Source organism: Dama dama, chromosome 31 (genome assembly GCF_033118175.1).
Source record: "Dama dama isolate Ldn47 chromosome 31, ASM3311817v1, whole genome shotgun sequence".
NCBI lineage: Eukaryota > Metazoa > Chordata > Mammalia > Artiodactyla > Cervidae > Dama > Dama dama.
In genome coordinates, this window is record NC_083711.1 from 15644328 (window position 1) to 15716416 (window position 72089).

The window sequence follows — 72089 nt, forward strand, 5'->3', positions numbered from 1 at the left end:
CAGAAAATTTGTTCAAGGGGAACAGACTTAAGTTGTGTTTTCCTCATTGATTCCTTGGCTTCTAATTCCTTATTTCCCTGTCTGTTTATAGATGCATTCATAAAGATTTTATTTTTAATATTTACTTACTCCAGTTTTTTGTTTTTTTTTTTTTATTGTTTTCACCAGGAGGATTCTTAAGGCAATCTAGTTCAATAGTACTACCTGAAATAGGAATAAAAGCCTACTCATTTTTAAATCCTTTTTATAACTTAAATAACAACTCTAGTTATCAGTCTTATATTAAAGAGCTCTCACCTATAAAAATTAAATCATAACTTAACAATTGTTTTAAATTTTGAACCATAAAGGAAGACACTTTTTAAAAATCTGCTTGCAAATAATTTCTTCATGGTAAAAATTCACTTAAAGAATTATACACTCATTTGAATCTCATCATGAGCAAGCATCATTTCCACATTAGTCTTAATAAGTTTCAGTTCAGCTGACTTGAAGTAAACATTTCGTTGTCTAGAATTTCTTTTTCAAGTGGCAAGTGGAGTTAACACAACCCTTACCCTAGAGAAGTTTACACTCCAGTGGAAAAATTATATAAGTAACCAAACAACTACTACTGTTTGATAGATATAAAAGGTAACAAAAAGAACTATGGATACAGCAACAAAAATAGAAGAAAGGCACTTGTTAAAACCTCAGCCTGTCTCTTTGTATGTGGGGGAGGAGCTGGCATCATCTGGCATTTTTTCACCATGGAGTCGTCACAGGAGCGGCGTATTGAGAGTAAACAGCTTCTCAGGCACACAGGCATAATGGATGTTCTGGGATTCGGGAAGGCAAAACAGAGTACGTGAAGGTACAGAGATATAAAGCATCATTGTGCGTGCAGGAAACAAATTGCCTGGTGCCATGAGGATTTAAATGGCAAGAAGGTCTTGTGAGAACTGAGACTGCCCATATTGTCATGGGCTATGGGAAAGGAGATGGAATTCTGTCTCTAGATGACTCAGAAGCATTGTTTTAAGCTGTGAAGGGACAGAACAAATGTCCAACAGGAATACCATTTTCAAACCTTGTGGTTCTGTTGACTGCCTTTACCTCTCTATGTGTAGTCCCTGGCTTTTAGGGGGCGCATTTTAACTTTTTGTTGAGCTGTGACCATTGTGTGAAGAAGAATAGAAACTGTGGTAACTAGAATGTATTCTCAGAAATGAGTACACTTCTTCTTTTATCTGGTCCATTTTATGGGGGAGTGAGTCAAGCTAGGTTAGTGTTTGTTATTAATACTTCAGAGCACCACACGCCTTGCACTCCGTGTGATGTCTGGGATGCCAAAGAGTTTTCTCAGTTCCTGCTCCATCTTTGAAGTTCAGCAGTCTCCACATGTCTACACCACAGAGGGTTGTCTCTTTTTATCCTCTATTCCTCCCCCAAGCAGCTCTGACCAGGACAAGTCACTCTGCTCACAATGTATTAAAGAAAAACACACCTAACTTAGAGTGGTTCAGATCAGTTCAGTTCAGTTCAGTCACTTAGTCGTGTCCGACTCTTTGCGACCCCATGAACCACAGCACACCAAGCCTCCCTGTCCATCACCAACTCCCGGAGTTCACCCAAACCCATGTCCATTGAGTTGATGATGTCATCCAACCATCTCATCCTCTGTCGTCCCCTTCTCCTCCTGCCCTCAATCTTTCCCAGAATCAGGGTCTTTTCCAATGAGTCAGTTCTTCGTATCAGGCGGCCAAAGTATTGCAGTGTCAGCTTCAACATCAGTCCTTCCAATGAACACCCAGGACTGATCTCCTTCAGGATAGACTGGTTGGATCTCCTTGCAGTCCAAGGGACTCTCAAGAGTCTTCTCCAACACCACAGTTCAAAAGCATCAATTCTTCGGTGCTCAGCTTTCTTCACAGTCCAGCTCTCACGTCCATACACAACCACTGGAAAAACCATAGCCTTTACTAGATGGACCTTTGTTGACAAAGTAATGTCTCTGTTTTTTAATATACTGTCTAGGTTGGTCATAACTTCCCTTCCAAGGAGTAAGCGTCTTTTAATTTCATGGCTGCAGTCACCGTCTGCAGTGTTTTTGGAGCCCAGAAAAATAAAGTCAGTCACTATTTCCACTGTTTCCCCATCTATTTGCCATGAAGTGATAGGACCAGATGCCATGATCTTAGTGTTCTGAATGTTGAGCTTTAAACCAACTTTTTCACTTTCCTCTTTCACTTTCATCAAGAGGCTCTTTAGCTCTTTCACTCTCTGCCATAAGGGTGGTGTCATCTGCATATCTGAGGTTATTGATATTTCTCCTGGCAATCTTGATTCCAGCTTGTGCTTCCTCCAGCCTAGCATTTCTCATGATGTATTCTGCATATAAGTTAAATAAGCAGGGTGACAATATACAGCCTTGATGTACTCCTTTTCTGATTTGGAACCAGTCTGTTGTTCCATGTCCAGTTCTAACTGTTGCTTCCTGACCTGCATACAGATTTCTCAAGAGGCAGATCAGGTGGTCTGGTATTCCCATCTCTTGAAGAATTTTCCACAGTTAGAGTGGTTAGGAAAGATGATGTTAATATGTTCTTAGAAAGAGCAGAGATGTAGATGAACCTAAAGACTGTCATACACAGTGAAGTCAATCAGAAAGAGAAAACAAATATTGTATATTAATGCATATGTGTGGAATTTAGGAAAATGGTACAGATGAACCTATTTGCAGAGCAGAAATAGAGACACGTACCTAAAGAACAAATGTATTAACACCAAGGGGGGACAGGGAAGTGGGATGAATTGGGAGACGGGATTGACATATCCACTACTACGTATGAAATGGGTAACTAATAGGAACCTATTAGGAACCTGCTGTATAGCACAGGGAATTCTACTTGGTGCTCTGTGACCCAAATGGAAAGGAAATCCAAAAAAAGAGCGTCTATATATATGCTGCTGCTAAGTCACGTCAGTCGTGTCCAACTCTGTGTGACCCCATAGACGGCAGCCCACCAGTCTCCCATCCCTGGGAGTCTCCAGGCAAGAATACTGGAGTGGGCTTCCATTTCCTTCTCCAGTGCATAAAAGTGAAAAGTGAAAGCGAAGTCGCTCAGTCGTGTCTGACTCTTCGCGACCCCATGGACTGTAGCCTACCAGTCTCCTCCGTCCATGGGATTTTCCAGGCAAGAGTATTGGAGTGGGGTGCCATTGCCTTCTCCGGTCTATATGTATACCTACAGTTAATTCATTTTTCCATACAGCAGAAACTAACACAACATTATAAAGCAAATATATCCAAATAACACTTAAAAAAAATGAGAGCCAGAGATACTTGGTGAACAACACTAATGACTAAATTCTCTCTGTAAGACCTTGGAAAACTCAATTATAAGCATCTGATCATAATGGGATCTACTTCAGAAGGCAGTTTTGAGGGTAAATAAGCTAACATATGGAAAGTCTTCAGCGTAGCACAATCAAAATGCTGTCAATAAATGTGAGCTGTCATTATCATCACCATCATCATCACTTACATCCAAGTCAATTTTATTCAAGTATTTCTAAGTGTGTGTGTGTGTGTGTGTGTACATGTCTTGGATTTTAAATTATTCATGTATTTGACTCTTTCATTCATCAGAAGAATATAGACTTGACTATAATCATTGTTTCAATTCTTTCTGACTACTTCAGGACATTTTGGGGCCTATATGTTAATGTCTTCTTCAGCTTCTACCAGAGAGTGATTGAGGAAGAAAAGTCATGTTGAATAACTGTTTCATTTAAATGGGACTTTTCAATCCTTCAAAAGAATTGCATATTAAAAATATATTACTCAAAGTGCCAATTCAGATAATATGCTTAAAACAGCAGTATTATCACAATTTGTAAAAATACAATTTAAGGTGTATGTTGCTTTCTCTACTATACATGTGTACAATATCCTATCAGAAATTACAGAAGAATTAAACTGTTTTTCACCAGGCACTTTAGTTTTCACATAAGCAGCTCCTTCTAATCTGGGAACAGAATGCAACGGAATCTATTTTTCTTAGGAAGAAAAGATTCTCCTCATAGCTGCACTGTTTTGAACCACCATTAACAAGAAAAGCAAGAAAACATCTTATTTCTTTTATTTCTTTTCTCATTTCAATCTCTTTAAAAAGAAAAAAAAAATCAATCATGAATTAAAAAGAAATGCTATATATTTTAATATTAAATTGAAAGCTTAAGGTGTTCTTTGCCTTGTTTTTACAATGCCTCAGAGTCATTCCTTACACCAAATAATAACATTTTAGTGTTTCAGTTTTATAGGCATCTCTAATTTTTATTGTTTACAAAAAAGAAGGAAATATTGATAAAATTCTTAAATGATGTTAAAGAAAGTTTTTATAGAAATGCAGAAGAATGAATTAAACAGTAAAAAACTATTCATTAGATTTTTGAAATTAGATTTCAGCATATTTTTTTCTTATTTCCTAAAAGTACAAAATGAATCTAAACTATTTCTCAGTAACTAAGTCTGTAAATATCTGTGACTTATCATATAGGTCTTTTGTTGCTTCTATCACAGAATAATGATAATTTAGTAGACTGTACAAGATAAGCTGTAAGAATAAACCAAATGACAAAAATTGAACTGAGAAATCTTTTCTCAAGCATATGGCCCTTTGCAGAAAAGAGTTTTCCATATATTTTTGGGTGCCTGCCAGGTTCCCCTTCTATGGAATTCTCCAGGCAAGAATACTGGAGTGGGTTGCCATGCCCTCTCCCAGGAGATCTTTCCCACCCAGGGATCAAACATAAGTCTCTTGAGTCTCCTGCATTGGCAGGCGGGTTCTTCACCACTAGTGCCACCTAGGGAGACCTTCCCGTGGACAGGTCAATGGATCCATCCTCTATTCTTTGACCACATTCCCTGTATGGTCATAAGTACACTCAGGAGAAATTATTTAAATACAAATAAACTTAAATTTGTAGAAGATACTCAAGAGCAATTATTTAAACAAGCATTCTTAAGACTGGAATTTCAGAGCATAGGGTGGATACCGCCAGGCCCAGTACGGCACCTGACACAACACATACCTAATAAACAATAAAAATTCAAAAGGAGCAAAAGAAGGAAGACAGGAAGGAGGGGAGGAGAAAACCGACCCCCCCCCGCCCCCCCCCCCGCCCCCCCCCGCCCAAGGAAAAACCGGATACAATTGTTAAAAAGTCATTTCCCTTGGTAGCAAAGTTTCTTCTCTCATTTTTTTAACCTATTGTATGCCTGTTGCAAATCACTTGAAGCTTTCAACAGCCATCCACAGTAAATAATTGTCCTGCAAAAGAGCAAGGTTGCTGTACTTGTTCTAACTAACAGTGTCAAGTGGGAAATTTCAAGAAAGAAAAAAATACATAATAAAATCCTAAATTATCTTAAAGGAAGTTTTTTTTATGCTCACTCATTTTCTATGTGCAAATTAAGTGAACAGAGAGATGTGACTTGACAAGAGCTGATGGCAAAATTTTAATCTTTCTCTGTCTTTCTGGTTCTCATGATCTGAGTTTTCCATTATCGCGAAAATCATCAAATCTGTTCTTAATGAGCTACTTTCCATCATGGCATCTGCACTTAAGACAGGGGATGGGTGACTCACAGACTCAGTTTTCTCTCAAAAACCATGTCCTTGAATCCCAGCTACTCAGAAATAACATCTGAATTACAAAGCTAATTCATTAAAATTCTTTCCTATTCTTTTAAGAGATTACTACATGGGTTTGCTTTATGTTTTTGGCCTATTCTGTATAACGTAATTCTGCATAATGTCACTAATTCCCTTTGGTTTTAGTTCCTAAACTTGCAAGATAAATAAATAGATGATGCTTTACGTGAGCCTTCTGTCTCCCTATAGTATTTCTCATCTTTATGCCACATGTGCTCTCTAGAAGCTTCAGTTGCTGCACAGGTGTTCAGACAGAGTTCTGTGGTTAACACATGCTTTTCCACAGATCTCCTGTAATGTTCCTTTGGCTTCACTTACTTCCTTTTATTTCATCTCTAATTTCTGATGAGAAGTAAATATAGCCTGTACAGTTGCCTTGAGTTTGAATGAATGTCAGCTGCTCAGCAAGTTTGACAAGTGTCACATTTTTCTTTAAGATAGAAAAGTCGATTTATCCCAGTGTAAAGTTTGCCGTATATTTATCCATTCTTAGTTGAAACTTTCTCTTGTAAGTTTAGGACTTTTGTTTTTTGTTTTTGGTAAAACTGCAGTACATGAGAAATGTGTAGGTCACTGTTTGTACATAAAGTGCTTGATAAATATAAGGTTTGGACGGTGTTGATGAATTCCAGAAAGCGTCATATATACCTGCTGAGAATCAGACACACTTCCTTAAGAGTTAAAAAGTCATAAAAATGAAATCTTTATTTTATATTTCCTGCCTCAGTGATACAATATGGAAATTTGTAATCCACTTTTTCTATATATATATATATATATATATATATATATATATATATATACACACACATGGCTTTTTCAGTAATAGAATCCACAAAATGTAGCACTAAATCCTTTTGCAAACTAAAACCCTTTACAGCATTATATTCTTCAGCTCTTTACTAAGCTGAATTACATAAAGCACAAATTACATAAAATAGTCTTATTTGATATTTTTTTTTACTCATTGTTTTCTGACACTGGTGACAATAATACCATCAGCCACAGTAGGTTTCTAGAAACAGGAAAAAACAATGTGTCTGATTTTCTAATATAAATAATCTTCTAGTTAAGGAAAAGGTTCACTGAGGAATACCTCACCAACTCAGCATATAATAAATTGATTATTCAGCAGAGATATAACATTAACACAAATAAACAGCAATTTGTACACCTACAGTTAATTAATATGTAATTAATTAAAGTGCTAAAATCATCTTAAAATTGATAGAAAATTTGAGCTGGAGCTATCCAACCTGCTCATTTTATAGATTTAGGAACGTAAGTCCAGAGAGTTTGTGATTCAGATCACTACCAGACGATTGCCCATCTGAAATTCATTAACCCAGTTCTCTTTCTTCTATATGTCTGTATGTTCTATAATCATATATATATATTGCATTAAAGGTTGAAAGATCAGATTACCTGACTCCATCAAGCTGTGTGGGCTTGGCCAAATCTCTTAACTTCTCTGTGCTTCAACTGCTTCATCTGAGATACAGATATATAGATAATAAAGCTACATGAGGATAGATCAGCTTATATATGTAAGATGTATATGGAATATAGTAAACATACAATGTGCGTGTGCGCCTAGCCATGTCCAACTCTTTGTGAACCCATGGACTGTAACCCATCAGGCTCCTCTGTCCATGGGATTTTCCTGGTAAGAATACTGGAGTGGGTTGCCACCTCCTCCCAAGGGATCTTCCCAACACAGGGATCACACCTGCATCTCTTACATCTCCTGCTTTGGCAGACAGATTCTTTACCACTGCACCACCTAAGGTCAAACACACAATAAATGGATATTATTATTGTCACGATAAATTTCTAGAAAAATATGAATTCAGATGTAATCTCATTCACACCTGGCTGCCTTCTGCTGCCTCGTTCTCCCCAGCGCACTGAATTCTTAATTTAGAAGCAGCATGAAACAGGAGTCACAGTCTGGCAGGGAATACCAGGAAACCACTGCTCAGAAAACTGGGAATTGAGGCTACAAAGTGAGTTACCTTACAAGCGTGTGTGTGCGCACACACACAGACACACACACACACCCTCAGCATTCTCCCAGCCCAATCTCCCGAGGTCAGATGGATAAATAGAAAGTTTCCTGGAATCATTACTGCCAGCTTGGGAAGCTGACAAGAATCATCCCACTGACATTCATTCGTAACGGATAAGTACCTCCGAGTCCTCACATAGGGCAGCTGGGACTGTTCTATTTTGCTTATCACTTCCAGACCCCCAGAACTTCCTGTTAGCTAAGTGCCCCTTCTCCAACAGGCCATACCACTAACCTTAAAGTAATGTGATTCTGCATTTTCACAATGGGGTTTTTGTGTGATGGAAAAATTTTCACGACAGTGTATTAAACTGTTTTATACTGTCATAAGCTTATCTTAACCAAATATAATTTGACAATACTCCTGTTACTAGTGCGATGTGTTTGGCTATGAAGGTTTGCTTTTTAACTTAGGAAGTATTTGGAGACCCTAATTTGCATGCATGCTGTTTCTGCAAAAATTTCTTGAAGATATAACTGTTAATTAGCACACACAAACACATGTGCACACGCACGCACACATACACACACATATATATATATGGAATCTAGAAAAATGGTACTGATGAACTTATTTCCAGGCCAAAAATAGAGGCACAGATGTAGAGAACAGACCCGTGGACACAGGTGGGGACGGAGAGGGTGGGAACTGAGAGAGGAGTGTTGACGATATGCAGCACCATTTATAAAACAGACAGCCAGTGGGAAGCGCCTGGACAGCGCAAGGAGCTCAACTCTCTGCCCTGTGATGACCTAGAGGGGTGGAGTGGCAGGGTGGGATAAATACCTACATTTTTAAAGATTTCTTTAAGGATAATTTTGAGCTTTGCATGAGAGCCTGGAAATAGAGGAGATAGGGAAGATGTCGAGGAAGCAAGATTACTTTTGAGAAAGTCTTGACTCTGCTGAGAACTGTAGAGGCAATGGGAGGTTGCTTCGCTGTGGCACGGGCGTGACATCCATCTCTGACTGCCCGGAGGGTCCAGGAGAAGGTGAAATTTCAAGCCTCTCAGGTTCATCCACCCAAATGGCTTCATCTCATTTTGCAGTTTCCATACTTTTTGTATGAAGACCCTAATTTGGGATAAGACAACTGTAAGATTAAGCATTTTCAGATTTTTCAGTATAGTCTGCTCTCTGACTGCAGGAGATAAAGGTGACTTTCATGCTGTTGTTCAGTCGTGTCCAACTCTTTGCAACCCGACGGACTGCAACATGCCAGGCCTCCCTGTCCTTCACTATCTCCCGGAGCTTACTCAAACTCACGTCCCTCAAGTCGGTGATGGCATCCAACCATCTCATCCTCTGTCGTCCCCTTCTCCTCCTGCCTTCAATCTTTCCCAACATCAGGGTCTTTTCCAATGAGTCAGTTCTTCACATCAGGTAGCCAAAGTATTGAAGTTTCATAACAGGTCTTGAAATTGAGTTAGAAAAATATATAGTTTCTCTTCTAAAATTTCTTTCAAGATTTCCGAGGCCAAGGTCAACAAACCTTTCTGTAAAGGGCCAGATAATAAATATTTTGGACTTGTGTGCTCAACTCTGCCCGGTAGCACAAAACCAATGATATTCAATACATAAACAAACGTTCCAGTTAAACTTTATTCACAAAAACAGATGGTCAAGCCTTCAGGCCATGGTTCACCAACTCCTGATCTGAAGTGACTATCTAAAGCCATCCAACTACACATTTGTTAAATTGATCTTTTCCTCAGTCTTTTTAAGTGCCACTGTTGTTACAGAAACCCAAACTTCATCCCATAGCAAGAGTGTGCTAAGTTGTATTGCTGATGCCTGCCATGGGCTGTTTTACCCACTGACCACCCACCAAGGGACCCTCATAGGCGTATGTGATCAGTGAATGGTTCCATCTAAAGGATCCTCTGATATTCATTGTTTTAGACTGAGTTGAGCCCAGGAAGCAGAGCTTGAGGGGGTAAAAAAAAAAAAAAAAAAACTTGGGTGCAGACAACCCTGGAGGTTTTAGGCAGCTGAAGGGGCAGATAAGTAAATTTAAGGAATAGGAAAGGGGGCCTGGCAAGAATAAGACAGGGAAAGAGGGAGCCAATGCCAGGGTGCTTTCTCAAGCTAGTCTTTCAGTTCAGTTCAGTTCAGTCACTCAGTCATGTCCGACTCTTTGTGTCCCCATGGACTGCAGCATGCCAGGCTTCTCTGTCCTTCACCAACTCCCGGAGTTTGCTCAAACTCATGTCCTTTGAGTAGGTGATGCCATCCAACCATCTCATCCTCTGTCGTCCCCTTCTCCACCTGCTTTCAGTCTTTCCCAGCATCAGGGTCTTTTCCAATGAGTCAGTTTTTTGCATCAGGTGGCCAAAGGATTGGAGCTTCAGCTTCAGTATCAGTCCTTCCAGTGAATATTCAGGACTGATTTCCTTTAGGATGGACTGGTTGGATCTCCTTGATGCCAAGGGACTCTCAAGAGTCTTCTCCAACACCAAAGTTCAAAAACATCAGTTCTTCAGTGCTCAGCTTTCCTTATACTCCATCTCTCACATCCATACATGACTACTGGAAAAACCATAGCTTTGACTAGACGGACCTTATTTGGCAAAGTAATGTTTCTGCTTCTTAATATGCTGTCTAAGTTGGTCATAGCTTTTCTTCCAAGGAGCAAGCATCTTTTAATTTCATAGCTGCAGTCACCATCTGCAGTGTTTTTGGAGCCCAAAAACATAGTCTCTCACTGTTGCCACTGTTTCCCCATCTATTTGCTGTGAAGTGATGGGACTGGATGCCATGATGTTAGTTTTTTGAATGTTGAGCTTTAAGCCAACTTTTTCTCTCTCTTCTTTCACTTTCAAGAGGCTCTTTAGTTCTTCTTTGCTTCCTGCCATAAGGATAGTGTTAGCTGCATGTCTGAGGTTATTGATATTTCTCCCGGCAATCTTGATTCCAGCTTGTTCTTCATCCATATCAGCATTTCCAATGATGTACTCTGCATGTAAGTTAAATAAGCAGGGTGACAATATATAGCCTTGACATACTCCTTTCCTGATTTGGAACCAGTCTGTTGTTACATGTCCAGTTCTATCTGTTGCTTCTTGACTTGCATACAGATTTCTCAGGAGGAAGGTCAGGTGGTCTGGTATTCCCATCTCTTTCAGATTTTTCCACAGTTTGTGGTGATCCACACAGTCAAAGACTTTGGCATAGTCAATAAAGCAGAAGTAGATGTTTTTCTTGACAATTGGGGCTTGATTGTATCAACATTCTTGGAAAAGACCTATATCTCATTCCTCTCTACTCTTTCCCAAGGGACAGAAAAGGACCCATTTAATCACTGACTCCTATTCTAGTCAAGGGCTGCTAAGTGGCTATTTATCAACTTCCTTGGGCTTCCCATTTGCATTTGAATGATTGTCATTCCGCAGCTTCAAGGAGCCTCAGGTAAGAAAGCATTCAAAATACAGGGTATGACTGAAGGAAATTAGTATGAGGTTACTAACATCTGCCTGAAAGTGGTCAAAACAGCAATGGCCAGGGCAAACAGGAAGGCAGCAAAGTGTTGACACAGGTATTCAGAATGGCCCACCCACTGGAGTAAGTCGGCTAATAGACTTATCAGATCTAAAGACAATGGCAAAAAGGCAAAACCTACAGAGAACTCTTGGCAACTTTAACTCTGAGGCAACTCATTAACTGATAACTCTGGAAAGGCATCTTGCATATTCCTTTTTCCATCTGTTGGCCTGCACTTTTGAAACTATTTGTCTCAGGTCTTTTTTTATTATTATTATTTTCTTTTTTCGTTGCACCGGGTCTTCGTTGCGATGCTCAGGCTTTCTCTTCTTGCGGTGAGCAAAGCAGGGGCTACTCTTCATTTTGGTGTCTAGGCTTCTCACTGTGGCGGCTTCTCTGGATGCAGCACACAGGTTCCAGGCACACAGGCTTCAGTAGTTGTAGCACACAGACTCAGTAGTTGTGGTTCATGGGCTGCAGAAAACAGATTCAGTAGGTGTGGTATGGGAGCTTAGTTTTCCCGAGGCAAGTGGGATCTTCCCGGACCAGGGATGGAACCCATGTCCCTGACTTGGCAGGAGGGTTCTTATCCACTCGACCACTAGGGAAGTCCTCTCCCAGTCCTCCTTATCTGCTTTTTCTCCTACAGCCCCTGAGGTCAGCGACTTCTCTTTATCGTCCTACACCTTTCCACCACAAACATCCTCGAACTGCCTCCAACTGCCATTTTCTGCTTTTGTGTCCCACTCACCAGTCAAGGCGATCTTACTAAATGGAGAAGATCAATCAGTTGCATTCATTTGAAAATATGTGCCCACATCCTGCTCATTTCCATATTGAGTTCTACAGCAGTGGGACAAAACTCTTGGTCAGAGTTCAGTACGTGCAGTCTCACTGATCTTTTTGACACTCTTTCCCCACTTTCAAAGTCTCCCATAATCATCAGTCCTATTTCCTTTGATTTATAATATTGTGTAAGTTTCAGGTGTATAGTAAAGAGATTCCATATATTTTACTTTCAGGTTCTTTTCCATTGCAAGTTATTACAAGATACTGAATATAGTTTCCTGTGCTATATAGTAAAACCTTGTTGCTTATCTATTTTGTGTAGAGTCCTTTGTGTCTGTTAATCGCATATTCCTAATTCATTCTCCCACCATCCCTTTCCCCTTTGGTGACCTTAAGTTTGCTTTCCATGTCTCTCCGTGAGTCTGTTTCTATTTCATGTATAAATTCATTTGTATTATTTTTTAGATTCCCATATATAAGTGACACCATTTAACATTTGGCTTTTGCTGTTTCACTTACTTCACCAAGTATAAAATTCTCTAGTCCATTCATGTTGCTGTGAATGGCAATATCTCATTCTTTTTTTGACTAGGTAACATTCCATTGTGTGTGTGTGTATATATATATATAGATATATATATACTACATCTTCCTAAGTCAATCATCTGTCGATGAGCACTTGAGTTGTTTCCATGTCTTGGCTATTGTAGACAGTGCTGCTAAGATTTCGGATGTTTTTGCACATGAGGACCCTGAAGTTCAGGGACAAACTACTCCCTGAAGCCACAAGATAAGGATGTGGCCACGTGAGAATGCAGATTTTCAGTGTGGATTTGCCGTCCAGCTCTTAGTGCATTGAGTGCAGGACATGGGAAGACATCCCACACGTGGGCATCATGCTTCTCTAGAACTTCCAGACCTCACATTCTTAACAGCCTATTCCTTAGACTGTCTAGGTCTCAGCCTACCAACAGATCTGCATGAATATACTAGTTGCTGAATATACACTATCAACTGGCTACAGGATACAGGTATGTTGAGACAGCACTCTCCTTAGCTGGTAGGATGGCCCAAGAGCCTGCTGGGAAGAGAAATCTCCATGAGCCAGGGTTCTGGTCAGCCAGCATCCTTATCCGTTGACCCGAGGGGGAAGTGCAAGTATAGCTTTCTGTGGGTGAGAAAGACTGAGAATCATGTCCTAGGATTCTGAAGATAGGCAAATGTCAGAGATTCTGAGCTATCCATTGTAATTGTCCCGGTGGATTGTCAGTCAATCACAAGACGTCATAATTTGGTCACTGCCTCTCCCTAAGATACAGAGGAGATTTGTGGAGTCTTAAATCCTTCCTGTGGGAAGGAAGCTTAGAAATCATTGTAAATACTGCTCTTTGCCATTGGCAATAATCACTTCCCAAACATCTGGACAACTGACTTCTAATCTCTGTTCAGACAGCTCATTATAGGGGCTGGGAGGAGTAGGGGTGGACTACTCCTATCTCAATCAGCTAATCAGTATGTTTTGAGCTGAGTGGGGGAGAGTTTGCGTCAGCTTTCTGGTTCTACAGTCTCATGTGCCTCCTGCTGACTAAAATTATCCACTTTCAATTTTCGAGTTTAACTAGGGATCTTGTGTTAGTATTAATTCATTTTTGGTTAAAAAAAAAAAAAATCCTCAGAATACAATTTTAAATTCCTATGACACTCGGAAGTCACTTGTATTGGGAGCAAGAAGTACGTGGACAGAAGAGACATTTGAAATTTTATCTTTTGTCGCCACCTGGTGGTAGAAGATTTTCTCATATTTCATTTTTGCGCTTAAAGTTCTTTTATTTGTTGGTAAGGAAAATCTCTAAACCAAGAAAATAAGTTGCCTTGAGCATTGAAGTCAAGTACTGATACACTAGGCATACTGTAGGTTAGTAAATATATTTAATGAATGAATTTTAATTTGCTTTAGTGAATTGCAATGTCTATAATTTTATCATTTGAATTACATAAAGCTCTCATGTGATGAATAAAAGTGATCCATAGCATTATCTCAAAGGTAGTTGTCTTTTCTTAAGTTTAATTGATTTTTGGTTTAAGTTAATAGAGTTACATGATTGAAACTAGTTGACTAAGGCATTTTATTATTTTAAGAATGCAAATACACTTAAAGTTACAATTTAACCAATATGTTAACCAAAAGTTAAAATTTGGTGAACATTTTGACATATGATTGAAAAAGTGTAAAACCTTTACAAATTCTCGAAAAACTATCAGGGGAAAGAACAATAAAACCTGAGCTACACATCATTTGTTGTAGACCATCGCCACCTTGTGGACCGAGAAAGAAGTACTATAGGCTGTGACTCTGTTAAGGTGGAAATTTTTCTTATTGATAGAAAACGCCTATTCAGATTTTAAATTAAATGTAATTACTGGAAACAACGATAACAAGCAATAACAAGTCTGACAACACACTTACCTACCAAACAATTAGACAGCTAAAATATCATAAGGAATTTGATTAAAAGTATAAGTCAGAGTCATTTCTTAGTGCCCAAGTAGGCTAGGCATTAATAACCGTTTTGAGGTTCAGGTTCACATCTGCCAAACAAAGGAAGTAGATTGGAAAGAATCTTGCAAATGTGGGGCTTTGTATCACAGCAGTTGTAAATCCAAATGCAATATACATCCATTTCTCTATTTTCAATATTTGTTATATTTCTGGCTACATAACCTGTTTAAAAGAAATGTTTTCTATTTTCTCACTCACAACCAAAAAATTATTCATTTGTCCAACATTATTTTAGACCATAGGTCCCCAGAAGAAGAACTAATGCTAAACAGTTTTCCTATGCCTAATTGGTAAGTCCTACTGCATGAAAGTACGAATAAATAGCATCACATGTTTATGATATAGGTACATTAATGTTTCTGTACATGATGTTTACACTTAAACAGTGCTAATAGCTCACATATATGACAAGATTCTTTCCTTTCATGGTTACTTGTTGAATACTTAATTTGAAAAACAGTTCTCAAGAACTATCATTGCTGTATTGTGTCTTTAAAATGCGTGAAACTTTTTCTTTTCTCTGTTAACAAAGGACGAGAAAGTTTTTTAAAAGGTCAAATTCTTAATTGTAAGAATATTTTTATGTAAAATACTTTAAATTGTTCTAAGTCTTCCCTGTAAATAATAAAAAATTGATTAAGATCGATAAATTAGAATATATCAAGATTTATTTTATATAAGCATTTGTGTAGTCTGTGCAAGGAAAATCAGAAATACGGCAGCAGAGTTTAGGACAACATGAGATTTTTTGGATGTGTGTTTAAATCAAACAGCAAACATTTTATAAGGATGAGAATGTGATACTTATTAACATACTTAGTATTGACCCAGTATTACATGTCAGGGCTTTCCTGGTTGCTCAGTGGTAAAGAATTCACCTGCCAATGCAGGAGTCGCCGGTTCAATCCCTGTGTCAGGAAGAGCCCCTAGAGAAGGAAATGGCAAACCCACTCCAGTATTCTTGCCTGGGAAATCTCATGGACAGAGGAGCTTGGCCAGCTACAGTGTGTTGGGTCACAAAGAGTTGGACATGAAGTAGGGACTACGCATGCACGTGATATTAACATGCCACTTTTACTAGTACCATGCACAAGTTCTGCTCTGCTGGTCTTGTTTCTACAGAGAATTATTTTTTCAATTCACAATTTTCTTTATAAATATACATCTATGTTATGTGCATATAATTGTGTGTTACCACACAAATATATGCCCAAAGAGTGCTGATCTTGAAAAAAGTAAAATCGTTCGTAGATTAAATGTTCTTCTGAGTATGAAGTTTTTCTAGCTTAGTAATTGGCAGCTCTTACACCCATGCCTCTGTTGAAGCGATTAAAAAAGGATCATTTCCCAGAACTACAGGTGCACAACAGACTGGAATCATTACGCAAAAGAACAGAACTCTGGAGAGAAACCCAGTGAATAAAAAAGTCATGTTCCTGGCCACTTTTGCCTTTAGCTCTTTGTTTTTTCAGCTCTATTTGGATAGCCAACGTGAAATATGCAAAAATTATAATAGATTTGAGGTAAGCCATTCAAGATTAGGAATGTATGCCTTGAATTAAACAAACTCCCATAAGAATGCATTGGAGGCAGAAATGACCAAAAGGCCAAACTTGCATTAATACATTTTAAAAGCTAAAGTGTACATAGGGGAGTTGACAGATTAGAATGCATTACATGAGTTTTTAGAAAACTACACATTTTCTGCGGGTCTTCTGAATCTGCCATCTTGTCCCAATTCATAAGAATCACATTTTCCCTTATGGGTCTGTTAAGCCTCTCAGCCCCTGGGCCACCTCAAGTGTTTGAAATCTCATCTGAAAGCCAGTGTGGGGCCCAGCGGCAGGTCATCATGTTTCCAGAGCCCTGTTCTGAGTATGAGATATGAAAATGTATTGATGAGTTTGCTATCACGTTTTCATGATTCCACAGTCAAGATCTTTTAAGCGTAAAATGACTTTTTTTTCCAAATGTGCTCCTAAGTATATCTCATCTTTGAATTAGCTGGAGAGAAAGAACACATGAAATGAAAAACAGAACATTAAAAAACTACTGTAATAGGGGAAGGAAAGGTTTACAAGCTGAGAAGCAGGGGTAATTTGGGAAATGAAACTTGCAAAGAGAAATAAATTTTAGTTCAGTGATGAACAGAATGAGTTAGACGAGATAGTGTAGAAATGAATGGGGCCACTCATGAGTGTGTATGTCAGTATTAAATTTGAAGGAAAAATGAAATGGGGTGAGAGATTGGATGAAAGGGGGAGGGCAGAAACAGGATCAAAATATTAGACAGTGGTAGAGTGGAGGAGGGAAGAAAATACTAGTCATTGAGATACCTTTATCTGCTGCTAAAGTGCATGCAATTTCTGTTGTTAAAATATACGTAATTCCTGGCTCACGCGTTCATCTATGACAATGACCTCAGGAAAGGAAAATCACATTTAAGAAAACATCCATGCTGCCTAAGTGTATGAACTAGAGGTTATCTTAAACCCTTTCAAGGGTGAAGCGGTTTGGGGCTTTCTCTGTACCATTCTCTCCGATCCGATCTTTCCTAAAGAGTGGGGAACGGAGATTTTTGGTTTTTGTTTTTCAAGTAGGTGATCTAGAACTTCAAGAGAAAAGACGACGTTGCAAAGTTTTTAGTTTTTTTTTTTTTTTTCTCTGTATGCCAACACTGGAAAGGGGACGCGTGGGAAGACTTGCAGAGGACTGGAACAGAAGGAATTCGGAACGATCTAGGGTGGAGGGAGGAAAAAGGCCGAGATCAAACTTGATGAAAACTAAGGGGGCGGGCGGGGGCGGCGGGACAGGACAGACTCGGCCAGGCGAGGAAGTGGGAGCGCGCGAGGGTGAGGGACTCGGTCGGCCCCGGGCTTGGGGCGGTCGTTCTCACCATTGTCCCCGTGGTTTTCCGCCTGGGAAAACGTTATGAAACATTTCCTTCCTCTGTGTCACCGGGCCCCTCCCTCTTTTTCGATGGAAGAGCTGCTGGGGCTTTTGCTTAGAGACCTAGATAGAGGTGCAAAGGCTCAGCTTTTCTGGGTTTCCGACTGCCTCTCCGCTTCCACGGGGAAAAGCGGGGAGGAGTCGGGGACCCCTAATTTGCCCACCGCATCCTTTCTAGCCCCTGCGATGCTGCCACTCTCTGGGTGGAAAAGTAGGGTTCCTGGACGTTTGTGCCCAGCTGGCCTCTGCCCCGCAGCTGCTAGTAGGTGGAAGAAGGCCGACTGGGCGGGAGTGGAGTATTTCCCCCAAAGTAGAGAATGCGCACTTCCCTCCCCAGGCTTCGGGGAATGGAACCGCGTTCCAGATCACCTCTTCCGGAAGTGTGAACCCGGGTCTCCACCGAGAAATCTCTAAGGCCCGGGGCGGAGGGGGACGGGATGGGAGTTGCAGGAGGCGAGGGCAGATGACGGACGAGAAGATCGATGCCAAACGCGTTTTCAAATCAAGGCCCTTGGAAAGTGTCTCCTGGCCTCTTCACCCAGGCACGCTTTCTAGGGGACGCGCTGGCCCTACCCAGCTTGCCAGAGAACAGTTGGGGCAAAGAGAGAGCCCGCTGCAAACGGGCCTGAGGCAGGCCCGGGAGATGGAGAGCTGGAGTGGGGTGTTTTGCTAGAAAGGGGAGCCCTGGCTCATCTCCCGGCTTGAAGAGGAGGAGGCTGGCGGGGGGTGGGGTGCGCTGAGAAAGGAGGGCGGCGCGGGGACAGCTCCCGGGCGGGGAAACCTTGGAGAAGGGACTCCGCTCTCCATCCCGCGACTGGCATCCTCACGCTCCCTCCCGCACGGGAGAGGGACCACGTCCCGGCTGTCCTGGCAGAAGACGGCGGGTGGAAGGGGCGGTGGGAGAGAGGACCTTCTCCCAGCAGCAGCCCCAGACGTGCAAAGGGCTGGTCACAGGGCCCCTCCTGCGTCTTCCGCCCCCAGATTGACGAGCGCGTGGCGCCGAGCCAGCCCCTTCCCCCGCCCCAGCTCGCGCACCGCGCTGTTTAGCCCAGACTCAGTTTAGGGGGCGGGGTCCCGGGGATAGAAAGGCTGCCAAGAGGGAGGAGGGAAGGGGGGTCAGGGAGGGGCGGAGACTCAGTCTAAGATATAAAAAGGCGGCCGGGGCTGCTCTGTCCTTGCACTCGCTGGAAAGCGGCTCAGAGCTTGGGGTCTCTCATTGCCAGGGCGTGCAGAAGGGCCGAGAGGACTGAGCCCTGCGCAGAGCGAGGTGCACCGCGACCGAGACGGAGACCGAAGGGGGTCTCCGGACGCTGATCCTCGAGTGGCCCGTCGCCCCGGCCCCGGAGGCGTACCGGGGCGCTGCGCGTCTCCGCAGCAGCCACCCCGCCAGCGCCTGCTGCGCGGTGCCTCCAACTCTTCGCCAGAAGAACTTCCCGCGCGCCGGCAGAACTGCAGCGCCTGCTCTTTAGTGACTCCGGGAGCCCCATCGGCAGCTGGGCTCTACGCGCCCTTTTGCAAGAATCAGAGTAACTGTTAACAGTCCCGAGCCAGGCTGGCGGGGCTCCGCGCTCCGGACCCGAACAATAGCCAGTGCGCTCAGCGCTCGGAGGCGCGCGGTTCCTCCCGAATGCAGCCCGCGATCCCCGCGGGTTTCCGAAAGCGCACGGCAGGAGGCGGCATGGGGCACGCGGCGCCGAAGGCTCGGGGCTTGCAGCCTGCTCCCGCACCGCTGCTGCTCCTCGCGGCGGCCGCGGCGCTGCTGGTTCTGCCGGGCGCCCACGGGCGCCCCGCCGAGGAGGACGAGGAGCTGGTGTTGCCGGCGCTGGAGCGCGATCCGGGACTCAGGACCGCGCGCCTCCGCCTGGACGCCTTCGGCCGGCAGCTGAGCCTGGAACTGCAGCCGGACCGCAGCTTCCTGGCACCCGGCTTCACGCTCCAGACGGTGGGACGCAGACCCGAGCCAGACGTGCCGGGTTCGGATCCGGTGGGCGACCTGGCGCACTGCTTCTACTCTGGCACGGTCGACGGCGACCCCAGCTCCGCCGCGGCGCTCAGCCTCTGCGATGGCGTGCGCGGCGCCTTCTACCTGCAGGGCGAAGAGTACTTCATCCAACCCGCGCCCGCCGCGGCCACCTTGAGCCTCGCCCCCGCCGCCGCCGCCGCCGCCGCCGGGGAGGAGCCGCCGGCGCTGCAGCAGTTCCATCTCCTGCGGCGGAGGCGGCGGGGCGACGGTGGCGCCAAGTGCGGGGTCTTGGATGACGAGACCCAGCTGGCTGGGGGCGCGGAGCCGGAGGGCGAGGACGCCACCGCGCAATCGGCGCCACGGGACCGAGCGCCACAGCGCCCGGGACACCGAACAGGTATCCGTCCCAGAGCGGCTCCCACTTGTCTCTCCATTCATCGCCCCCTCCCTCCTTTCTCTGGGCCGCGCGACTCGAGGGTAAAGTCCCGTTGGCAGACGGAAACCTGTGCGGACAGAACCGAGACGTGGTGGTGATTTGTGGCTTAAGATCTGGGCTGGTGAACTCACCATTTGTCCTGATCATGAATTATCGAGAGAGGACAGGCGTTATCAGTGTTTTTTTTTTTTGTTGTTTGTTTGTTTGTTTTTTCTTTTCTTTTCTTTCTTTTTTTTTTTTTTTTCCTGCTAAAGAGAAGCGTTTGGATCTGGAAGGGAGAGCTGGTAACTCAGTCCCTCCCACTTTGGTGGTCGAAAGTGAGCTTGTGCGACTTCTTTCTGCCCTGTTAATTTCTCGTGAACGATCGTCCATGTGTCGTTCGGTCGAGTTGCAACTGGCCGCTTAGTTCTGTAACCGCTGCCTGTTCGCGCACCCGGAGACCGGAGGAGGGCGGAGATGGAGGGCGGGGGAGAGAGACCCTCGGAATGCGCAACCCTCGGAATGCGCAGCCCTCGAGCCTGGACAGCTGCGCTGGGGTCTCTGTTCTGCTGGCCTGTGTCCCCTTCCCGGCTTACCAGGCTGACCCCGACCGGCTGGCGGCGGGGCCCCTCGGCCCGACCTGCCTGGGAGGTCTCTCCGCGCGGCTCGCCCCGCCTCCGCGCCTCCCACCCGCCTCCCGTGTGCGCTCCCTCTCGCGGCCACCCTTCTGCTCCGAAACAGTGTTGAAAATTTAGTCACCGCGATCCTTCCTGCCACGCCTTCCCCGGACTCCCTGCTGTGTGCCTTGCTTCTGCGGCAGTTCTTTTCCTCCTATCACTTTGGTGCCTGGTCTCTTTCTTCACCTTCTCCCCCCGGCTTGCAGAATGTAATTCTTCTCCCCCTGTCCGTCTGCTCCTGGAAGCAGTTACGTGATCAGAGCCCAGGGTAGGACTTCCCTGGAGGGGCGGGCTGGTTCACCGTCTGGAGTCGGAGAACTCTTTTCTGAATAATTAACCGTGCCCCCACCCCCACCCCCGAATCCGCAGCACGAACTTTCTTTCCCTGGGGCAGTAGGAGTCCAGGCCGTAGGCGCCGGGGCAGACTGGGTGGTCCTCGTGCCGGATTTGGCTTGAGCGGAGCACCCCCAGGGACCCCTGGAATGAGAGAGCCGAGCCGTGCGGGCTGAGATTCTTTCAGGCCCGGCCCCTTGGCAGAGGCCCCAGCCCTGCCCGGGGCCTTCCACGTGGAGCCTGATGATCTCATTCAGGATTTGAGTCCTGGCCTGTGAAAGAGTGACTCAGGGGCTCTGCCTGCTCCCCTTGCTCCAAGATTTTACTACGACTGGAAAGAGGGGTGTGCATCCTGCCTTTTTCAGATTGCATGATTTCAAAGAGGATTTAAAAAAAAAAAAAAAAATGCTACTTAAAAAAAAAAAAAAAGCTGACCCCCTCAGAGGAGCACACGACCTTTAGATTTACAGTAAGGAGAAAACTTTAAAAATAACATTTGCAGTGAACAGAGATGCAAATATTTTTGTTATTGTTTGCCCCCGGGTGTATTTTCGTATTATTTGCTTTGACAGTTTAGGCTTTCCTTATATACTCTAGGAAGGTAAACTATTCTTGGCGAGACTGCCCCTGAGCAAATGATCTTCCTTGTGTCTTTACAGGAACTGGAAGCCTAAGAAAGAAGCGATTTGTGTCCAGCCCCCGCTATGTGGAAACGATGCTTGTGGCTGACCAGTCCATGGCCGAGTTCCACGGCAGCGGGCTCAGACACTACCTCCTGACCTTGTTCTCCGTAGCGGCCCGGTTATACAAACACCCCAGCATTCGGAATTCAGTGAGCCTGGTGGTGGTGAAGATCCTGGTCATCTACGAGGAAGAGAAGGGCCCAGAAGTGACTTCCAATGCTGCCCTTACCCTTCGGAACTTCTGCGGCTGGCAGAAACAGCACAACCCGCCCAGTGACCGGGATGCAGAGCACTATGACACGGCAATTCTATTCACCAGACAGGTGAGAGGAAGACATCGCCAGTCATGATAGGACTCCCTGGGGAGTCAGTTTTGTAACAAATGTTCGTAAGGCATCTTACCAATATTTTCACACTTAAGTATTTATTAATTGGCTAACATGATTAATCTTTACTAATTTTTAAAATATTCATTTGGCTGAGCTGTGTCTTAGTTGCAGCATTCAGGGTCTTTAGTTACAGCATGTGGGATCTAGGTCCCTGACCAGGGATCGAACCTGGGCCCCCTGCATTGGGAACTTAAAGACTTAGCCACTGGACCACCAGGGAATTCCTTCCATAGCTTTAACATCTCAAGTTTCACAGTTGTAGTTGAATGCATTAGGGGAAAATCTTAAAGTCACACAAAATACTCCTAAAAGGGCTACTCAGCAACAAAGAATGTAGATGCTCCAAAGCACATGTGAGGCTACACCCTGCCAAGCAGTTTGATCCCAAAGTTCATCCTGTGTGTGTATTAAAAAGGGCAAATCTCTGCTTCTTGTAGGACCTGTGTGGTGCCCAGACATGTGATACTCTTGGGATGGCGGATGTTGGAACCATATGTGATCCCAACAGAAGCTGCTCTGTCATAGAGGATGATGGCTTACAAGCTGCCTTCACTGCCGCCCACGAATTAGGTAAGTCCATTCAGGAGTGCCAGTTAAGCCCCATTCATGAATTCAAGCTGATGAACTAGGTATTACTGTTAGAGGGAGCGTCTGCAGATTATATTGCCATTTTAGGTGCCAGAGCTCCCTAAAATCTGCAGAAAATGCTTTTGCACGATTCTCAGCATGGTTATCTTTATTAGAATTCAGAATCAGAGAGTCGGAGCTAGGGACACATTTGGAAATTCACACATTGGTTCACACCCTGTGAAAAGTAGACACTGTCTCTAAAATAGATGGTATCCGGACACATTTCTTCTTTAGAAATATCGCTTTGAGACAGATGAATCTCTGCTGGGGAAAAAAACATGCTGCAAATGACATGTTTTAATGTGAGTTTTGGATTTCTCCTTAGGCCATGTGTTTAACATGCCCCATGATGATGCCAAGCAGTGTGCTGGCATTAACGGTGTCAACCGGGATTCCCACATGATGGCGTCAATGCTTTCCAATCTGAACCACAGCCAGCCCTGGTCTCCCTGCAGTGCCTCCATGATTACAACATTTCTGGACAATGGTCATGGTAAGACACTCCAGCTCCTCTTTCTCGATGTTATCCAAACATCCTTGTGTTCATACAGTACTTGTTAAACGAGCTCTTTCTTTCCGTTCTGTTCTTTTCTCTTTCTCCCTTCAAAATGACTTTCATTGTCAAGAACATATGTTTTTAAACCTGAATTTCCAATAAAACATAGTGCTTCTGGCCAAGAAGCTCCCAGAGTACATGAACTTGAGTGTTTAGCAGAACAATGATTTCCTGTCATTATTAAGGCAGAAATAACCCATTAAGAATAACATCTTAACAGTAATTTAAAACTCTCCGGCATAGCTCTCCCAAACCCTTCAGCTTTCAAATCACTTTGCTATGTATTATCTCTAACGATAAATCTTTTCTGAAGCTGATTTGTCCCCTGCGTGCCTTTAGTTACTATTTATTAATATGCATTGGTATTTTTCTTTGCAGGTGAATGTTTGATGGACGAGCCCCAGATCGCCATTCAGCTGCCCTCCGATCTCCCGGGGACCTTGTACGATGCCGACCGGCAGTGCCAGTTCACGTTCGGAGAGGAGTCCAAACACTGCCCAGACGCGGCCAGCACCTGCTCGATTCTCTGGTGCACGGGCACCTCTGGCGGATTGCCCGTGTGCCAGACCAAACACTTCCCCTGGGCCGACGGCACAAGCTGCGGAGAGGGGAAATGGTGTGTCAACAGCGAGTGCCTGAACAAGAGCGACAAGAAGCACTTTGATGTGAGTTACCCACTGCAACGCATGCTCCTTTGACATTCAGAAGGGAAAATGACCAAGTGAGGCTCAGACATTTGATGCCCCATGAGCAGCCTGACCTGTAGCCTCTGGCAGGGATGCAGGAAAGATTCGCATCATTGATTCTGTGTCCTGTATCTTTCTATTTCCTGAAAGGGTTGCCATAGAGGATTCTAACACTAATGATGTGTGTCTCTGTTCAGACCCCTGTTCACGGAAGCTGGGGGCCGTGGGGGCCCTGGGGAGACTGCTCGAGGACGTGTGGAGGCGGAGTTCAATATACGATGAGGGAGTGTGACAACCCGGTGCCGAAGAACGGAGGAAAATACTGCGAGGGCAAGCGCATGCGCTACAGGTCCTGCAACATCCAGGACTGTCCGGAGATTGACGGTGAGCAGAGAGAAGGGGAAAAGGATGCTCCGCAAACGGGCACTTGAAGGTTGGAAAGGGATAACGTCATCATCTCCTTCTCTTTCCAGGAAAAAGCTTTAGAGAGGAACAGTGTGAGGCACACAATGAATTCTCCAAAGCTTCCTTTGGCAGCGGTCCCGCAGTGGAGTGGATACCCAAATTCGCAGGAGTCTCACCCAAGGACAGGTGCAAGCTTATCTGTCAAGCCAAAGGCATTGGCTACTTCTTCGTGTTACAGCCCAAGGTAATGACTTTCCTTTGGACTGTTGGTCTAAGAACCCGAGACTTGGCTTGCTACCTTTTCATGCAACCTTTGTCGTTTTATATTTTTATATTGAAATGTTTATATATAATATTTAATTATTATACATATACTTAATGTATTAAGTATATATTAAGTCGAAATTATATATATTAAATTTATATATCAGCACGTTCAATTTCAAGTTAGGACAGCTTTGCTTCTGGATACATTGGTAACTACCTGCTTTGAGTCTTGTGCTATTTGGGGTTATGGATGAAGCTTGAATCCAGTGCTTAATGATTCCTGCAATGGCTTATTATTACTCTTATATATGAAGAAAAGCCCATTATGCATGGATAGGTATATCATATGTTAACACGAAAACCATCCCTTGGTTTTGGAAAATAGTTTAAGATAGTCAGAAATGCTTGTTCCTGGGTGACTAGCAGTACATGTGCAAATGGACTTATAGTGAAAGAGCATTGAGCTTGTGAGCACTGAGCATTGAGAACTCTTGTGTTTAAGAACATATATTGAACTAGTAGAAGCATAGCTTTGCTGTTTTGTTGAGGGGATAAATCTGGCTCTGAGATAGAAAATGGAATTGAATTTGGTTGAGATAATCATGAGTCATGATCACTATAGGCTAGGAAAATAGTCCCCAGTTGCAGATTCAACATACAAGTGATTTATCAGCGTCTGCTCTTGCTGGGTAGTATTCTAGACACTGAGGGTACAGCAGTAAACAAATTGACTAAAAGCTCTGCTTTCATTGACCTTAGCTAAAAGTAAAATAGGACACAGATAATCTAAAAATTTATAATATTTCAGAAGTCTATGGAAAAAAAGCCAAAGAGAAGGATAGTGGGCAGAGTACTATTTTTAATCTTGATAGAAATGTAATGTTAATGAGGAAGACTTTCAGACTTTTCCTAGCATCATCTCTTGCCCTTGTTAATTAACGTGTGACACCAGGTACATGTCCTTCCTTTTTCAGGTGGTGGATGGCACCCCTTGCAGCCCAGATTCCACCTCCGTCTGTGTGCAAGGACAGTGTGTAAAAGCTGGCTGTGATCGCATCATAGACTCCAAAAAGAAGTTCGATAAATGTGGCATCTGTGGAGGAAATGGATCTACATGCAAAAAAATATCAGGATCAGTTACCAGTGCAAAGTAAGTATTAAAATGCCTTACTCCTGAAGGTTCTTATCATTTCCATGTAACTTCTTATAGGTCTTGTTAAAAAATTACTTTCTTACCTAATTGCCTGGTGTTTCAAGCTAAGTAACATAAGTAGCCAGTGACTGAGAGATTTTTCTATTTTTCTTGCCTGCAGACCCGGCTATCATGATATCGTCACAATTCCAACAGGAGCCACAAACATTGAAGTGAAGCAACGGAATCAGAGAGGATCCAGAAATAACGGGAGCTTCCTGGCCATCAAAGCTGCAGATGGCACGTATATCCTGAACGGCGACTTCACTCTGTCCACTTTGGAGCAAGACATCACCTACAAAGGTACTGTCCTGAGGTACAGCGGCTCCTCGGCGGCGCTAGAAAGAATCCGAAGCTTCAGCCCTCTCAAGGAGCCCTTAACCATCCAAGTCCTGACGGTGGGCAATGCCCTCCGACCCAAAATTAAATACACCTATTTCATGAAGAAGAAGAAGGAATCTTTCAACGCCATCCCTACTTTCTCGGAGTGGGTCATTGAAGAGTGGGGTGAGTGTTCCAAGTCGTGTGGGCTGGGTGTGCAGAGAAGGCTCGTGGAGTGCCGGGACATCAACGGACAGCCTGCTTCCGAGTGCGCCAAGGAAGTGAAGCCGGCCAGCACCAGACCTTGTGCGAACCTGCCTTGCCCCCGCTGGCAGCTGGGGGACTGGTCGCCGTGTTCCAAGACTTGCGGGAAGGGTTACAAAAAGAGAACCTTGCAGTGTCTGTCCCATGATGGGGGGGTGTTGTCTCATGAGAGCTGTGATCCTTTAAAGAAACCTAAACACTACATAGACTTCTGCACGCTGGCAGAGTGCAGTTAAGCAGGGGTGGTGTTGAGGGACGGGGCAGTGGGAAGGGCTGATGCACTGAAATCAAGAAAGCTGGAGGAATCCAGGGCGCCTTGCCCTGGTGATCAACCAGGGGTGGCAATGAGTTGGGAGGTAGAGGTAGGTAGAAAAGAAGTTAGATCATCAGAGTTTCCTGCCAGTTACAAACCTGATAGTGTAGTTTATGAGGACTATTCCTATCTGACCAATGAGGTAGCGTGAGAGAGCCCCAGGGCATTATCATTTCTTTTGTGAGGTTCCTGACAAGTTCTAATGAAAATAGAAGCAATGGTCAAAAGTAAGTTTAAGAAATATGAACAATCCCTGCTTCCTGATACTGACGAAATACTGTGTATCACGGAGGTTGGGAAATGAAATGCAGGAGGAAGGTGAGATTTTTGCTTTAAGATGTGGCTTACTTTACCTCACTATCAATGGAGGGAGAAAGGAATGCACATAGGATCTTTGACCATCACTGTTCCCGGCTGCTATGGTTTCAGAGAATGTTTATGCCGTCTTGAAGTTAAGAATTCAGGAATGTCCAGCACAAGAAATGCTTCGCAATGTCCATGACTCACATGACTCCTATATTTCCTCTCTTGTGTCATTATTGTGTTTTTCTTTGTGAATTCCTTTTGACCTAGAAACAATTGCATGTATTTGTAAACATACCATAAATTCTACAAGGGGAAAAAAAAAAACCCAGCAGTGATGTATCAGATGCTAGCAAAAGCTTGAGGAGGCCTCATGACCTGGGGACCTCCTTTATTTCTTTCCTCCTGATGTAAGCCGACTGAAGGAATGTGGATGTGGGGGAAAAACAAAAAGACAAAAAAAAACAGTTTGTGTCTGAAGAGAGTCAGTAAGATCACCAAAAAAAAAAAAAAAAGAATGTAATGCCAGAACGAGAATGGGGTGTGTACAACAGGGTCGCCAGTGTTGGGGACCTTGCGATCACATGTCTCGTGGGGAGGCTACTGAGGGGTAGCGGCTGGCCCACCCCCAGCAGCTGGTCCAACAGTCATATCCTGGTGAATGTCTGTTCAGCTCTTCTACTATGAAAGAAAATGACTTTTTTTCCATATGTATATAGTAAAATACGTTACTATAAATTCTATGTACTTTATAAGTATTGGTTTGTGTGTTCCTTCTAAGAAGGACTATAGTTTGTAATAAATGCCTATAATAACATATTTATTTTTATACATTTCTTTCTAATGATAAAACTTTTAAGTTATATCGCGTTTGTAAAAGGTCATATAAAAATAGAGTATTTATACGATATATGTTACTAGAAATAATAAAAGGACACTTTTTGAACATGTGTCTTTTTTGTTTTAATGAGAATTAACTCCTGGGAAGGAAATCTGAGACATAGATAGTGAATTTCAAGACAGAATATTTTCTTAAATATCTTGGAAGTAAGATTTGTTCTAATGAAATGTATTTTTTGTATCTTTGGTGTAATGTGATTGCTACAGAGAAAGACATCTATTATATCTTTGGTGATAGATAGGTTTGTTACTAGCGTAATAATGTACACCAGTGTTGGCCAACTTTTTCTGTTGAGAGCCAAATGGTAAATAGATTTGGGGGGTTGTACCATCTCTGTCACAACTACTCAATCATGCCATTGTAACATGAAAGTGACAGTGCATAAGTGAATGGGCGTGGTGGTGTATTAATAAAGCTTTATTTCTGAAGCAGTGGGCCAAATCTGTTCTGTGGGCATAGTTTGCCAACTTCTTATGTATAACATATTAAATGAAAAAGGATCAGGTTCAGGGTGCATTTGAATTTGTATCTCTTCCTCAATTACATCATATATTGAGTTGCCCCAAAAGTCCATTTGTTCTGTAAACTGTTACAGAAAAACATGAACAAACTTTTGGGCCAACCCAATATGTAAAATTATGTGAAATTGTTTAAGTCAGCGGGCTTCCCTGATGGCTCAGCAGTGAAGAATCTGCCTGCAATGTGGGAGACACGGGTTCAATCCTTGGATAAGGAAGATCCCCTGGAGGAAGGCATGGCAACCCACTCCAGTATCCTTGTTTGGAGAATCCATAGACAGAGGAGCCTGTGGCTAAAGTCCATAGGGTCGCAGAGAGACATGACTGAAACAGCTTAACACGCACACATGTATTTAAGCTAAGGCATAGAAAACGATGCTTCATAAATTACATTTGGGATGGACATCCTCAGTGAGCCAAGCTCCCCAAATGTCTCATTTGCTCTTTAGGAGTACACTGGATGTTCTGAAGAAACCCTGAAACACCCAAGCCACTCTTAGTACCCTTTGCAAGTCACTATATTTTAAATACTAAATGGTACATGGGTGACTTTAAAATTTCAAATCGCTTCCAAAGTAACTACATTTTGCTCAGGAAATAGCATATTTACTAGAAGACTCGGATTATGTGGTTAACCACAGACATTTCCAACTTTACATTTTCATCCTCTTTTTCACCCTGCTTTCTCAAGTAGTTCTATATAACCTGCTAATTGCAGATTCCTGTGATAATTCTAACTTGCCCTCAGAATGACTCAAGGTGTTCTTCCCCTGAGCAGTTGAATTTAAGATTTTCAGGAGCCAGGTGCATGGGGCAGAGGAGGGAAGAGGCGTGTTAATCTCTGGTTAAGGTTTTTCCTACCTACTGTCCACCAGGCTGAAAGGGGAAAATCAAACCTCACACTATGAGGACTGGTCCCACAGAACTCAGTTAAAGATTGAATTTGGCCATGCAATTCGGTGACCTAACATGCTCTTTGCACCAACAACCTCTACCACATTATTTGCCTACATTATCATGGTACAAACCCCCATAGTAAGTGACATGGAGGACACACACACACACACACACACACACACACACACACACACATGCACACACAATGTCCTTACCCTCAATTACTATACAAGCTGTTTGATATTAATAAGGCCAAATAAATACAACTAGAATGGTAACTCATGCTAAAAAAAAAAAAAGTCGTTTTCAGATCTTGCTTAATGAAATTCAGGACACAAAGTCGTAAAAACAGCCACAAGATTTTCCACTGCTGTCTTTAATTCTCCATCCAAGATAATGCCAACTAACTTCCCGAGTTGCCACATTGCTTTCTCCAGCCCTCTGCTAGGGAGATTTCCCTTTTATCAACCAACTGAGCTCTTTAAAATACTCCGTTTTGGCAGCAAGGAGTTTAGTTTAAATACACATGTGGTTCTGTGAGCTTGACAGGTCACCTGCTTAGAAAGAGGAAAGATTTGTGCTCACATCTGTTGGGGCTTCCCTGAGAACTCAGCTGGTAAAGAATCCGCCTGCCATGCCGGAGACCCCAGTTTGATTCCTGGGTCGGGAAGACCTCCTGGAGAAGGGATAGGCTACCCACTCCAGTATTCTTGGGCTTCGCTTGTGGCTTAGCTGGTTAAGAATCTATCTGCAATGCAGGAGACCTGGGTTCGATCCCTGGGTTGAGAAGAACCCCTGGAGAAGGGAAAGGCTACCCACTCCAGAATTCTGGCCTAGAGAATACCATGGACTGTATAGTCTCAAAGAGTCAGAAATGACTGAGCGAATTTCCCTTTCTGTTGTGGGTACAAATGATGAGCTGGCACAATGTTGACAACCAATTCAAGCACGTAATTTTCAATGTATTCAATAGCCACTTTCTTTTCAAGCATTTCATACAAGCACAACTTTTGTATCAGAGCTTTCACACAAAAATCAGCAAAGTTGTTTCCAACGTTTGCTTTTTGTCTTCTAAAAGAGGGTACTATAGATTGTCATGTGATCTAGGAACAAGTACAACAGACACAATCTGCGAATCTCATTGGTTTTCCAAAAGAAAGAAAAATAAGTGATTGAGATGAAGTGGGAGATGAGATGAGATGGGAGGGCTAGACCTATCCAGAAAATTGGCCCAAAGCCCCTCCACTAAAGAAGTATAGTCTATTCTGTCATATGCAAACCTCTGTGACAGAAATGAGCTCATAAGACATTGACAGAATGGAAGGAAGAGAATGTGGAAGATGCTTTGGCTTGGCAAAAAGTTTTCCCAACCCATAAATGTTTTGTGCCTTCCCTTAAGAGCAGCTGAAGAGAAAATATACTAATTCAGGAACACAGCAAGTCACAGAGGAATACAGAGCTATACAGAATGCCCACTCAAACAACTTGACTCCTTGTGGTCTCCATTTGGAAGTTTCTTAGTGGTCTGTATTTAATTTGCTATTGTCTCCATAATTCAAAAGTCTGAACCTTACCTTATAGCTCCTTCTATTAATCATACTGCCTTTGTCTTAGGCTAAGTTAGTATGATTACAAACAGCTATTTTTAATTTAGCCTATTTTGTGGGCTATTATAATTTCTTTTCCTTTAGGATTTATTATTGTTTTATGTTCTATTGTTCTTAAAAGGAACTATAAACCATATACTTGCTGAGGTGGGAAGGAAGTTGAGGGCAATTTTATGTAGAATAATGCAGGAGCTCTTTTTTGAGAGGAAACCACAAGGATGGAGGGGGACAGCTCTCCAAAAAGATGAGCTTGCACTAGACAGGTGTCTGCACAGATGAGAGTAAGTTCAACTTCTTGGAGGGGACAGCAAGAGGTCAGTGTGGCTGGAGCACCAAGGAGAGAGGGGAAATACAAGAGGCCAGTGGAGGGCAGCGAGCTTGTTCTGCGAAATTGGAAGAAGTTTGGGTTTTGCTCTGAGTGAGACGAAGAGCCAGTGGAAGGAACTGAGCAAGGAAAAAACACGGTCTGACTTAACATTTTAACCTGCAATGAGACCAGGCTGGAGTCAGATAGGAAACTGTTGCAATAATTACAATGACCAATAATGATGGTCTGAACTAGAGTGATGCCCATGCAGGTGGTTAAAGAGGTCAACGTGTGCAGTTCAAGACTCTGAGGTTTGCAGACGGGTACGGATGGGAGCCTGGTGGGCTACAGTCCACGGGATCACAGAAGAGTCTGACATGTCTTAGCAACTAAAAAACAACAACAAAGTAGATGTGAATGGGGAAAATATATCATGGGTGAGTCCAGGGTTTTTTTGTTTTTTCTGATTTTTGCAAGGAAAAGAGTTTTCCAAGCAACACTGATGAATATTATACTCTACTTAAATACCAATATAAATTAAAAATACAAGAATTTTAGTAAATATCAAAACCAGTTAAACTTGGAGATAAATATAAGTAATTTTTTGAAAATATGGTTTCAAAATTAACCAAAAAGATAAAAATAGTAGTTAGAGAAGATATATAATGTAAAATATTTTCATGGCAATAAAAATTCAAGTCTAAAACCATATGTCATATTGACAAAGTCATAGCAATAGGATAGAATTTATGTTAGGAGCTATCAAAAGACATCATTTTATTTTTTAATTCAGTAAGCAGGTAAATATAGGAGAATGATATTTCTTGAAAGCAAATACCCCCAAAAAATATTTCTTCATGGAGAGAGAATTTGTGTTAAAATATAGAAAAGAAAAGAATGGAAAGCAAAAAAATAAGGTAGCAGAATTCCAACCATGTTATCATGGCAACGCATTGTTTCAACTTTCCTATTAAAAGACAAATATCTTCAGGAGGTGTTTAAAAATAAAATCCAGTGACATGATAGATAAAAAGGAATTACCTAAATCAAAATGACATTTCTTCAAAGAAGTCTGAAGATTTATCAGGCAAAGAGTAGGAAAAAAGTAGGAATAGAATGTGAAATCAGCCAAATTGTTATTTAAGATGGAAAAGCACTAAGCAAAAGAAAAAATAACATTTCTTTTATATTAAAGGCAGAATCTACAATAAGAAATACATGTCCCAGGTAACAGAACACCTATATATCAATCTTAAATTGTTAAAAATACAAGGAATGATCAACAGATAAGGATTCTCCTATTTGTCTTTAATATCTCTCTCTAGGTTCAGGCAGACCAAAACTGTATGAAAAAAACTAGGTATAACTTTACAAAGACATAAAAGAAGATTTGAATAAAGCAGGAGAATACAATTTTTTTTTCTTTTACAATAAGTCATAAAGCTTTTATTTTGTCCTAAAACAATTAGTAGATTTGATGCAATTCTAATCACTAGCCATTCATAAATTTGGGGAACTTGGTAACATAATTCTAAAGTTCATCTAGAGAAATAAATTCAGTGGAGATAAAAGGAAAAGCAATTCAACTGAAAAACACAGTGTGAGGTCAGATATCTGTTCATGAAGATTTGAAAATGTACCATAAAATAACAATTAAAAAAAGTAGTAGCTGTAGAATTATTGACAAGTGTATCTATGTGTGAAAAAGATAGCCCAGAAATAAACCTTGGTAACCATAGCCACAAAACATTAGAATATGATGAAATTGGCAACATAAATTTGTAAGCAAAAAAGAATCATTCCAAACATAGCCTCAAATTCAAAAGTAGAAATTTACTTGGAAAAAAAAATTTTAGAGCCTTCTTTCAGACCATTTGTGAATGTAAATGCCAGATATATAAAAAGTTAAAACATTTCAATGAAACTTTAAGAAGTGTTAGCAGATGTAGAGAAATATTTGTCTGATCCCTGAGTGGGCAAGGAAATCTGAACCCAGAAACAGTGAAAGGTATTACATAGCCAAGACAGACACATACAAACGGATTGATTTGGTTGGCTCCAAAGTTTCAAATTTCAGTGTTTCAGAAGAATTCTTTTTACGATATGGAGGGGAAAAAAAAGTTGTTTCATGAAACACAAAAGACAACAAAACTTGCTTCAGAGCTTTCCCAAAGGCCATTGGTTTTGATCCTGCTGGGGAAGGGGGTGGGGGGAAGAGGGTCAGAGGGTCGGCCTGCAATGGCTTGGAGCAGGGCTTGGGTTCCCAGTCAGAGACTGAGGCTGGGTCACAGCATTGAGTGAACCAGATCCTAGCCACTAGTCCAGTGGTCAGTGACAAGGGCCCCGGCCCTTCAGCTTTGCTGAAAAGAATCTCTGCAAAGATTAACAGTAGTGAAGCAAGTAGAATATTTATTAAGAGGACAAAGAGTACATTACATGTGGACAGACACATGGGTGGGCTCAGGGACAGAGAGAAGTCACTGAAGTGCACCAAAATTGCAGTTTGAATTACTTTTATAAGGCACTTCTTCCAGGTTTCCTTGACCAATCATTTTGATTTGCCTGATTCACAGTTCATATTTGGTAGATCTCAGGATCCTCCCATGTGTCCACATGCATCTCTTAGCCAAGTTGGATTTTACTGAAAAGATGTATAGGTAGTGAGCATCCCTTGACAAAACTCCACTTTGGCCTCCGAGGGGCCTTTTCTGTACACGTGTGGCAGGGGAGGTCTCCTGACTCTGAGAAAAGAAATATGTGGTCTGAGCAGGGCCCAGCCTCCCCCCTTAATTGCCCTGTTGTCTTTTCTTGGAGCTTCAGTCCACAGGGAATGAATCTCCAATTGCTTTACCCCGGGGGGTCCCATCTACCTCCTGCCTCAGTTTCATTCCAGGATTTCAAATGACTACCCAGTTTGCCAGCGGTAATCTCCTTTGGATCTCAGACTAAACGCCCCATTCCAGGGAAACCCTTCCTAAATCCCTCAGGCTAGATTAGCTTTCAAAACACTCTGCATTTTCCTGTCTTATCACTTTTCACAGAAATTATATGCTCTTTTTAGCTTTGTATTTGTTTTGCTTGATATTATTTTCCCAGTGTCTAGAACTGTGCCGGTGCAAAGATTACTTTTATTTAATGAACAGCCCTCAAAAGTAGTCAAACTATTGCATATAGATGTTTATACTCTTAAGAATTGATGCTAAATAAATAATTCAAAAGATTCACAGAGATTTGTATATGAATGTTACGTAAATACGAAAGCAGCCACTGAAGGAGTGCATTGAGCACTGAGTGTGTGCTCAGTCTTTCAGTCGTGTCTGACTCTGGACTGGAGCCCACCAGGCTCCTCTGTCCATGGAATTCTCCAGGCAAGAATACTGGAGAGGGTTGCCATTCCCTTCTGCAGGGGAGCTTCCCAATCCACAGACTGAACCAGAGTCTCCCAAAAGTCACATTTCAAATTCAAATCTGAGTTTTCTACCATTTTATATTTTTCTACCTCTCTGTCTCTATTCTCAGTGAAGAGGAAAAATGAACAGTAAATCTTCAAGAAATTACAGTTACTGACACTTTTTTTTTAAGTGTGTACCTAGCAACCAGAGGCGAACCAAGAGAATCAAACTCATAAATTCCTATTAGGCATAAAATCCACAGAGAGGTGTTATAAGTCTTATAATTCATCACTGTCTAGGGTGCAAAAGTAGCCAAATGCCAGCATTGAGGAAAGACTGAACACAAGCTCCACACAGACATTCTCAGTTATCTGACATTATTTAGGAAACAAGAGGACTCACCAAATAATAAACTACAATGTTCCTGGTAGATAAACGTATAAACAAATAAAGCCACATTGTGACCATGTTATTCTTCTTTGCTATAGAAAGAAGTCATTTGATGAAAATGACTTTTTTAAATTGCTTTAGCTATTCTTTTAAGTTCCCAGGTGGCTCAGTAGCAAAGAACCCACCTGCCAGTGCAGGAGACTGAAGGTCCACCCCGGGTTTGGGGAGATCCCCTGGAGGAGGAAATGGCAACCCACTCCAGGATTCTTGCCTGGAGAATCCCAGGGACAGAAGAGTCTGGCTGACAGTCCAAGGGGTCGCAAAGAGTCAGACACAGCTGAGCACGCATACATGCCATTTTACAATGGAAACTGCCAAAGGGGCAGACTTTTTATTTTCTTTAAATAGAAGAAAAGAATATCCAATAAGCACTAACTTAGTAACATGTTAGGATGGAATAATATCTTATTAATGCAGTGGTATTTATTGTCTTGAACAACTCATCAGTGAAAAAGTACTATCATCTCATAACCGGGGGATATATTTCTGAAATTGCCTCTTGTTTCAAAAAAGTCAAGCTGGGTACTGAAGTAAAATGATACGTCTGGAATTTAAAATTTTTCAAGCAAATAGAAAAGGTGAGGAAAAGATCAGGAAAATGATGATAATCATTGAAGCTGAGTGATGGATAAAGATTCATTATACTTTGTTCTCTCTTTTGTATAAATTAAAACATAAAAATCAGAAAACTAAAAAGAAATTGTATTTTTTGGTCCAACTTACAAATCAAGTCAGTATTTGAAATAATTTAAGATATAACATACATTAATGTCCTTTTCTACTTTTCCACTTGTTTGGAGGCAGGACAGAATAAATGTATATTAACTACCTATGCTCAAAAACACAGAAGCACTCTAAAACAGCTTGATACAGAATGTAAGAGGAAATCATGTAACAGAAGGAAGGAAGGAAAGAAAAAAAGAGGGAAGGAGTGAAGCAGAGAAGGAGGGAGAAACACATTATTTTTATATACAGTGCTATAAAACAAGGCTATTAAGTGAGTTTTTTATTATAATAGGCTGTGAATTTATCACTTTTTCTTAGAAGGCCTTGATTTAAACATTATGATAATCTGTAAAAATTTTACAACTTTGTAGTATAGACTCCTAGAACTTCTATTTTGCAACCAAGATAAAGACAACTAATCAAATAGAAGGAAAATGGAAAGTCACTTTTGCTTGCAGATATTCAGAACTCAATATTAAGGATTAAAAATATCATGGCTAATGAAGTACATACCAAGGGATTTAAAATACGTGATGTGTATATATATACGTAAAGCATGTAAAGTATATTTACACATATATAATATATTTGATAGAAAAACTGAGTGAAAAGAAAAGAATTAATATGAAGACACTCGGAAGGATTCTCAGTTCCTCAGACTGAGTGATGCAGGACCCTTGCTGAAGCAGGAATACGGTGATGGGCCCAGACAGCGGCCACATTCGGCAACCTTGAAGTTGCAGATGAGGGATTAGATCAATAACCAAGGATCAAAGATTTCTGATTTCTAGCTGAAGCTCTTCACCAGATGTATTAGATTGGCCAAGGGCAGTATGTCTTCTTTTTTCTCCCTCAAAGAGAGCTAAGAATTTATCAGGTCCCCACTACATCTTGCATAAAAGCAGAGAAGTGGACCAAAGAACACAGGGGCTGAGCAGCTGCCTGCAGCGAGGGCATTTCTAATAGTCTTCTGGTTTCTCACTTCCATCAAGTGGGTCGACTCAGTTCAGAATGTTCCAGAACCTTTAACCTTCAAAATTTCCACCAGAGTTGTTAACAAGAGTAGACTCATCAAGCTTAGTTTTCATCTCTCTTCTCAGAGCTTGCCAGAGGTAATGATAACAATAGGATTCATTCCAAAGGATCCTTGAGAGGAAAGGGGCATTCACCATCCATCTGCTAGATAAACAAACCCTGAATAAGTGGAAGTTGGCTGGAGGCCTTCGTCTCAAATAACACAGACACACAATCTCAAAAGCTAGATCTCCGAGTCTCGGGCAGGGCCTTTTGCTCCTAAAGATCCACAGAAGTGATATCTAATTGCCAAAGTACAAGATATTCTGGAATGTTCTCCATGACACTAGGACAGTTTCTTTTAGAAGCTGGATTTTAGTTAGATCTTGCACTTTCCTAATTAAAATGCTCTTACAGTAGCACTAATATGCTAATAGTGTGTATTGCTAACATCCTAGAAGAAGGCAATAGTCATAATAGAATTCCTTTGTACAGACTTTCAGTCTAACTTAAGGTTGGAGCTCTGTATAAGATATAAGCATGCAAGATAGCTAAAGAAATATTGTTTATTTTTGATCTATGCTCTCTTTTTCCTTTCTTAAGACAAAGGCCATTAACTTCTCTACCAAAAGTCATAATAGCATTGTATTTTTTTTTTTCTTTAAGAACCATGTGCTTGTGAAACATTTACACAACTGTGGGAATTTAGGGGAGAAAAATACCATACCATTAATTCTTTCTAACATACCTGATTTAAATTATCTATAACCACAAGAAAGATGCAATCAAAAATGTGAAAGCTTGTTAATTGCAGAGCATTAATAATGATATAGTCTGTCTTCAGATTGTTGGATATTACACTTATTCATATTCAGAACCCAAAGGAGAAGGGAAATTAATACTGTTAAAACAAATGTTTACTTTTAAGTAATATTTTGACAGACTGCTGAAGAATCAATATGTCAGCTCCAAAGGTTTTATGGAGCAAGAAGGAGTTGTTGAATTTTAACAACATATCTTTAAGAAAATCATCACTGAGAATATAGAGTCAATTCTTGGCAATGCACTGGGCCTTGATCACCTTGAACAAATAATAAAAATGTTTAACTCGGGCTGTCTTTTCCTGAAATATGATTACATACCCTTTAAGAAGGATATACTCAAAAAACAAAAACAAAAACAGAACAGTATTTACTTAAGAAAATTATAATAAAGAAGATAAATCTGCCAGGTGTGTGATTTGATTATCATTCTGCTGATATAACAAATACAGGTAAGAATCAGTAAGTATGTGAACTTCTCAGGTGGTACAGTGGGTAGGAATCTGCCTGCCAACGCAGGGGACAAGAGGTTGATCCCTGGCCAGGGAAGATCCCACAGGCTGCGGAACAACTAAGCCCCTGAGCAATTACTGAGCCCTTTGCCCTAGAGCAACAAGAGAAGCTATACAGTGAGAAGCCCAAGCACTGCAATAAAGAGGAACTAAAGAAACACCCACAACTAAAGTCCGCGCCACAGCAATCAAGACCCCAAGCGACCAAACAGAAAAAGGATCAGCAAGTATCCCCGAGCCCTTATTTTGTCTTTGAGGCTGAGAAGGCACCACAGAAAGAGAAAAAGAGAAAGAAAAAATAAAAGGATGGAAGAAACGGCGGGAGGGAAAAAGGAAGGCTAGGAAAAAGGACAACCTTCCCTGCAGTCTGACAATATAGCTGGAGAAATAAAATGTTTACACGTGAAAAGTTAATTAACAATACAAGGAAGGGAGTCCAGTGAATTGTGTGCATGATCTGGGTTCAGAAATACAGAAGAGAGAGGTTACTGCAGGTCAAAGTGTCAAGGAAGAGTTCAGGGAAGGAGTGGAGAAATAGACATGACACTTGAGATTGAATGGAATCGAAATAGGCAGGGGATGTTGTCTGAGTTTGGGCTGCTGTGACAAAATACACAGACTGAATGGCTTGTAAAGAACGCACGTTTATTTCTTGCATTTCTGAAAGCTGGCCATCTGAGATCAGAGCTCCAGTACCAGCGGATTCTGTGAGGGCTCCCTTCTGGGTTGTACACTGCCAACTTCCTGCTGTATTTTCACATGGCTGCAATAGGACAAGAATACACTCTAGGATCCCTTTTTAAAAAACGTTTTGTCTTATATTGGAGTACAGACAATTGACAGCGTTATGATCATCTCAGGTGGACAGCCAAGGGACTCAGCCATACATACACATGCATCCGTTCTCCCCCAAACCCCCCTCCCCTCCAGGCTGCCACATAACATTGAGCAGAATTCCCTGTGTCCTGCAGCAGGTCCTTGTTGGTTATCTGTTTTAAATATAGCAGTGTGTACATGGCGATCCCTTTTATAAGGGCACTAATCCCCTACTGAGGGCTCTACCCTCATGACCTAAGTACTTCTCGAAGGCTTCATCACATTGAGGATTGGGATTTTAACTTGGGTGGAAAAAATCATTCATACCATTGCAGATATGCTCCAGATACTGGAGAAGGAATGTGTGTTTGTTAGTCACTCATTCATGTCCGACTCTAGGCAACCCCGTGGGCTGTAGCCAGCCAGGCTCCTCTGTCCATGGAATTCTCCAAGCAAGAATACTGAAGTGGCTTGCCATTCCCTTCTCCAGGGGATCTTCCTGACCCAGGGATAGAACCTCGATCTCCTGCACTGCAGGCAGATTTTTTACCATCTGATCCACCAGGGAAGCAGTAACCAAAGTGGCTGATCCACATGATCTCTTCTGTTCTAGTTTCTCATAACAGCAAGTAGCATGCATACATAATACCACCACTTGGGTTAGGTAGAGTGGATTCCAGAGTGGATTAAAGAATAAAAACTGTGTGTAAGAGACCACAAAAGCTACTTCCTGCCTTGTAGCTTCATCCCAATTCACTCAACTAGATAGGTCAACTTAACTTGCTAAAAAGTTGCCTAGAGAAATTATTGAATAATATAAATTAAAAATAAATCAATCAATCAAAGTTAGAGAGGCGAGCAATATGATCTTTGAAGATACGCATACCAAAACCCCCGTGGCTCATCAGTAAAGAATCTTCCTGCGATGCAGGAGATGTTGAAGACTCCAGCTCAATCCCTGGGTCAGGAAGATCCCCTGGAGGAGGAAATGGCAACCTACTCCAGTATTCTTGCCTGGAGAATCCCATGGACAGAGGAGCGTGGCAGGCTATAGTGCATGGAGTTGCAAGGAGTTAGATACAACTGAGTGACTGAGTATACACACTCACACACACACACACATGCCAAAACTTGCATATCTAAACTGATACACACACCTCTCACCCTGAAGTCTAATCACCAGACTTCAAACCATGGGCCCAGAACACCCACTGCTCCCAGAACTAGCGCTCCTGTTTTGAGCAGTCCTCAGAGAGAATGCAGAGAAGCAACCTATCCTGTTGCCTCCCAGCCATGTTTCACTTTTGACCAAAAATGGCATCGCCCAGCTTAGACACCCACCTTAGTCATTGTACTTGGCTGCAAAGGACTTTGGTGGTGTCCAAAATAAAATCCTCCTTCAAAGAGAGATTTGCTTCCACAGGAGTTATTCAAAGAATGAGCTGCAGGCTATAAAGGTAATTCCAAAGGATCCATTCCAGAAACATTCAGGTCGTAGCAGCATAACTAGGCAAGGAGTACATACTTCCCAAATGACAGCCTTAAAGAGCCAGAGTCTCTGGAGGGAGCATTCTGTTTTGCCTGTTGGAAAAGATCCAGTCATATTGAGAGGTTGTTTGACATTGTGGCGGAACACGTAAAGCCTGGAATCAGACTGCTTGGCTTTGAATCTCTTTTATTTACTTGTCTTACCATTAACTGCTATACCTCAGTGTTCCATCTGTAAAATGGTAATAGCTAACTTTATACATTTGGTATAAGAATCCACTTCTGTAATGCCTGCAAAATTACAGAACTGGATACCTGGTACATGGTAAATAATGGCTTCCCGATGGCTCAGTGGAAAAGAATATGCCCTGCAAGGCCGGAGCGGCAGGAGACATGGATTTGATCCCTGGTTCATAAAGATCCCCTGGAGGAGTGACTAGCAACCTGCTCCAGTGTTCTTGCCTGGCGAATCCCATGGACAGAGGAGCCTGGCAGTCTAAAGTCCATAGGGCCATAAAGAGTCAGGCAGGACAGAATCGACTTAGCACGCAGGCTCATGGCAAACACTACTAATCCTCAGTGGTGGTAGATATTACAGTAACAGTTTTGGCATCAGACAGTGTTTCCAAAAAAGACGGATGTGAAGGAGTGGAACACTTAATGGTGTATATACTCTGCCCTGTTGGCAAAGACCTTTGGTGCCAACTTTGTTACTAGCCATGTACAACTTTCTTCGCTGTGATTGACTGTCTGCTTCCTCTCAAGGAACCATCCACATTTCTGCACTATGCTGTCCATACTGACCGATGCATGAATGGGACAACAAAATCTACACCATCAAACATGTGTGTTTGCTTTTTTTTTTCTGATGAGACCAAAGAGGAGTGTAGATTTGTGGACAGAGAGAGTATATTTCCCTGGAGGAGGAAATGGTAACCCACTCCAGTATTCCTGCCTAGAGAATCCCATGGACAGAGGAGCCTGGCGGGCTACGGTCCTTAGGGTTGCAGAGCTGGACACGACTGAACCAGTTGAGCAGAGTGTATTTAGACAATGCATAACATACATGCATATATCACTGTGTCTGCACTCTAAGGAGATGGCCGTAGATCACTGTCACATGTTACAACGTGAGTGACGCCGCAAAGAATCCAGAGACCCTTAGATGTATGCATTAAATCATGTTTTCACCTTTAACCAGGTTCTTATTAAGGCTCTTCGTAGTATACACAGAATCTCCTCAAAAAATCTTAGTTCAGAAAGAAGCAGTCAGTTCTTATATGTACTAGTTTACTCTGCCGGTAGCTTCCCAGCGTGAAGATCCTGCCACGCTTTCATGCTAGAATCTAACATGTTAAAAACAAGCCCTCTTCAGTCCTTTCTGCTTGCAGTCAATGGTTTTGAAATCCTGGATCTCTTACTCACTAAACATAGGACCTGGAACAAGTGGCTTAATTTCTCCATATCTGAGGTATTTCTTCAGCAAGTTTAGGGCATTGGATTAACTTCCTTTTGTGGTCTAAGATCTTTATCTTTCTTAATATCCCATGTCAGTAGAGGACAACTTGGAAAGCCAAAGGCCATCTGTAATTAATTATATCCTGATATTAAGCTTCAGCTAGGAAAGATGAACACAGAGGCAGATATCACCGTGATGGCCGAGACAATTTCCTTTAAAATGTCTTTTTTTTTTAAATCCAATTTCCCCCTATTATACTGTCATTTTAATTGTGTACTAACATAGAAATATTAGATTTGGTTTAAATGACCTTTACTTAGCACAGGATCACTTGAAGATTTTCACTTTCAACTATATCATTTTTCATGGGCTAAGCCCTCTCGCAGGCATGAATTCCCCATAATGATATTCATCCGGATTTTATGCTTTTTTCTTATCTCTCCATAGGTCGATTTTACATTTCTTAATAACTGTATCTTTTGCTTTTATAGCTCTCCCTCTATAGAGTTCCAAGAATTGTAGTCCAAACATAGCAGAAATTCAATAACAGTTTTACTCATTGACAAAAACGCATGGGCTTCCTGCAAAGAGCAATCATGGTTTCAGATACTTACAGCATGTATGGGCTTCCCAAATTTTAAGAGGAAAGAAAAAAGAATGGGAATATGTCCATTCAGGTGGCTCAGTGGGTAAAGAATCTGCCTTCAATGCAGGAGACACAGGTTCAAGCCCTGGGTCGGGAAGATCCCCTGGAGGAGGAAATGGCGTCCCACTCCAGTATTCTTGCCTGGAGAATCCCTGGACAGAGGAGCCTGGTGGGCTGCATTGCAAGGAGTTGGATGTGGTTAAGAGATTGGGTACACCTGTGTCAGTGTGGCTGCCGTGGTCTTGCAGGGGACTCTGCACCCTTGCTGCTAGTGGAGTGGATATACTTGAGGTTCTAAATTTCCTTGCAAGCTTGCAAATTAGTCTCTTTGAGTTTAAGTTTCCTTATTTGTAAATGTAGATCTACCTTAAGGATGGGCCTACAATTGAAATGAGATTTTAGGTCTTGCAGGGGACTCTGCACCCTTGCTGCTAGTGGAGTGGATATACTTGAGGTTCTAAATTTCCTTGCAAGCTTGCAAATTAGTCTCTTTGAGTTTAAGTTTCCTTATTTGTAAATGTAGATCTACCTTAAGGATGGGCCTACAATTGAAATGAGATTTTATATGTAAAGCTTCCAGCACACTAAGACATATTACTATCCTTACACTAGTAATATTGGTATTAATTAATTAATACTGATATTAGTATCTGGAGTTTTTGGACCCCAACCCTAACCTGATTGTTGGACACAGTTCAGCTATTTCAGAAGCTTTCTTTGTAATAAGAATCGATCTGACTCAAATTGGCCTTCAGAAGCTTCAAGAAGCTAACAAGCTTATCAACCCCAACTGAATCATAGACAAACAAGAGTTATCAGTGCATTAGAAACAAGTCATGAGTGGCAAATTCTGTGATACAGGGTAAATCTCTTTTTCTAAGTATTAAATCAAGAGTAAAAATTATTGTTTCTTTTACTATTAAACTTCACCAATTCCAAACTTCATAAACATCCATCTGTGGAATTTTACTTTCATTATAATTGGGAGTGTTTAGGTGATAGTGATGGTTATCGTAGATGACCCAGGTCCTGAACTATTGACTTATACTAAGGGCTTGAAATAAAATTTCCACGTTTCCCCTTTTTTTGGTTCACACTTCAGAATTTAAAAAGTCCTCTCCATACGAATCTTCAAGTTGCAAACTTTGAGAGATGCAAGCAGGTGTTCTCATGTCTGATCACCTAGGTTGGTTCACATGTCTGGTGTACACGGTCGTGTGTGCACCCTCTACAAGCCGTTGTGATTTGTGTACTTCGCTGTACATGCTATTTAGAGTACACTAGTACAATATCGGTATTCTAAGCTATATCTGCCAAAGGACAACTTCACTGAACTCCTTGCTGCGCAACATGAGGAGGTAACTAATGAAGATCTGATGGAATTGGAGACCCAGAGAAAGGATGAAGAGAGATGAGAGGAAGAAGAAACTGAAGAACTGAAGTGATTCACGATGCAGGATATGGCGAGGGGGCGTTCTTTATTTAAGCGGGCACGGTTAGCTTTTCAGGCCCAGGCCCCGAATGGAGAACGGTACATGAAGGTTGTGGCAGCCATTCAGAACGCAATCCAGTGTCACCATGTCATCTACGATGAGATAAAAAAACAGCTACTATCCAAGCATCACTGGATCATTTTTGCAAGAGCGTTGATAGCATTGAATCCAGCAAGGAATCCGAAACTGTGCCATCAGTATCAGGCTTAAGTGAAATTGCATCTTGCCCTCCATCTCCTATTGTTGATGATCCTTCGGCTCTACCCCCTCCAGTCAGTAACTCTTCTTGCCTGTTCACTCGATGCCAGCCCCTGTATACCAGCTGTTGTATTGTACTTCTGTACTTTTCAAAGTACTGTACTGTAAGATTAAAATGTTTTATTTTTGTGTGTTTTTCAATGTATTATTTGTATGAAAGTATTGTAAACCTATTACAGTACAGTACTATATAGCTGGTTGTGTTAGGTGGGTACCTAGACTAACTTTATTGTGCTTAGGAACAAACTGGACTTGCAAACCTGCTCTCAGAACGGAACTCATCTGTATGTAGGAGACTTACTGTAAATGATAAAATAGCACACACTCTTAATCAGATTAATGACAGGAAGTCAGAGCTTCTAGAAATATCAAATCATAGTCAGAAGAAGAAGTGAACCTGAGGAGATATATACATATATATATAGTTTGTTAGAAATGATCTAAAATACATTCCTCACTTATTGTGTATTTATTTCACATAAAGGAAAGCAATGTTATCTTTATTTGTTCATATACACAAAAAAACATTGTGACTTTTTTTTAAAGTGCTTCTGTTTTAACGATGTTATAATTGTAAGGGGAAACATACAGCAAGATTTAAACCATGGAAAAAGAAAGGGACTAGAACTTGTTTTTATTTATAATGGATTCTAACAGTGCATTTCTATGGCAATTTTAGGAATATTTTAGAAATATTTTGTTATCAAATCATTCACAACAGTTTTAACTTTCCCTGAAAAAAAAAAAAAGTATAAACTGAGACCTCTAGTGGAGGAAAGCGGGAACTGCCCCTTTGACGGCTTCTTTTTTTTTTTTTTTTTTTAATTTTTATTATTATTATTATTTTTTTTTCCAGTGGGTTTTGTCATACATTGATATGAATCAGCCATGGATTTACATGACGGCTTCTTTTAACCTCACCACACTAACAAATTCTTTCCTAGAAAATGTAGGGGTTTTCAGTAACTTTTATAAGCATGTTTTATTGGAGGATAACTGCTTTGCCATGTCGTGGTGCTCTCTGCCACATATCAACACGAAGCAGTCTTAATCATATATAAAACCTCTCCTTCTGGCGCCTCCCGCCTGCCCCGCTCTGCCCGTCTCAGTTCAGTTCCGTTCAGCCGCTCCGTCGTGTCCGACTCTTTGCGACCCCATGGACTGCCGCACGCCAGGCCTCCCGGTCCATCACCAGCTCCCGGAGTTTACGCAAACTCATGCCCATCGAGTCGGTGATGCCATCCAGCCGTCTGATCCTCTTATCCTCACCCACCCCTGAGTCGTCACAGAGAGCAAGGCCGGGGCCTCTCTGCCGTATAGCAGCTCCCCGCTCGCTCAGTCTGACGCGTGGTCGTGTATACACGTGGTGCTATCTTCCCAATTTGTCCTACGTTCCCCTTTCCCCACCGTATCCACCAGTCCGTTCTCTATACCCCTGTCTCCATTTCTTCTCTGTAAAAAGGTTCCTCAGTGCTATTTTTCTAGATTCCATATGCATATGTTAATATGTATTTGTTTTCCTCTTTCTGGCTTACTTTCCTCTTATACTCAACGTTCTCCCACTTCACTACAACTGATTCAAATTAGTTCCTTTTTGTGACTGAGTAATATTCCATTGTGCATATGTACCACGACTTCTTTATCTATTCATCTATTGATAGACATTTAGGTTGCTTCCATGTTCTGGCTACTGTAAATAGTACTGCAATGAACGTTGGGGTACATGTGTCTGTTTGAATTACGGGTTTGGCATATGCCCAGTAGTGGGATTGCTGGCTCATATGGTAGTCTTATTCCTAGTTTATTATTATTAAAGAATTTCCTACTCTTCTCCATCGTGACTGTACCAATTTACATTTCTACCAACAGTGCAGTAGGACTCCCTTTTCTCCACATCCTCTCCAGCTCAATAACTTTTAAAACCTACACATTTACCTTTTGCACACTTAGCAACTTTTTACTATCTCTTTAGATTAAGATACTTAACAATAAAATGAATATACATATATGTATATGTGTGTGTGTGTATATATATATATATATAATTTGAAAAACCAACTGTTCTAACTGTAAATGGTTCAGGGAATCTAACATACAGTTTGGAAACTAAAATATCATTTGGATGGAAAGCACTTTCTTTCCCTAGTGAAATGACTCACTGTGATTTTGTACCCTGGGGATGAAATGCACACTGGGAGTCTGGAATCCTGTAACAAGGATGATGCAGAGACTAAAAATACTTGACATTTATACATTGTTTGACATCCTGGGACATGAAAGCCACGTTGAAGTGCTATATGCCTAACCCAACCACAAACAAAATGATAAACACCGCAATGTACCACCTGAAATATGAGGCCAGTTTGCAAAGGAGAAATGTCTGAAGAGAGGTTACACCAAATATTAATAACAAGACAGTGAATGGAACCTAAAGGTCTGCAGAGATTTAAGGTCTGCAGCTGCACATGAGTTCCCTGCAGAAATACTTTAGATCATATGTTTTTCCACATACTTTAATTTATGGCTTTATTTATCTGCTCTGTAGAACAAAAACCAGACTGAGTCTGTAAAGAGGATCCCTAAGCTATCACTTATAGATAACTCTGATTGAAGATTGTCCAAAAGGACGTGGACTCTTCAGCTTCATAAACACTGTATTCAAATAAAATAGCCCTGCATTTAAGAGAGGAAGAAAGTGCCCCAAAGATAAGGCTTTGAGGTCATGAAAATGCCAGTGATTCAAAGTGAGAAAAATTTGTTCCCAAAGATACAGACACATAAAGTCTAAAACATTGACCTAACACGTACATTTTACTACAAACTCAAAGTAAAGGTCAGTAATACATGGGATGGATCTTAGACTGAGCGGGATCACAATATGTTTTATTTGATTCATCCTTTTGAAAATATTTACTAACTATATTTCTTTATAGAGACTTTGATTTACTTGTTTTTTTTTTTTACTGGACTATGATTGCTTTACAATGTTACATTAGTTTCTGTTGTTATTTAGTCATTAAGCTGTGTCCGAATTCTTTTGCAACTCCATAGACTGTAGCCTGCCAGGCTCCTCTGTCCATGGAATTTCCCAGGCAAGAATACTGCAGTGTGTTGCCATTTCCTTCTCCAGGGCATCTTCCTGTCCCAGGAATCAAAGTCTTGTCTCTTGCATTGACAGGTGGAGTCTTTACCACTGAGACACCAGGGAAGCCCAAGTTAGTTTCTGCTGTATAGTAAAGTGAATCAGCTGTGTATATAGATATATATATACATACATATATATTTATATCCTCTCTTTTTTGGATTTTCTTCTCATTTAGGTCTCCGGAGAGCAATGAGCGGAGTTCCCTGGGCCGTACAATTGGTTCTCATTAGTTATCTATTGGGACTGACAAATAGACATTATTGATATTATGTACAAAATAGACAACTTTAGAGGGATAGATGAGACCGACAGAGGAGTGAATTCCTCCACCCTTCTATTCTCGTTCAGGAAGTCAACTTCAGATAAAACTGCTGAGCAATAAAATGTAGTATATGCTTTGCTACAACAGTGAGAGTTAGTGATAAAACGGGCATTAGAGTGAACAGGTAAAATGGTCATTGGAGAGAACAGAGTAATATAGAGTGGGGTGCTTGAGAAAAGCTTTGAGGAAGAAAAGGAATTTGAAGTATGCCCTAAACTATGGGTGGGATTGGGAGAGGCCTAGAAAGGCATTCCTTGAGGTATGGCAGAAACGGAAGCAAAATTTTGGAGACAGAAATGAGTTTAGGACAGGAGTTTCTTTCAAGGAAGTCATGAAGAGAAAAGGTAAAAAGTAGCTCATTAAACCATTTGGGGCTTGGGGCAGAGTGGAGATAGTTAAGTGGAAGCTGTAAGGATTGCATGAAAACCTGATAGATTTCATTGGAGGTAAGCTGGGGATATGAGGAAGGGAGTCAGCATTAACTTATGAGGAAGGGAGTCAGCATTAACTTAAAGCTTCAAGGGCTGCGTATCAGTATTTGCTGAGCACTGACTATTGTCTGCACTGTAGGCGGATTCTTTACCACTGAGCCCCCAGCTATAAGGTCGTATTGGTAGGATATTAAGAAAAAAAAAATCTTGACCTCAGCTTGAAAGAAAGTATAATTGAACTATCAGATAAAATTTAGACTCAGAAATATTTGGAAACACATACAAAAGTCTCAAGAGTAATATGAAACCTAACTGATGACTAGTATAAATCAGAGACTAGGAAATAACAAAAAGTCATAGAATTTAATTTTTCTATAAATCCATCCCTTTTTAAAGGAAGCACTTTATTATGATGGTTAATTCTGTGTGTCAACTTGGCTAGGCCACAGTACTCAAAGATTTGATCACGCACCCTTGGGTGCTTCTGTGAGGTGTTTTTAGATGAGAGTAATGTTTGAATTAGTGGGCCTCATCCAATCAGTTGAAGGCCTTATGAAGAAGACTGGTGTTCCCCAAGGATGAAGGAAGTCTGCCTACAGACTGCTTTCAGACTTGGACACTTCTGTGGGCCTCCAGCCTGCGGGCCTGCCCTGCAGAGTTTGGAAGTGCCAGCCTCCGTAATCACATGGGCCAGTTTCTTAAAATAAATATCTGTTGCTGTCTTCCTGACTCTGACTCTCTCTGTATACACAACACACACACACATCCTGCAGGTTCTGCTTCTCCGGAAGCCCTGACTACTGTAATTATGAACTAGGTTGACATGATAGATGAAAACAATCAACTAATACTTGCACTTGGAGAACTTCATCAGATGTTCAGATGTGTTTGGCTGGCCGTTTTTTGTTTCGTCTTACTTTCTTAGGAATGTAAAATTCAAAGCGTGCTCAGAAATAAAATTAATTGAAGTTGGAAACCAGTGAGAAAATAGTCTTCAACTCTAGTTTAAGTACTGATGGATTGGTCAAACAATTCATGTTAGACATTAACGTAAGATGGATGAAATGCAACCATTAAAGAAAAAGAAAACTAACAACATTTTTGTGTTAACTAACATTTTTGTGTTAACAAAATAATATATTCACTAGGAGGCTGCTCCTCCTTCAAAGTACCTCTTTTCCAGTATAATGGTTCCCCAAAAAACTAAACATAGAATTGCCATATGATTCAGCAACCCCACTTCTGTGTATATAACCAAAAGAATCAAAAGAAAGGACTTGAACAGATACTTGAACATTAGCATTCATAACAGCATTATTCACAAGAGCCAAAAAGTAGAAACAACGCAAATGTCCATCAGTGGATGAATGAATAAACAAAATGTGGTATATACATGTGATGGAATATTAATCAACCACAAAAAGGGATGAAATTCTGACATATGCCACAATGTGGATAAAACTTAGAAACGTTATGCCAAGTGAAATGTCAGGCACCAAAGGCCAAATATTGAAGTATTCTGAATAGAAAAACTCATGGAGCTAGAAAGTAGAATACTGGTTACTAAGGACTAGGGAAAGGAGGGAAAAAGGTGTTATTGCTTTGTGGGTACAGAGTTTCTGTTTGAGATGATTAAAAAGTTCAAGAGATGGATGGTTGTGCAATAATGTGAATATACTTAATGCACGGAGGTATATACTTAAAAATTATTAAAATGGTAAATTTTGTGCTCCATACTTTACCACAGTAAAAAGTACCACTTTTCTGGGTGGGCAAGTGAGTTTGTGATGGGGGTTGAGGAAAATTAGTAGCTACTGGAGTTTGGCAAAGATATCCTGATTTTAGGAAGAGAAAGATGATTAGACGAGGGCTGATAGTGGAAGGAGATAAAGAAATTCACTGGATGAGAACCTTGAGGGTCTCAGGACAATGATGCTGCCTGTCTGCTGAGCCAGTGAGAACAGGATGAGCCAAAGTACACATTGTAGTCAGTAGCATAAGCCCCTCAGAGGATACACCCCCACAGAAAAACACACACAAGAATTTTCCACTAAATATTTATTCATGAATAATAGTGGTGATTGCAAACAATCCTTCCAAATTTGCTCTTAAAATGGTTGCATGATTATTGTCAAAAAAATATTTATTGAACTCCAACTGAACCCAGAAGTGTACCCTTTCTCAGCTCTTAGGGATAAATTTGATATATTAGAGTCATTTCCTAAGGGCTTCCCTGGTGGCTCAATGGTAAAGAATCCACCTGCCAATCAATGCAGGAGGCACAGGTTTGATCTCTGAGTGGGGAAGATCCCCCAGAGAAGGCGATGGAAACCCACTGCAGTATCCTTGCCTGGGAAATTCCATGGACAGAGCAGCCTGGCGGGCTACAGTCTGAGGTCACAAAGCGTTGGATACGACTTCGAGACTAAACAACAACAAAAACATCAAGTCATTTCCTAATACTTCTTTACTGGAGAAGTTTTAATTCATTAGAAATATTCAAAATGCAAATTTTCAGAAACATGTGACATAGTAAAACATGTTGGTTGTTTCTTGCTACAAATAAACCACCTAAAATGTAGTGACTTAAAACAATGATTATTTACTTAGCTTATAAACCTGCAGTTGGTTCAAATCTTCCTAAGACAGGCTCATGTCTGCTGTGTACTAAGTCACTGCAGTTGTGTCCGACTCTTTGCGACACCATGGACTATAGCCCACCAGGCTACTCTGTCTAGGCAAGAATCCCAGAGTGGGTTGCCATTTCTTCTTCCAGGGGAATCATCCCAACCCAGGGGTTTAGCCTGCACCTCTTATGTCTCCTGCATTGGCAGGTGGTTCTTTACCACTCATACCACCTGGGAAGTCCCTTCTGTATGAGATGTCAGCTAATACTCTCCACTTCCAAGATGGCTTTCCCAGATGCCTGGGAGGCTGATGCTGGCTCTTGGCTGGAATCTTATCTGAGGTTGTGGGTTATTCTTCTGCACATGGATATCTTCAGCTGGGCCTCTCTCTAGCCCCTTGGGCTTCCTCACAACAAGGTAGTTGGATTTCAGGAGCAGTACTCCCACATCAATGCATTTTATGACATAGCCTTGGAAGTCATAGTCATAGGTTTACCTAGATCAGATTCAAAAGAAGGAAAGGGACATGGATTCCCCACCTCTCAATGGAACAGTTGTCAACAGCATATTGTGAGCAGAGCATATGAAATAGGAGGTATTGTTGCAGTCATTGGATATTATAAAGGAGAAATACAGCTAAATACAAACTTTTAAAGTTAAGTTTGTTTAAATTTAAGAAGAATATCATACTTGAATACAAGTGGTGTGCTGAAAGTGATATGGTGATAATAATTCTACTTTAGATACCTTATCAGTTTACCAGTTCCTTCTTCTACTCATTCCCCGAAGGGTCTCAGATCTTCTTAATATCAATTATAGACGCTTCATTGTCTCTGCCCCTCAAGGTGGCCTTCTAACAATCATGGCTGATAGTGTCATCTTTGCCTTCCCTCATCTTTATCTCCCTGATTCTTAACTTGAACCTCATCTTGAATCTATCAAGTGACTATCATAATAAATTAATATCTATTATAGAAAACTGAGGGAGAGCTTGAGATAAAGATACAGATTTTAAATAATTAATTTTAAAGGAATACTAAATTATGATTCCCATGCAAATATAAAATGGATATGTGTCAAAGTTCTTATTTAACTCATTAAAATGACAAAAGAACCAATGCAATGTTATAACAGATTCAAAGAACTCAAAGGAACACACATTTATGGTAGAAATGCTGAAACAAATTTAGAAATGGATGCAAATTGGCAAAACTGCTCAGTATCCATAGGGTCATCAATTGCGTTCCAAGGAACATAATTGCATTTTCATAGTCAGAATCTATTTCCATTTCTATCAAGTTCTCCAAGTTAGTTTCTGTCTCTACTGAGTTATGCTGCTGCTGCTAAGTCACTTCAGCTGTGCCCAACTCTGTGCAACCCCATAGACAGCAGCCCACCAGGCTCCCCGTCCCTGGAATTCTCCAGGCAAGAACACTGCGGTGGGTTGCCATTTCCTTCTCCAATGCAAGAAAGTGAAAAGTGAAAGTGAAGTTGCTCAGTCATGTCCGACTCCTAGCAACCCCACGGACGGCAGCCTACAAGGCTCCTCCGTCCATGGGATTTTCCAGGCAAGAGTACTGGAGTGGGGTGCCATTGCCTTCTCCCTACTGAGTTATAAAAGAACGTAATTAACAATAAAGACACACTTCCTCTGTAGGATTACATAATCTCCAAAGGCTCTTGTATTTCATTAAAGGGCTATTCAATAATCTCCTCTATCTATTTCAAAATTTTCTACAGTCTTCCCCAACTCTGAAAGTATCATCATGATTGACTTGACCAATCAGGGCCCATTGGTTTTTTTCCCACCAGTGGTTGAAATAGTAAGACTATAAAATCAGATAGAAGGAGTAGAAGGAACAAGCAACAAAGTGTAAATTAAAGGTGTAAATTGGCTGATGGTTTTTTTTCATCAAAATGGAATCTTTGCATTTCAACTTCTTTATTCAAAAGCAGGGGGGCTTGCCTGACTTATATTATTTCCCACCAAGACAGTACTCTTGAAAATGCACACCCAGGACAGCACAGTTCGGTGTATGCAGTGAGAAGAAGAGAATTCCAACAGATGAACGTCCAGGTGGGTATCAGTCCTCGTAGATGACCACTTTCCATCCATGCCCAGAAACAAACAGGAGACCATTGTGGGAAATCCCAACTCAACTGTTCAGGACTTAAGAAGAACTTCTCTGCAAAAGCCAAGTCCTACATAAAAAGGACTTCTGGGTGGTCATCCTGGCAGCCTGACCGTATGATTCACTGAAGTGCAGAGCATTAGAGATGACAGAGACGCAAATGACCCCTACAAGGTTCAAATTAGAGTGAATCCAGGAGCAGTAACAAATCCAAAGAGTAACTAAAGCTGAATATTGTTTTGTCCAAAGTCAAACTACTCTCTCAGCAGGAAACACATCCCATCAACAAACATCTCTTCATTTTATTGGGCTTGACACCAAACCAGATTTCCTCATTCAAATCTCTGTTATGCTTAGACTCCATGGCCGGAATTAACATGCAGCGTTTGTCCTATTTATTCCTGACTCTCTCTCTGAGAACTAAAATATTTGGATTACATTACCCATGACAATGAGAGTTCTGGTGGTAAAAACATGATCACATTCAGTCCCAAACTCATTAGATACAGTTTTGCAAGTCATGCATAAAATTTTGTTAATGCATTGGTCTTTGTTTTCTTTACATGCTTTTTTGTAATTTGTTTTATCCTCATAATGAACCCTAAGATAATTAAAACAGGTACTATCATCTTGTATAGTTGAAAATGAAACTGAGGCATAGCAACTTTAAATTTATTTTTCTTATCATACAGCATTGTGACGATGAATGCTTAGGCAAAAATCATATGTACACATCACAGGGACTAGAAATAAATATTTAGACACAAAAACTTGCTCATAGATTCTATGAATAATAAGTGACAAGTTTAGAGCACAGATGGGGAAAAGAGATAGTGTCTCCCAGATGTTTTAGCATACATATCATGTCTTAAAAAGGGTTGTTTGGGTTTGATTTGGTTTGGGCTTGTGTGTGTGTGTATATAGTTTGGGATTTTCAATGGGAGCGGTTTGACCTTGGACATAAAGATAAGTGGAGATGAAAGGCAACTTCTACAGCATAAAGAGTGATGAATTTGTTGATTTCCCACCATAGGTTGCCCTTTAAAGAGCTTTTGAAATGGAAGAGGGGTCTGTGAATATCTGAAGAATGCCTGTGAAGAGTGAAGGAAATACATTTCTTTTTTGCAGAACAATAATAAAGATACACTGTTGGGAATGGAATTTTAGTCTCTTCAGTCACACCACCTGAACAATCAATACTGACCATCGTGGGAGGCTTCCTAAAAAATGACTTTCCTATATGGCACTTCAGTGAACCAGAAACAAGTCACACTATGATGAGAACACTCTTAGAATAAGAATCTAAGAAGTTGAAGGAAATACTTTCATGTTGACTTTTTGTCATAGAAAATTCCTTATGACCCCCCCCAAGCAAAACACCATCAATAGAGGCTATTGACTTAGATATAAGTCAACTACTAAATCTAATAAATATTTCTTATTGACCTATATCAAACTTCGTCACCACAGAATACATTTATCAAAATAAAGTCAAGTGTCTTTCGGTTTTCTTCCAAAGTAAAAAAAAAAAAAAAATAGCAACTTTAATATGTAATGCTGCTGCTGCTGCTGCTAAGTCACTTCAGTCGTGTCCAACTCTGTGCGACCCCATAGACGGCCGCCCACCAGGCTCCGCCGTCCCTGGGATTCTGCAGGCAAGAACACTGGAGTGGGTTGCCATTGCCTTCTCCAATGCATGCTCAGTCCCTTCAGTTATGTCCGACTCTATGCGACCCTACGGATAGCAGCCCGCCAGGGTCCTCTGTCCACAGGATTCTCTAGGCAAGAGTACTGGAGTGGGTTGCCATTTACTTCTTCATTAATATGTAATACATCCAGAAAAAAAAAATTGTGAAATAAAAGTTGGTTTTTGTTTGTCTTTTAAATGAAGTGAGACTTTCCAACAAGGCAGTAAGTACTATGCGGTGCATGTGTGCTCAGTCAGGCTGACTCTTTTGCGACCCCATGGACTGTAGCAACCAGGCTGTCTGTCCATGAGATTTCCCAGGCAAGAATATTGGACTGGGTTGGCATTTCCTCCTCCAGGGGATCTTCCTGACTCAAGGATCAAACCCGCACCTCTTGTGTCTCTTGCATTGGCAAGTATATTCTTAACCACTCTGCTCTGGGCTCTTGATATCTATATATTTTCACATCCTGAATGGCTATGGTAGAATGACACTGTCCTTGTAACAAGGCTAATGACAAATAAATATCAGACAGTTTTTTCATCACTTATAAAAATCAATTACTATAATTTTCCTCTCTGTCTTAAAATCTGAAGATTAATGAATCTTCATAAATAGATTTGGACAGGAAAAGCCCATCAAGAGAGCATCATTCAGGTAAGTTCAAAAAAGCTTTGTTTCTGATGTCAATGGTGGACTTTTCCACTGTATTTTGACTGCCTCAAAATTGAATATTGAAAATAAATGGGAAAGACGTTTCTAGTCAAGGAGTTTTAAACAATTCTGTAGTAGTTGTGCAAAGTAAGAATATTCTTTACTACCAAATAAGGAATTGATGATCCATCCAAATGCACAAAAATCCTTTGATGATAAAAGCAAACTCAATACAATTTGATTTCTTTTTTCCAAAGTGAGCCTCCACCCTAAATTTCCGTCTGAAATACTTAATTTGGCAAGGGGACAGTAGCATAAAAATGAGTTTTGTTCATGAATTATATTTTTTCCTGTTCTTCATGACATTTATGTTTGCCAAATATAAATGACCACGCATGTATTAAGTAACAAAGGTGTCTTTCCATTCCAGTAGCACACATTTTATTAATAAGGTTTTGTCTCAACAGTCGGAGTAAAAAAAAAAATTCAACTGGTTTCTGGAAATAAATAGCATAGCCCATCTGAGGTAAATTATCTATTTCTAAGTTCCAGTTGTTGTTTTTTTTTTTAAAGCATCTCAGGAAGTTATATGCCAAAAAAACAAAAGTCATTTCTTGGAAGAAATAATTTACCTCAGGTGGAAAAAGAGCAAAAAGGTATGGCCCTTGACCTTGCAAAATCTCTAAGGAAGGTTTGGGAACTCAGTTATTTCATGGATCCCACTGGTCCAATGGGGCTTTCCTGGTTTCTCAGATGGTAAAGAATCTGCCTGCAATGCAGGAGACCCAGGTTCGATCCTTGGGTCAGGAAGATCCCCTGAAGAAGATTGGCTATCTACTCCAGTGTTCTTGCCTGGAGAATTCCATGGACAGAGGAGCCTGGCAGGCTACAGTCCACGGGGTTGCAAAGAGCTGGACATGACTGAGCCAACACTACAGATATACATATGATCCAACACTGAATCCTAAGTGTAAGGTCTAGAGACATTATATTATACTTACTATTCCATTTCAAGGCTTTTCTGATTGTAAAAGGCTATTTAAACCTACATTTCTGATCTTTCTGGAGGCACTCAGACACAGCGATGAGACGCAGCTTGTTCAGGGATATTTACTAGTACGGCAAGTTTAAAAATTTGTCTCATTTAGTTCTCATTTTAGGCATAGATTCTCCCAAATAACTACCCTTGAGTCAGGAAATCTGAAACTCCAGTTTCTACCTAGAGGTGGGTAATTCCTGAAGATTGTGTTAATAACTGTCATTACGGTACTTGTACTCAATTCGCAGCTCCCCATGTGTATTTTCAGCTTCAGCTTAGACTCTCAGGTCTGAGTTTAATGACAGCTCTGAAGCGTGTGTGAGCAGCACTGATCTGCACTGTTTTATGGCTGTGCTATCGGTGGCATTGGGTACACTCAAGCTCTGGTTTTCTCTTCCCTTTCATGCTCGTCTCTGATCCTGAAACCTTGATTCTACAACATGAGCAGATATTTCATCTAGGACTTCAAATTCCAGATTTGGGGCAGGTAAGAGGAGAAACAGGGGTGCAGTTTTTCTTCGTCACTTTGCCAAACATTCCCTAATAAGAGCATCTTGAACTGGCTTAAAGGAGGTATTCAAAAACAGAGATGTCTTAGATGAACATCTAAGTAGCACATCAAACGCCTTCTCCATGAAGAGAGGAATAAACAGATATAAACAGTAAAGCTGTGACTTTCAGTGTACGTGAAGGTTCTGGATCTGTTGGGCTCATCATTTCAAAAGTATAACTATATGGATTTGACCTAAAAAGTGGAAAGCTTAAATGCAAATGTGTGTGGAAGCTGAAATTTGATTAGTGAAATTATCTGACAACTTGAACTATGAATGGGTGTGGGTGACTGGGGACGAAGGAGTTAAAATAAAGCTGCATTGCACTTAGCATTTATTACTTTGGGTCTAATAATCCCAGTCTAAACTGAATTTGTCTCTTGACGTGGATGAATCAGAGGGAGTCTAGTATATCTGTGGGAGGTTTACAGGAGGCTTAGGAGGCTTAGGGGAGCTCCTGACGATGAAAAATCACCCATACAGGAAAGTTAAAGGATTTGAAGTTGGTTCAAGAAAATTGTCCCAAGAAGAGTGGGCAAAATTGAATATGGCAGGATCTCTGCTACTTGTATGTTCCATGACCAAGTCCTAGGCAATTTTACTGGAGTCTGATGGCGTGACCCAAACTAGAAATGGAAAGAAATTTTCCTAGGAAAGAAATTTTCCTACCAAACCTCTGCATGGAGAGTGCAAAAGAGGATGACATGACCCGTGGAAATCAAATTTGAAGAAAGGGAAATTCATCACTTCTGGGGTGTGTCTTCACCACATGGACTCCAAAGGAAAACAGTGACCATTAGCTGGACCATATTTTGGGTGCTTTGGGACCACTTCTACAGAAAAGCTGCGTATGACAATCTTGCTAATGGCAGCAGCAATAAGAAATAATAGGTTATAGTGGCCTTGACAGTAGCTTGCAGTGCTTTCCGATACATCAGACATCTCTACCTTTGATGACTATTTGAAGTTACCGAAGGAAAAGAGGAGAATGGACATGCATGATAAATATCAGCGCTGAGATTTTGAGTACTCACAAGTCATCCTTTGGAGACTTGCAGAAATATTTAGGAGGGACAATGAAGGTTCCTGTAGGTCTGGAATATGATGTGGGGGCGGGGGGGAACATCAGAGAAATACTTAGGGAGACTTACTAGTGACACATATTTTTGCTCTAAAACCTGTGTGGTCCTAGAAAACACATGTTATATCTACAAAGGGCCACCTATTGTTGGTCAGATGCATAAGTAGCAAATGTTATAAGCTGGTTCATTTAACTCCTGTTTCTCTTTTTTTTTTTTTTTTTCATTTATTTTTATTAGTTGGAGGCTAAATACTTTACAATATTATAGTGGTTTTTGTCTAACTCTTTTATTCACTGCTTAACCAAATTTTAAGATAAAATTTGCATTCTCGTTTGCTTTTAGAGGGTGACTTTATGAATGAGACTCACAGAATTCTTTTCAAGTGAGAATGACAAAACTTGTGAGAAGAAAGGTTTGCTCTTTTATACTTGCTCTCTTCTGTCTGGAATGAGGATGTAATGGCTGGAGTTGTTGAAGTTATTTTGTGGCCATGAGGTCAAATGCAATACCAGATAATCAAAAAAGCCTAGTTCCTTAAAGGCATCACAGACACCTACAGAAACAGTGGACTGTCAGTTTCTGGACTTAGGTAGGGGCATATGGGAAAATCATTTACTATTTGTTTGGGTTTTTGTCCATTTGTAGCTTATTGGATTCTAAACAAGTATGCTTTGGAACATACTCTGCTATTATAAATAAACTGTCTCCTCTTCCATAGCTGATAGAAATCGAAATTGACTCTTTTTCAAAACAAAAAACGACCTAAAAAATAGCCCCCAATATTTGCTTGATCATTCTGTTGGCACAGAACAAAGATGAAATACTCATCAATTATTTGGGATCCTGGAAGGGAACATGTTAATTTGAAAGACAGAACACCATATTAGCATTTATTGCCTTTTGTTTTTCCTTTTTATAGCATGGTAATAGACATGGGGATAAAAATATACTAACATATTAACTGATTGGCACTTGGTAAATGTTATGTTTTATCCCTTATCTAAGTTATAAACAGGAATAAGGGAATCAAAATTCCACAGCTGTAGTGATATTAAATTAGAAGCACCAAAAATAGAGATCTTTGAATACCCCAGTTGTCAGTTCATGTTGGTCAGTAACTTTCTATTTTCACATTCATTATTTGCTATTGATCATCAAAGGTGTTTATTTACAGGTACCCATGAAAATATGTAGGTATCTGTGTAAAAAGCCCTGGAAATCAAGCATAGAGAAAAAGTGTAAGCTAAATTAGGGGGCCAGTAGCCTGCAACTTGGCAAATAGGCCACATCTAAACTGGGGCTGGATATGAACTTGAGCAAACTCTGGGAGATAGCGGAGGAGAGGGAAGCTGGCGTGCTGCAGTCCATGGCATCACGAAGAGTCAGACATGACTTAGCAACTGAACAACAATCTGGAGTTGCAGGTTTTCCAGATTATATAATTATCTCCAAGTAGGAAGGGTTCTGTTTTTTCACTTTAGCCCCTCTCCCTGCCCACTGGGTGTAAAACAGAGTAGCAACATTCAGACAAGGGTGTTATGCAGAAAAAATGAAACTTATTGCAGTTCTATTTTTTAATTTCAGGAATGTCACCAAATATCCATTCAGCACAGATAAAAGGGGGAGGTGAAAGGAAAGGAGAAACCACATCCAGGAATGAGGGGGCCTGACTCTGCAGTGGAAAGTCTGCACCTTGTACGCACCACACACTCTGATTAGGATAATACGATCCAGATGGCCACTCCAGGAAGATTCCTTTCATGGGGAACGTTCTGGGTGGGGTGGATTATTGCGATCAATGGAATAAACTGCAGCTGGATGAACTCTAGGTTACCTTTGAGAATTGCTAAATTAATGATGATTACATAGATTCTGACAAATCTCCCAGGAATTTTTCTAAGATGGCTGGCAAAAAAAAAAAAAAAAATTGTGTAGGGGCTAGATCCTTGCATAGCCAGAAAGAGCAGCCTCTTAGAGATCCCTGGTCATCCAGGAGGGTTTGATATGGCAGGGCTCACAAACAACGCTGATTTTTAGCAGGTAAGCCCCAATACAGCTGTCCGGGTTGTTTATAGCCAGCGCTGATCCTGACTGGTTGAGGCACATGGCGTACCAATTGATAAATATTTTGAATATCGCCCCTGCTTTTTTGGCAGGAGTTGTTGGCATTAATTAGAATCCCTTGACAGGCAAAAGGTTGAGTTAATAGACTAAAGACATCTAAGACAGAGTCGGAATGGGAAATGAGTTTCATCCATCAAATGCTCAAGGAACATTTACTATGCACTCGGCTCTATAGCGGGGGACTAAGTATTTGCTCAATAAGACCTCATTTTGTTTGATTCAAGACCTTGAGCTCACTGATGCCAGAACCACTCGGATGCACTCAGAAATTATTTCCCTAATGAACCTAAATCAGTTCATATACTTGGTGTTTATGTATTGCACCCTTCCTGATTGTCTGACAGTCAACCAGGGACTAGAGTTCAATGAATTAGTTGTACCATGACTGGCTGCACTAATTCTTTTAAACCAGGGGTCTGCTACCCCCCGGGCCACAGACTGACGCTGATCCATGGTCTGCAAGGAACTGGGCCACACAGCAGTGGTGGCTGAGCAAGCAAAATGTCATCTGTGTTTACAGCTGCCCCCCACCACTCACATTACTGCCTGAGCTCCGCCTTCCAGATCAGCAGCAGCATAATGAATGCAATGCACTTGAATCACCCCTAAAGCACCCCACCCCACCCCCCAAGTCTCTGGAAAAATTATCTTCCGTGAAACACGTCCCTGGTGCCAAAAATGTTGGGGACAGCGATATTAAGCTATGACATTTTAGAATGTTCAGCAAAATTTGCTTAACTAAATAGACATCTTAGGTGTGTGTTCCAGGAGTTTTTAGTCTCCTATCAGGAAGGAGAAAGTCAGAGGGTTACAGGCACAATTTTCCACCTGAGAATCTGTGAAGAGACTTTGGGCAGGCTCAAAAGGATACTCTTAATGTGGTCGCTTTGGAGAAAAAGTGCAATAGATGCCATGAAAGTGAAAGCGGAAGTCACTCAGTCCTGTCCAACTCTTTGTGACCCCATGGTCTATGCAGTATGGAATTCTCCAGGCCAGAATACTGGAGTGGGTAGCCTTTCCCTTCTCCAGGGGCATCTTCCCAACCGAGGGATTGAACCCAGATCTCCCGCATTGTAGGCGGATTCTTTACCAGCTGAGTCACAAGGGAAGCCCAACAATTCTGGAGTGGGTAGCCTATTCCTTCTCCAGGGGATCTTCCAGGAATCAAACTGGGGTCTCCTGCACTGCAGGCGAATTCTTTACCAACTGAGCTATAAGGGAATATAAAAAACAAGAAGCAATTCTAAAAATAGAAAGGTGGGGGAATCTGAAACACTGTATTTACAGATGATTTTAAAAATTGGACAGAATATAACCCTCCACAAATCATTTTTCACCTTTGCATTTATGGTTTGCTTTTATGAAATATTCTCTGCTAAGTCAGAGGAAGGCATCTTTGGGAAAGTGTGAAAGGGAGAGATAAAGTGAAGCAGGAAAGGAAATGAAAGGGCGGCCACGCAAGATTACAAAAGCAACTTTGAAAGTATGTTCAAAGATGAATAAAGGCAGGTGCACAATACTTTCCGCAGCTGCTAAGCCTAACTACACCTTATCAGAGTAAGAAATGTTACTTGGCTTTGGAAGAAAACAAGAAAGTTTTTCTGAGTTCACAAAGCAACTAGGGAGTGAGGTATACTAAAGCTGGAAGAGGAAGGAGGAAGGGAAGAATATGGAAGCAAGACAAGAATAACAGAAGGAAGAGTGGGAAGAGTGAGGAGGAACTTAGGAATAGGTGTCTGAATTGTATTATTGTTGAGATATAATTGCTGAGCTTTACAAATATTCTAAGACATTTTTTGAATTCCAGAGTTAAAGTTGTCCTATACCAGGGAACTGTATAAGATATTCTGCAATTAGGCATATTTGTTATTCAAACATGAATAACAATGTAAACACTACCAAATTTGAAAACAAAAATCAGGGACTTCCCTGGTGGTGCAGGGGTTAAGACTCCGTGCTTCCAATGCCTGGGGCATGAGTTCAGTTCCTGGTAGGGGAACTAAAATCCCACATACTGCATAGTGCAATGGAAAATAAGAATATCAAAACTCAAGTTACATTGTCAGCTATATTTTACATGGTATTTCATTTCAGCAAAGAAATGCTATCCCCTCAAGAAGAATCTTTATCCTCAATGCCTGCATAACCACAAATCTCTAGACTAGTTCTCATAGAACCATGTTTTTGATACATATGGATTTGTGACTGAGTATTTATAGCTCCCAAGATCTGTCTGACTGGCAACTGATTCAGTTTTTCAGTTTTCATTCTATTAGTTAGTATGTTAAGTCTGATCTAATAACACATATATCTGAGAGATTAAAAACCATGGGATACTCACCAAAGGTAAATCAGCATGTATCCACCACATGGTTCTGACTTAATCTGCCATGCATCTGGTATTAATAGATGAATTTCTATAGGAAATATTGGTATTTTAGAAAATTCAGCTGGTGAGAAAATATTGAAGAGCAACTAAAATGCAATAGCAAAGATTGTGGTGTGGAAAGAGGTGATTATCAAACACATGTTTGAAATCCTGATGAAAATGTCATAATCCAAAATTTCTATGATTCCAAGATACTAACTGCCTGAGTATGAAAAGAACCAAAAAACAATTTAAAAACAGAAACACACTTTGAGGTAGTTATCCAGCTAATTAAATAGGTAAACATAGTGAAGATGTTTGAAATGTCACTTGAAATATAATTCTTTTTCTCACTCAAATAATCTTGAAGACTTTAAGCTTGGTTTAAAGTCTATGATTTTGCATATATTGATATTTCTGCTCATTTACTATTGGAAACAAAGGAAGCAAATAATAAAGACTAAATAGTTCAGTGTAAGTCTCTTCTTCTCTAACTTTATAAAGACATTATGGTTTAAGGATACATTCGTTTGCTTGATTTAAGCAAGTCTTTAAGGTCTTAGATTTAGCTAACAGGCATGAAACCTACAGCATACACCCAGCAAATGAAGACAGATGTGAGTGAAGGAAAAACTCTTTCATGGTTCTCATAAAAGCTCTCAAGTTGCAGCCGGCGGTATTTTCTCCTTAAAAGGTATCAAGAAGTTACAATTACAAAACTTTGCATAGTGGAAAACTGCATAATTCTCCCCACTAGCAGCTGTAAAATATTCCCATCATTTTCTTTCTCTTTTGATAATCTCTAGTTTGCCAACGCATTCAATTTCCATAGAGATTTTTTTTTTTTCCTTGTACTCTTTCAAATCACGAACTGTACACATAGGGAAATTTGGGACCATAACATTTTCTTTTTCAAAGTTTTGTTACCAGACAGAATATATGAATGGCAGTGAATCACTGGAGTTTTCCAACATGTCCCAAGGCTTTGGAGATGGGGACACAGTTAATCGTGTAACTGCTTTTAATTTGAAATAATTACATCCTTGTTTCACAGTAGTTTTCTCCCAAAGCTTTGCTCTGGCTCTCAACCAATGTTGAGCTGTTTGAGACCCACAGTCCTTCTCCAGGGCTCTGTCATGAGAAGGTCACTAATGAGAAAAGAGAATTCAAACAGAGCGTGGGACCCTGACGTGGTTGTGTACTTATCTATGTCTTTATTTTCACACATCTATTTTGTATGGGTTATGTAACTAAATGATATTCAGTAAACTCCCAAATTTGCATTTTCCCTTCTTCTGTCTCCTAGAAACTTTCCGGATGGATTAAAACGAAAGTAACAACAGGCATGATCACGTGATGGTGAAGACAGAGGACAATATTAACGAAGGAGCATACAGTAAATCCAAAGTCCTCTACAAAATGAATTCATCCAGTGTGTACAGTCAATTCCTAAATTAAAATGCAGGATATATGCTGCCCTTTTATCTTCATAATCCTCAGCTACTATAAAATCATGGCTAATCTACAAATTGTATTCACCCACTTCAACTAGGTCACTCAGAAACCAAGTTCGAAGATGATAGTTAATGGTCATCTAACCTCCTCTGTCTGCCTCTATCTGATACCATCAGCCCTAGTGAAAGAAGATGGACTTAAAGTCACGAAATGAATGGACAAAGTCATAGCTTCTTCTCTTGCCAATATCATAGAATTTAAGTAGACAGTGTTGGGTGGAAGCAGGGGAATGCAATGAGCGACGGAGTGAAGCTTGAGACTAGGAAGGAGCGACAAGGGAACTCTTTTAAGCAAAGCAGCAGAGAGTACATCCCAAAGCCATGACTTATCTCGGCTCATAACCCAGGTACCAGAGGCTATAAGCCCATGTACCTGCATAACTCCATATAGCCCATCACCCCCCAGCCGCCCACTTTTGCATCCACGAGCTTGGGAGGCGCTCTTAAAAAGCAGTCTGGCTACTTCCGCTCTGGGGTCTGATGGGGAAAAGGCTGCCTGGAGTGGGCAACAGCACCTCCCATCCAGGACAACTGAAATACCAGAGAGGGAACTACACATTCCATCTTCAAGCTTTTCTCAGAAACAGAGGCAAGGAGGGAAGAATAAACAGTTAAGGAGGTGGGTCTGGAGCGTCTGAATTGGAGGCGTTCCTAAATGTGAGCACAGAACAAACTGCCCACAGCTGGCCTTGACCTGCAAGAGTCAAGTGTATTCTTTGAAAGAAGTAATGCTTACTTCTAATGTGCAGCTTTAAAAAAAAAAAGGGAATGGAAGAAGGGAGTGCTTCTTTATTCAATCCATGTAGAAGAACATCATTTCATCTACTTCTCTCTCCAGTTGATTGACTTTTTTTTTTTTTTAATGTAAGAAGCTTGTTGTTCAGTTGCTAAGTCGTGTCTGACTCTTTGTAATCCTATGGACTACAGCACTCCAGACTTCCCTGTCCTTCACTGTCTCCCGGAGTTTACTCAGATTCATGTCTATACAGTCAATGATGCCATCCAACCATCTCATCCTCTGCCCTATAGCTCCTTGCTTTAAATGTGGCCCTCATTCCACCCCTTTTCTGATAACTTTTTTCACACTTGATTCATAGTATACAACTCGAAAGAGATAACTGATGGGGCAGGACTCTCAAAAAGGCGATTTGCCAGAGTCAGAAAGGCAGAGGAGCCTTCAGAACTCATCTTCAAGGTCTGCCATGTCTGTCTATGAACCTCCCGTTGTCACATGGTGCGTGGGTTAAGTACAGACAGCTGTGATCCTTCACAGTGTAGGAACTGAGTGGACAGAAGAGAATTCATCGTGACGGTACGCAAGTGTGATCCTGTGACAGCAACTCGAGAAACGAATCCAAGTAATTGACAGCGTCATTCACTCAGCCCCACGTAAAAGCTGCTTGTGCCCCACGCAGAAACGAAGCAGGAAGATCTTTGGCGTCACAAACCGCAATACCTTGGGGTTTACATGCTTCATCCTCGGTGGAACATTGACTCCTTGTTGAACTCCATAAAAGCAGTGAAGCAGCTCCGCTCCCCTGCAAACACATAGACAAGCACAATTTTCCATGCGCTTGCCAGGAAGCCCCAGACTCCTGGAGCCACCACACATGCCCTAGGTTAACAACCCTTCTCTCGAGAAGTCTTCCTGAAGCCTCTTCTGGGATGTTTATAAGATTTGGTTTGTTTGAGAGAGGATGATGTCACAGCTCTTAGCTTTGAACGTTTGTCAGAAATCGAGATTTCCTTTTGTGGAGTGGCCTTTTCAGGCTAAGCACTTGATAGATATTTTGTTGAGTGACTGAAAAAACAAATCAGTGAATGTGCAATATCTAGATCTTATAAACTGTATATATCTACTCTAGATCAAGGGCTTCCCTGGTGGTTCAGGCAGTAAATAATCTGCCTGTAATGCAGGAGACCCAGGTTCAATCCCTGGGTCAGGAAGATCTGCTGGAGAAGGGAATAGCTATCCACTCCAGTGTTCTTGCCTGGAGAATCCCATGGGCAGAGGAGCTTGGCAGGCTACAGTCCATGGGGTTGCAAAGAATTGGACACAACTGAGCAACTGTCTCACACACATACACACTCACACATATACACACACACTATAGCAAAGGCTAGTCTAATTTGCTGTACATCTTGGACCTGGATATTAGCACAGCTCTTCAAGGCTGCCAACTCCATGAGGGCACAGACTTACTCACCAAGCCTAGCCTATTATAGCATTAAATGAATGGATGAATGGAAACATAAAGGACACTTAATGTAATAAGAATACATTCACATTTTTCATTCGGATTTATCATCATTAACACTTCCCATGGGGGTAAGGAGAACAATATTCTCCTTCCCAAAGATGCCCATATCCCAAACCTGGAAGATGTGAATATGTTACCTTAAAAGGAGAAAGGGACTTTGCAGATGTGATTAAGGTCACAGACCTCAGGAGTGTCCTGGATGAACTGCATGGACCCAGGATAATCACACAAGTCCTTGAAAAGCAGAGAACCTCCACCAGCTGTAGTCAAAGAAAGACATGAGGATGGAAGGAGGGTGAGAGAGATGTAACATTGCTGCCTTTGAAGATGGAACAAGGTAGCCTTTACCTAAGGTATGTGAATGGTCTTTAGAACAGAAAAGGGCAAGGAAATAGATTTCTCCCGAAGGGAAGGAAATGCAGTTCTTTAGCCCGGTGAGATCCTTGTCAGACTTCTGACCTATAAAAAGGTAAGATATGTTTATGTTGTTTTAAGCAACTAAGTTAGTAATAATTTGTTACAGCAGCAGTGGGAAACCAGAAGAGTCCCCAGTAAGTGCAGGTGGTATTTCTGGAGCACTGGCATTGTTCTAAGTACTTTGCATGGAATAATTGATTGCAACTAATCCTTTCAGGCAGGTTCTAATATTAACAATACTTAAGAGATGAGCAAATGGCAGCGACTTGCCCAAGGCCATCCAGAGTCATCCAGTCTGACTCTGGGTATCAAGCATTTCACCAAGGGATTACTGCAGGGAAGATGATGGCTCAGGCCAGAGAGCTAATAGACATGAGAAAAGGGCATGGACTGGAGATTTTTTAACTTTCTGGTGGAAGGTGTGTTTATGAGCATGTTTAAGTGGGTTTGTGGTTCAGTGTGTGTGTAAACAGTATATTTACCTGTGTAGCTGTCTAGGCATCTTTGGGTAGGTCTGTGTCATCGTAGGCTTGAAGCTAATACATTAAAAAAATGTCAGCTTGTAATGCTTAAGGACATGGCTTATAGATTTCCAGGTCACTATTTCTTAAACTAGAATATTTGTAGTAGTGTAGTAGTGTTAGTTGCTCCGTCATATCTGACTCTTTGTGACCCCGTGGACTGTAGCCCGCCAGGCTCCTCTGTCCATGGGATTCTCCAGGCAAGAATACTGGAGTGGGTACCATTCCCTTCTCCAGAGCATCTTCCCGACCCAGGGATCAGACCTGGGTCTCCCACACTGCAGGCAGATTCCTCACCAGGGAAGACCTACCACATCTTTAAGGCAGTGGAGATAGCACATCTTAGCAACAGCTGCTCTACAATAGCAAACAAATAATCAAGAAAAAAAGGAAATCATCAGACTTTGTAGGATTTAAAACTACCCCTCCTCCTGCTATTGTATTTTTTAACAGAATCTCTAAGATGGTGTTTCAAACATAAGTTTATAATTTGGAGTAGGTGGAAACCATAGAAGTCACACTATGTATATCAACGTAAATTCTAGCTCTCAGCAAAATCAGAAAGAAAGGCATCATGAGTAGCTGCCGTACTCCTTCCCTGGAAAAGACCTTTGCCTCCAACCACTGGAATCCTTTCTCAACATGCTATGTGATTTCATGTTTCCAATCTTGGTCAAAGGAAGGAAAGCCCTGCCACCATCAGCCCCCAAACCAGTGAATTGATCAGGACACATCAGGGCACATTTGTGACTCTTTACTTCTTAAAATTTGGAATCATTTTAAGGAAGGGCTCAGGTCAAAGAAAGGACATCTTTTGATCAGCTTGGCAAACAGGAAACTGTCATTTTTAAATGTTATCATAAGAAAGCATCAAATAGATGTCAATAGAGGAAGCCATGTGCAATCATGACATTATTTCTTATTTGCTCAAACTCTGAAATCTAATTCTGACATAATTTCATGGGGATACTCTGAAACAAATGGAAATATATGCTGTATTTACTTATACAAGAAAACGTCAAAATATTCTGGAACCTTTGACATATAGTTTCCATAGATACAGAAAGAGAGGGAGAGGGAGAGTATGTTGTAGATTATTTTATTAAAAACACAATGTCCTTCAGGATATGGCTTGCATATGATTTATCTGAGAGAATGAGAAACATATGTCTTTGTTCAGAAATCTTCAATTAGAAACACCATGTGTTTCAAAGATTGAGAAATTAGTGTTATAAACAGTTCCTTGAAAAGTTAAAAACCAATTTCTGGATACTGACCATCATCTCATATCAGTTCTGGACCCCCTTAAGTTTATGTGGCTTTCTTTTTTAAGTTTACAAGAGAGAAAAAAAAAAAAAACCAACAATCTTAGGGACCAATAACATGAGTCAAATTAGGGCTCAATCCAATAGTTTTTATACTTTCTCAGAAACAACTGGGTCACCACAAGCCTCTCGCCTGCGTAAATAAGTCTTGCCGGGCAAGCTTTATAGCATCACCAAGAATGAATCACTGTTTTATTTATTTATGTTCTTTCTAGCTATCTCTAGAGAAAGAATTCTCTTGGCAACCTTCCCACTACAGTTTCACATTCTCTCTCCACCAAGTCCCTCCCGCCATGCACACTAGCACACATGAGGATGTTATGCTGAGGGTAGTAAGCCAGACAAAGACAAATATTGTATGATATCACTCACGTGTGGAATCTAAAAAAGGAGAACTTGTAAAAGCAGAGTAGCATGACAGTTACCAGGAGTGCAGGGATAAAACAGATGTTGCTAAAGGGCACAAACTTGCAACTAGTAGTTAAAAGTCCTGGCAGTCTAATACACAGTATAGTGATCATAGACAACACTGTTGTGTTACAAACATCAAAGGTGCTAGGAGACTAGAGCTTAATTATTCCCAACACAAAAAGGACAATTATGTGACACCATAGAGGTGATAGCTATGGCTCCAATGGCAATCATATTACAATAGTAAATGTAACGAATCAACATGTGTACTCCTTAAGCTTTGTCATTGTTCAGTTGCTCAGTCGTGTCCAACTCTTTGCCACCCCATGGACTACAGCACACCAGGCTTTCTTGTCCTTCAGTATCTTCTGGAGTTTGCTGAAACTCATGTCCATCCAAACTTAAACAGTGTTATATGTTAAGCAAATTAAAAAAAAAAAATCCCACAAAGAAATAAAAAAACCAGCTGCCTCTTTATATTCATGGCCAGCTTTGTTCTCTTCAAATACTGGGGCAGCCGTTTTTTAATTAAGTAATCTCCATAGTCTTTATGGCTCATCTTCCCTAAAGCGGGGGGTTGCAATTTCAAATTCCTTTCTAACCACTTTTTGAATGCTTAGCAATAGTTTCATGACAGTTGAAATGTACTCCTTTTTCTAATGAGAAAGTTTTTATCTCTCCAAAGTCCTGAGATCCACTTGTGCTTGAGAAGGCAAGATGGCAGCCAGACACGGATAACCAGTTCTTGCGGTCTCTACCCCAGGTCCCACTGTGCCCTACAGACCACTTGAAATGGGAATCCTTTTGCATCCAAAGCAAATGCAGCTCCACCAACCACAGCAGCCACAGAACGGAGCAGAGGAGAAACACGCCTTCGTCTTGCCTGCCCTTCCAACTTAACACGATAAGCGGTACTGTCACCCAACTCTGGGCATCACCTCCCTTTATCTCCATTTAATCTTTGGTTCATATAAGCAGTCTCCCTCTTCATCATTTGGGTTGGCCAAAAAGTTCTTTTGAGTTTCTCTGTAAACTAATGGAAGTGACTGTTAGTGACCATTAGTTTTTTCAAGGTACTATAGGCTTGGAATTTGTATTACTCCACTAGATAGCATGGCCTGTCAGAAAGTGCAGTTTTCTATTATGGTCTATTTGTTCATGATATTTCAGGACCTTTAGCAAACACAATCCAGTGAAGCTACTACTTCCTGTTAAAAAAAATACACAAATGAAATTTTATTATAATTCACTCCTCTCAAGCAAATAAAAACATCAGTATCTTTCAATGAAACCAAAAAGAAAGAATGGTTTTGGAGCTAAACACCCAAACGTCTTTAAATGCTAAATAGATGGCCTAATTGTGTGGGGAGATGGATGCGTATGAGGGTGTAGTAGTGGAACAGTGAGAAAGAGACAAATATAAGAGTTGTTAGGGAAGTTCAGAATTAGCTGTGTATTTTCTGGAGGAATCTCCCTCTCTAGAGGGGTCTCTAGAGGCCTTCCCTGATAGCTCAGTTGATGAAGAATCCACCTGCAATGCAGGAGATGGCACTTCTATTCCTGGGTCAGGAAGATGCGCTGGAGAAGGGATAGGCTACCCACTACAGTATTCTTGGATTTCTCTTGTGGGTCAGCTGGTAAAGAATTTGCCTACAATGCAGGAGACCTGGGTTCAATCCCTGAGTTGGGAAGATCCCCTGGAGAAGGGAATGGCTACCCATTCCAGTATTCTGGCCTGGAGAATTCCATGGACTGTATAGTCCATTGGGTCACAAAGACTTGGACACGACTGAGCAACTTTCACTTTCTTTCACTTTCACTAGAGGGATGAAGGTTGCACTGTGAGGGTGAATGGGGCTGTGATGATGATGAAAAAGACAGCCAAGGACTGAACCTTACCTTCCTCTTTCCTTGAGGGAGTGGAAGAAGATGCAGTGGCAATAAAAGGGATAAAGGGTAGTCAGTGAGAGGTAGGAGGGAACTGTGATGGGAACCTTGGTATCCCGGGAGAGATTTCCAACAGGAGAGACCAGTCTAAACCACTGAGTCCTACAGAGGTTAAGAGTGATGATCGGCAAGGGGGGCGGGGTGTGTGTGGCAATTGTAAGAGAAAACTTAAGTTTTCTTGTAGCCCTGAACTTTATTCTGATGACCTCAATCCTACTTCACACAATTGTTCCAAAATTTTAAAGTGGCTTGAATCATTCCCCTTTCAATTGCATTCCCAGCTTTGGCAATATCTACCAGTCTACCTAATGACAACTTTTTCACCTGTATATGATCGAGTTTGCTCTGAATGAGGAAGTCACCAGTGACCATATGGAAATAAATTACCAAGTGTTACTATTCCAAAACAACTTCCTGAGAAATAGACTACAAGCGAATAGACTTAGTTTTCAAGAAAGACTGAAGAAATAAAACTATAATTAAAGGGGGTAAAATTGTATTTTCTTTTGGTTGGAGTAGTTGCAGTCAATGCCAGGCCAAGCCATGAGGGAGCCTGAAACAGAAGGAAAAACCAGGAAAATTTTTTGACATTTTGTTCACCATGGATCTGTGCATGAATTTTGATATTAAAAAATAGTGCAGAAAAATACAATTTATCTTGATTACTGAATATCTGACTGTTGTTTAGTCACCAAGTTGTGTCCAACTCCTTTTTGACTCCATGGAGTGTAGCCTCCCAGGCTCCTCTGTCTATGGGATTTCTCAGGCAAGAATACTGCAGTGGGTTGTCATTTCCTTTCCCTCTCCAGGAGATTTTCCTGACCCAAGGACAGAAGATAAGTCTCCTGCATCGGCAGGTGGGTTCTTTACCACTGAGCCACCAGGTAAGCCCACTGAATATTTTGATGTCCCTTAAATGTTGATCTCAAAATGAATGAGACCATGGTTAGGAAAGTGCAAATTTGATGGCAGAGGAGAAAACAAACAAACACTCAAAAACCAGTCTGAAAATATGCACAAATGGAAATAAATGAAACTAGTTGATCTTCTCCATGGTCTTAGGTATCAATATTAAAGATATCAAGGGAATATTTCATGCAAAGATAGGCATGACAAAGGGCAGAAACGGCAAGGACCAAATAGAAGCAGAAGAGATTAAGTGGCAAGAACACAGAAGAACTCTACATACACAAAAAAGGTCTTAATGACCCAGATAACCACGATGGTGGGGTAAATCACCTAGAGCCAGAAATCCTGGAGTGTGAAGTCAAGTGGGGCTTAGG

At 41.3% G+C, this 72089-nt stretch overlaps 1 protein-coding gene across 1 annotated transcript; it reads left to right on the forward strand.

The window, feature by feature from the left end:
* Positions 1–18737: 18737 nt before the first annotated feature.
* On the forward strand, positions 18738–28271 carry ADAMTS1 (ADAM metallopeptidase with thrombospondin type 1 motif 1). The gene is made up of 9 exons (XM_061133949.1): positions 18738–19905; positions 21593–21939; positions 22443–22575; positions 22961–23128; positions 23570–23856; positions 24075–24261; positions 24351–24526; positions 25524–25699; positions 25863–28271. Exons 1-9 carry the CDS (start codon positions 19173–19175, stop codon positions 26560–26562), a joined length of 2907 nt encoding a protein of 968 aa, XP_060989932.1. The 5' UTR covers positions 18738–19172; the 3' UTR covers positions 26563–28271.
* Positions 28272–72089: the final 43818 nt, after the last annotated feature.

Excerpts from the sequence above, each read along its gene's own strand:
- ADAMTS1 (XM_061133949.1), top strand. The coding sequence starts at position 19,173 with ATGCAGCCCGCGATCCCCGCGGGTTTCCGAAAGCGCACGGCAGGAGGC. Across the intron at positions 24,262-24,350 it reads GGACTGTCCGGAGATTGACG|GAAAAAGCTTTAGAGAGGAA; the intron begins GTGAGCAGAGAG and ends TTCTCTTTCCAG. Across the intron at positions 25,700-25,862 it reads GGATCAGTTACCAGTGCAAA|ACCCGGCTATCATGATATCG; the intron begins GTAAGTATTAAA and ends TCTTGCCTGCAG.